Below are 72,089 nucleotides of genomic sequence, written 5' to 3' on the forward strand. Positions count from 1 at the left end.
TTTCTTGTAGTGTATAATCATCCATAATTGTAAAGAAAAATCTATATTCATTTCATGGAAACACTAATGCAAGGTTCTCATATATCTATGTGCATAAGATTGAAACTATGTTCAACATGAGATTTACTACTAGGAAAAGGAAGTTTCCTTTGTTTAGATAAATGACAAGTATCACAAATAAAATAATTATTACTACAAATGAAGGGATATTGACATTTCATTATGTCAAGTCGCTCACCAGATAAATATCCCATTTTAACATGCCAAAAGGTCACTGCGACCCCCTTTGTGAGGAGGCACCCCTTCTCCCGAAGTTACGGGGCTATTTTGCCGAGTTCCTTAGAGAGAGTTGTCTCGCGCCCCTAGGTATTCTCTACCTACCCACCTGTGTCGGTTTCGGGTAAGTTTTTTGTTTAACAATTGTAGTATTCATGCAACAAGATTGATCATTTTGTAAGCATATAGTATATAATCTAACTTTAACCTCAAATACACCACTCCTCTCTTTGGTCTTTATATTCTGAATGATACAAGACTTTGAAAAAAAAAATGAGTTCAGAATTAAGAGAAGAAACAAGTTTCGAGATGGAAATCAAATTATAGTCAAATTCAGGTATGAACAACACATAATTCAGGATGAAATTATTACTAAGTGATGACTTTTTCTACGGACCGCGTTGTCAAAAGTAATAATGTGTCCCTAAGGATGACTATCAAACCCACAAGGAACAGTGGAATAATCAAGTAAAATATTCACTAAATATAAAACTGAATAATAAAAGTTTGTTGAAAGTTGTTATGATGACAATGATTAATAAGAAAACAAGTCAAAGGGTTTGTTGTTTCAATTGGAAAAATAGGGGTTGGGTTTCATCTTTCAAACTCTTTTGTATTTTAATTAGCATGACAATATTGTGTCATTTGATTGATATTAATGCCCGTATAAAATAATTTATATTGATTCATCGCATATAAAATTATTAAGATGCTTCCTAAATATCGATTTCTCGCATATTTATAAAAAAAAATTATCCTTAAGATCAGACGTTGATAGCAATTAACATTTCAAATTTATTTCTAGAATTCAAATATGTTAAGTATTACCATTTAGGTCAGAACCTTAAAAGTACTTTCCAGTCAAATTTAAGATTCTAGATCATGGTAAACCAAGCATTACAAACAAAACAATAATACCAATCATCAATCAAGAACATAATATTATGTTTAGATATAAACTCAATAGATAAGAGTTTAAACAAATTACTCACAATCCCAAAGGGTAGAACTAGTCACACATGATCATTGTTATAAGAAGGGAGAGCATGAAAAGAAGATCCAGGATGTTTCTCCTTGACGACTGCCTCCTCTAATAATGCTCACACCTCTTATTCTCCCAATTGGGTTACAATTCACTCAATGGCGTTTTCCTCACAATCTTGCACACTAGGGTTGTGCCTCTAGCCCCCTATTTAACTTAAATGACTTGGGTTAAGTGGATTCTCGCTCAAACAAGATAGAGCTCGCTTAAGCGAGATGCTCTAATGATGTGAGTTGATTTTAAATTGCACATTTTAAAGGTTTCGCTTTTGTTTAAATTTTGGATTTTAGCAATTTAATTGTGAGAACCCTAAGAAGATTCCCACTGGACACGAACTTAACCAAGTGGTTAAGTAAGTGTGAATGTTCACTTCACAAGGGCAAAGAGAAAAACACAATAATATGGTGACAATGATGCAAAGGTGCAGAATTGAAGAGAACATAAAAAAGGAAACGAAACAAGACTAAAATTGATAAAGAATGACTGAATGGAAGGAACATTAAAGAACATGAAATAGAAATGGATAATGGCGCAAGTAAAGAAGAAAAGAGATGAAGGGATGAAAAGAACTTGTGGATTAGAAAGGAAATTCACGCTACTTGGAGCAGAGAGACTCCAAGACGAGTGATGCAAGAGCCGCCAATTGAGATGTCACTCACTCAAGATAAGACCCAAAGTTGCCACTTAGGATACTACCCACCCAAGATAAGACCCAGATAAAAAGGAGTACTCAGACTCTAAATCCATTCAAGTAGAGTTTCTTTACTTAAAATTTCAATGTGTCATACATGGAGGGAGGCATCTTTATATAGGAAGAAGTGAGTTGGAGAGAAAGATGAGAGAGGGGTAGAAATGTCCATGAAGAGGGGCGGCCCTAGGGTTTGACCAAGGTCAATGTCGCCCCTAGACCTAGTTTTTAGAACTTAGGTTTCCCTTCCCAACCTAGATGCCTTGTCTTGAAATAGTGGGTTTGATGCAAGCCCATTTCGCTAAGGACACTCTCTTTTATGCTTTATGAACCCTACTCTAGCTTATTCTACTATTTGGACCCCCAAAGTGAGTCCAAATTATTTACAAACATGTTTTTGGTGGAAAACAGGAAGGAAGAACTTTTGATATTCTGGTTTGTATTTGGTTCTTCTTCTATTGATGTTTTCTCGAGGTTTGGTGGGGTCTGCCTTTGTATACTGAGATGATTGACCTATTTGTGAAGTGTTTGTGGGTCCTTAGTTATCTGTTGGTTTGTATCCTCTGATGATGGTTTGGGCTTGTGTGAGCTTGGTACGTGCCGGGGCCTTCCAATTTTCCTTTATAACTTATATTATTTTCCTTTTGCCCAATCATCTTCATTCTCCCCTAGAATCCTGAAGCTAACATAAAATTTGGGAATAAATTGTTCTTATTCAAATAAAAATCACAAAATATGTAAAAAGGTATAAATTCATAAATTAGGGAATATTTTATACTTATTTTAACAATTAATACTCATAAGTGTCTATATTTTAATATGAAATATTACTTAAATTTGTCACTTATCACTAAGTTTGACTATCACTGTATGTGTTGTAGTAACATATTTTCCACTAGATAGTCTAAAAATAATTGAAGCAACAATATTATACAATAAGAAATTTTCTAAAGAACATGACACATATTCAGTGACTACATTATCAATAATCCAAGAAGTCTTATTCTTAAATTCAACAAGATTAATAGTGGGAAATAAATTACCTTTATACCTACCATTTCATTGTAGAGTTTTGTCCAAGGCAAGAAGTAACATATCCAATTTGATTGATTTGCGCTAATTCAACATTATTTATTATTCCAAAGTGTTGAATCAAATTCACGAGAGCTTGGTACTGTTGGTGAGACAATCTAAAATCATATGTTTCATTTGAATTTTGTTGTACAAAATCTCCAATATTATCATGAACAATTCCCACAATATTCACTTTATTATTTCTTCTAGAATGAAACTTGTGCCTTTAAGGAAACCCATGTTTCCTATAGCAAAGCTAAATTGTATGACCATTTCTTTCAGAGTGTGTACAAAATCTGCCTCTTATGTTTTGTGTTCTTCATTGGAAGGAAAACCATGTTTTTTGTAACATGCAACTTTTGTATGTCTATACGACCACAAAATTTGTAGTTGTTGATATCGAAAAAACTTGTGTTATTTATTCTTGACTTATTCTGTATAACGTTCCCAAAAAGTTGTCTTTCCAATTGAAAAATATATGTAAAAATCTTCAATATAGGAGGGATGAAACCCATTAACAGAACCTGCAATTTAACATTTGAATCTTGTTCATTAAGGCCACCCAAGTACTGTATGGCTTGATCTTCCCGTTTTACTTTTAGAAATAACTACAAGAACATCTAGTATAACGCATTCATGGTCTAGGTCAAAATTGTCAACTTCATCTAATATAATTCTAAGCTTATTTAAATATTTAGTGACAGAAATGTCTCCCTGTTGGAGAGCAACAAAGTTCATTTTCAATTATGATATGCGGAAAAGATTCCCTGGAAATACCTAAATGTCAAATATGTTCAAATATCTTCAGACCTATCCATCCATAGAATGCTTTGTGGTATAGGTGTGGAAACAAAATGCACAATCCAAGACACGACCATGTTTTTACACCTTCTCCATGTTGAATACAAAACATCCAACTTTTCTAGTTTAGTCTTACTTCCATCCATGAATTTGAGATTATTCTTAGAGCTAATAACATTCTCCATTGATATCTTCCAAGAATGGTAATTGTTACTATCAAGAACTAGAGAGACAAGGCATGTAGCATGATTTTCACTAGATGTATATATAAGCAACTTTGCACTTAAGGCATTTGATGAAATTCTTCAGCCATGAAAAAGAAAAGAAGATAACAAACAAGAAATAAAGAAATAAGAAAGAAATATGAAACAAAGGCAAAGAGATTGCTAGTAGAGCTCTTCTTGATACTATATCAGATTAGGCCCTTTGTATGCCATGGTTCGCTAGTCTTATATGCAAAAGTGATGTGCAAAAACAAAAATAATGTGTAATACAGTAGGAATAAACAATGTGTTGAGAGTAATCAAGGTGAAAAAAGAATAAAATTTTATTCAAAGTGAATGATTATAATGTACAAGCGAAGGAAGAGAAACAAAACATATATATACAGGGAAGAGAAAAACATAAACTAAAATGGTAGAACCGATAACAAGAGATCGTCAAAAGATTAAATCTTTTGATGTTGAGATACTAATACTTAAACCTTAATATTCTCTACTCTAATGTAATAGTATTTCACATTTGACCTTTTTTTAACTTCAATCCTAATAAAAGATAATGTTAATGTTTTGAAAAAAGTTAGATATGTGAATGTAATTTGGAAACCTATTAATAGTCACATTTAGTGAAAGTACGAGTGTGTGGGACATGAGAGCATATAGCAATTTGGTTGTAGATTCTCCAATAGAAACATCCACACTTCCAAAGTTAATCACGACACCCTCTCCATCATCCATTATGATCTTGTCAAAAGTACCTAAGTATGATTTATAACTTCTAGTTAGAGCATTCATAATTAAATAAGTTTTTCCACAATGAAAGATGGATTATAAAAGCTGTAGTTAGTTATTTTGTTATTCCCTAAATCTTAACCAATATTATCTATCCCTTAAGCTTTTTATTTTCTTCAATCGATTTCAAGGACCACGAGTATATATTTCTATAATTTTTGTCTAAAATTTCTTATAGTTTTATTAATCATTCTACTAATGATTAATGATTAATAGGTCTATAATTAATCTATTAAATCAATCATATTCTTTTAATAGAAGATCACACTAATTACTCATAATTATTATATATTTATTTGCAACTTCTCACTTATAAACCTTTGGGTCTTAATTTTCTCTCTCTTCAAAATAATAACATAAACCAAAGGAAAGTTCGACCAATAGCTTACAGAAATTCATTCCCTTAATATTTATTTATTTATTAAACATCAACCCCTTTCTTACAATATTTTGCCACCCTAACCTTTTTCTCTTGTTCATAGTCACATTTCCATTTCCCCAAAGCAAAAGAGAGAAAAAAAATATTGATTGCAACTTTCATGACTCTCCGTTTATGGTTTTACCAAAAAAAAAGTGGAACAATTTCATCAGTTTCTCTTTAATGTTAAACTACAATCTGGTTAAAGTGGGTAATCGAGTAATTATGTTAGCAAAATGGTTAGACTTTTCAAATTTCATCCACAATACACGTGTCAACTTTTTCGTGACTTCCACCGCAAACTCCAAATTTTAACTCTTCTTTCCATTGACTTCAATTCAATTGTGATAATTTATTCCTTAATTTTCATCAATAAAAAAATACATACATAAAGTAATTTTCTGATTTTACAGTTTGTTCTAAGAATATGTATTGATTAAGAGTTGAAGTTTTTTTACAAAAGAAAAGTATGTTTCAATCTACTATATCATTCAATTTTATTATATATTTAGATAGTGAAAATTTTCTATTTTGAAGGCACTTTACTTAAATCAGATATGAATCTTTGTTTTTGGACAACATTGACAAGGTAATCTTAAACTTTGATGATGTTAAAGGCAATAACTTCACATCTATTCCAACATGAGTGAGATGGAGAAGTGGTGAGAGAGTTTAATTTAGTGAAGAATGATATTATTGTTTTGAAATATTGGAGTGAGATGGTGATTCTAATCATATCATAAACCATTATTTTGGTATGTAAACCATAACAGTGGTTTCTTATGTAAACCTATTGCTTAATTTTCATGTTAACAATATTGAAAATCATTCTTAAAAACATAGCATAAACTATATATTGAACATTTGACATGTTTCTAGTAAGAATAAAAATGTTCCTATGACAATAACTATTTCTAAAATATATAAGCTATGTTTTGTAAAAGTATTTTTAACTAAACTCATTATGTATTAAAAATCATGAACCTATATTATTGGTATTTGATTAAATTATTTAGTACAATAATAGATAAATTAAAATAACTTAGATATATTAATATGATATTTTTATATAAATTTTATTTTATTAATGAAATATATTTTGGGTATCAATAACTTTAATTTTCCAATTTTAAATATTTTAATTTTAATTTATAAATAATTTTTTAATTCCAATTATTATATATTGTTTATATAATTTATTCGACTATTAACCTTATATTATGCCTTAAAATATTTCAAAAAAAAATTAAAATAAATAAATAAAAATAACTTAGCTGAAGTACATGCGGTAATTTAAATTTTTTAATAGGTAATCCCTTTATTAATAGTATAAATAATGGTTAAATTCCACTCAAATATGTGTGACAAATAATTAAACAATTAACATAAACAGTTTAATGATTAAAATAAACATTTTAATATATAAAATACTAGAGAAAAATTAAATGCACTTATCATTTATCACTATTATCAATATCTGGAAATACAATGTTCAAATAATAAATAAAAATTAATTATTATAATTGTCAAAATAAAAAATAAAATATAAAAAATGTCCGTAATATAAAATCTATTATATATAATTATGAATAACTTATGTAATAAAAAAAATATAAATATAATACTCTACTTTGTGAATGAAATAAGAAAAGTGAAAATAAAATCTTTATTATCTATAAAAATAGGTAAAATATGTATCAGAAAATTATTATTTAAATATCACTCGAGATAAAATTAGAGATATTTATGATTTCTGGTGGTCGTTAAATATTAAACTATAGAAGAACTTATCATGATCTTTCTTAATTATTGTACTTTTTAAGGATTAATTATTAGTTTTCTTCATGAATAGAAAAATTCACATCAGAAATCATGAGAGACCTGATACGGATAGTCCTCAATGCAGTACATATTATAAAAATCAAAACATGACTTTGCTAATGAAACAACAGATTTTATTTTAAAGAAGTCCAACTTTGAATCACAACTTTTTTTTGAATAATTAACTAAAATCCTAGATGATTTAATGTGTAAGTGATCGAACTAAGTCAATATTATTAAAATAAATCATCAATAATTAAAAATAATATTAATATAACATAAATTGTTTATCATAAATGTAAAAGTTAAATTATATGTTCAAAAATGTTTTTCTATTATAATATATTATAAATTTTCCATGCAAAATACCCATAATGTGCACTGTGGATACTAAAATACTAGCAAACCTTGAATGCGTAGTGAAAAAAGAAAATAATAAGTATAGTTATGATGTAAGGAAGTACTCCATTGTGTGCGCATGACATGTGTTCACCCTTTTCATTGAGAGAAATGATGATGTGATTCTAAACGTTAAGCTAAGAAGAGAAACAAATTTTGCATCAATCACACGTGGGATACTAGTTATAAGTGGAGTGTGGTGGATGTGTGTAATGTAGTGTGGAACTAATATAAGAGTTATTATTATAGCAATGTCTTTGGAATATGTGTAGTGGAGAACACATGATGTTTTATGTACTAATGCAGCAAAGACTTGTTATGAGTTGCACCGTGTGCCCATTTCTTCACAATAATATGGCCATGCATTGTCAATTGACTCAAAACCTCTAATAATTCCCTAGCTAGCTACCACCCTCATTCTACACAATTCTAATCTCTTTTTCTTTTCTTTTTTTAATATTTTGGTAAAAGCTTCAAATTCCATTAATATATAGCATTACCCTCTATGTGTAAAGAGCTACAGCTAACTTCTCCATCGTATGATTCGATGACACTGCTTAAAAAAGTCATTAAACAAAAATCAGTTTTAAAAATAAAAAATAATTAATTATTATACCATTAAATTAATTATTATTTAATAGTTAAAATATTAATATTTAATAAAATACCAATTTAAATTATTTATTATTAATAATAATTAATTTAAATATTAATAATTTTTTAATCTCTAAAATAATATATAATTTAAACAGTATAACTGTTGGGGATCCCTCCTTAATTTTATGGGAGATTATGACTAATGAATATTGGTAACACTATTGTGGGAAGTTGAATTATTCATACCCTCAATTTAATGGAAGATTATGACTAATTAATATTGGTAACCAATTCATTGAATATATTCAATGATGACCATTAAAATGTTTTTGGAAATTGTAACTCTCTTTTGAAAATTCTCTCTTGAAAATAGACCATTAATCTCCTTATAAGGAAGTCTTCCTCTCATTCTCTGTAGTAAGGGAACTTCTGAGAAAAATAGAAGGAAGCAAGTAAGAAGAGCAACATATAGAGAAAAAGAGATAGGAGGAGATATCCACCATAGTGTGATATTAGAAATCCTAGTGAAAGACTAGATAGACATTGTATTTCATCCTTGTTGGATGAGATTGAGTGTTATCCTCAAGTAGTGAGAGAAACAAATATTGTAATCTTACTTTCATAGTGGAGGCAATTTCTGAACTAGGTCTCAAATCTTTTTTATTTCTCAAGTTCAGAAGGTTTTCCCACATTAAATTTTTTTTGCCTCATTATTCTATTTTTGCTCTATTTTCTATTATTTGTTTATTGTTTCCGCAAGTGATCATCTGGTATCTACACTAAAAAAGAATTTTCCCAACAATAACAACTAATTATTTTTTATCTCTAAAATTATTTTTTATTTAATAATTTTCTTCTAGTGGTAGTAAACTTGTGATCTCTCCACGGAGAATATAGAGAAAAAACATTCAACATATTTCTACTCTACTATCCATTAAAAAAATAGAATGGATTATTACCTACATAAATAAATTTAGCATTATTTATGAATTACTATCCACATATCTCTATTCGTAGTTAAATTCAACACTATAAAATATATAATTATATTATTCATAGTAATTATAACTTATATAAATTTTATTATTTTAACATTTTAGTTAATCATATACAACTATACATTTTAATTCAACATTAAAGAATATTTAAATTAAAAAAATGTTAAACTTATTCCGGTTAATTTAATAAAACAAATATTTAATTAACTAAAACTTATATAAAAGTAAAATTACTTAAATTTATTATGATTAAGAGTGTAATTACATCTATTTTTGTAAGGACAGGTTTTTAGAATACTAAAAGGTATGAAATAAAGTAAACGAAAAAAGATAATTGTGTTTTTTAAGTTAAAAATAATTTTCATTTATTTTTTTTAAGATTATATTATCTCTCTAAAGTTTAAATTTTCTAATTTCTATTTATTTTCTCTCTAGGCTTTCTTGATAATACTTTGTTAATTTATTTTTCCAATTATGTTTTTTTTTTCTCTTTTTTATCTGCATGCAGTCTTGAAATCCATATATATGATTGACTAAAACAAGATGAATTTATGTTACTTTAAGTAGTTTGTTTTGTTAGGTAACTTCCTTAAAGAGGATTTCAAAATTAGTAAGTATCTTCAATTCAATTTTTGTAAAGGGTAAACTTTTGTAAGAATGGTTATTTTTATTAAGTAGTAGATTTCAAGTTTAACTTAATGATGTGAGTTGATTTTAAGATTGTATATTTTATAGGTTTCACTTTTGATTAAGTTTTTTGAGATTAACAATTTAAGGTGAGAACACAAGTGGTTAAGTAAGTGTGAAAGTTCACTTGTAGAGGGCAAATAGAAAAACTCAATATGGTGACATGATGATAAAAGTAAATTGTGGAAATGGAAGGAATATAAGATGAAGAAAAACAAGTGATAACCAAATATTAAAAGAAAAACATGATATTATAAAGAGGAATGGAATGGATGGCGCAAGAAGAAAGATAAAAAGAGGAAGGGATGAAGAAAGCTTATGGAAGAAGAAGGATTGTCACGCCACTTGGAGAAAGGAGACACTTCAAGATGAGTGGTGAAAGAGTCGCCACTTGAAGTGCTCACACACTCAATATAAGACCCACTATGAGATCACAAAAACACTCATGCAGAGTTTCTTTACTATTCAAATTCAATGTGTGTAATACATGAGGCAAAGATAGAGAAACATGAGTGTCATTTGTGAGAAGCCTTCTAGAAGGTAGGTCAAAGAAACCCTAAACCTAGAAAAACTTATCATGACCCTACTCAAATTACTAAGCACACCCTACTCTAGTTTATTCTTCTATTTGAACCCCCAAAGTGTGCCCAATTTATTTACAAACATTTTTGTCTTGTAAGAAGACCAGAAGGAAGAACATTTGATGTTGTGGTCTACCAGTTCTTCTTCCGCTGAGGCCCTTCCGATATTTGGTGGGGCCTTGTCTTGAATGCTGAGATGATTGATCACAGTGTGAATCGTCTCTTGTGTACTTGGTCATCTGCTTGCCTAATTGGGTTGTATCACTTCACCTTACAAAATCAGCTTATAAGGTTATTTATTATGAAAAGTTCTTATCTCTGGAAGATGTAGGATCTCCAACACATCTCTCAAAAATTTGTCAACTCGTGTGTAAGACTACATATTGATGGATGGTTTGATAAGCCCAATAAATATATATTCATGGATTGTCTGATAAGCCCAATAAACTCTTGCTAGAATAAATTTTAAATGACTCTCTGATAACATATTAGGAAGTAAATTTTAAACCTAACTCAACTTTATAAAACTGGCTAATAAGATAAGGTTTGCACCCACTTATATATTATGAAAAGTATTTATCTCTAGTGAAGGCGGGATCTCCAATAATTCTTGTATTAAAAAAATTGTCCTGAATTGTTGATTTTGTTAATTTTATGCGAAACTTTGTTTAAACAGTTGAAAAGAGAAAAACAACAACTATGACTATGTTATTTGGTCGCAAGGATTTTAACTTCCAAAAGTAAAATATTATGAATTCCAAGGAAAGTTGTTAAGAAGAACTTGATTCAGAGCCTGGAGGTAGGGTGCAAGAAGGTTAAGATCAATATGCTTCAGTGAGCATATGACACTTTGTTCTTTTGTGAAGCCAACATTAAAAGCGTGTTCAACTTAAAGGTTATTCTAAATTGCTTTGAACTTGTTTCTGGTCTTAAGGTGAATTTCTCGAAGAGTAGAATTGGAGGGGTGGGGGTCGATCAGACCGTTATTCTTCGTTTTGCGTCTATTCTCAATTACGAAGTGATGAAAACTCCTTTCAACTACATGGGGTTGCTAGTTGGGGGGTGTCATAAGAGGAACACATTTTAGGATGGCGTAGTTGACAAAATCAATGATAGCCTTAGTGTAGGACTCATCCTTCCTCTTGCACAATACAAGCTTTGAAGAATAAACACTCTAAGGTTGTGATTGGATTGAGGAGAGGATGTGTGAGAATTTGAGTTGGTGTATGAGAATTTAATAGGAAAGTGTGAAGAAAGTAAGTGTGTTTGAATTTGGGTATGTTATAGTGGATTTGTGAGAAAATTTTATTGAAGTTTGTGAGTGATGCGATGATTGTGAGTGAATTTTTAACTTTTTTTAAATGTGTAAAATGTAAGTTTATAAATTTACCTTTATAATTAAAAAATTATGAATAATGAAATATGAGGTATTATTGTGTATTTATTTTATTTTGATCAACAATCAAGAATATATATACACAAGAATCACTTCACGGGTGATTCAACCCTTATACAAAAAGGTATGAGCAACCTAACCGCATAACACTTTTAAAACATCTAAGAAACAAAACAGCTCCTGACATAACTTGACAAAACCTGACAGGAACTTCCTCCGACCTCCCACTAAAGCGAATACAGACAAACAAAGGGGCGAGACACCAATTAGAAAAAAAAACAAAACTAGCTGAGGAAAACTTAAACGTGTATCTTTGAGTTAATTAAAATTTTTTAAATTATTTCCAACTATTTGAATTAATATTTTAGAAAACAATATGATTACTTAACATTTTCGAAACATAAAAAATTATCATAAAAATAATATTTAAAATAATATTTATATAAATATAATTAAAATATATATAATTTATTTATTTGTGTACTTTAATTGTTTATAATTAAAAGACCATTTTTGAAATTTTGTTTTGTTTTTTTTATTGGCAATAATAAATAAATAAATATGAATCACTTTAGGGGTGGTTCAACCCTTATACAAAATGACAACCTTAATCACATCCAGTAGACATACACTCAAGTATGACTATACAAGACACTCCTAACTTAATCCAGAGAAAGACACCTGACATACTAAGTAAACATCTCATAAGATCATCCTAATACAATCCATCGGATCTTAACACCAATCCGAAAAGGAAAAAAACGCAGACTGTGACTTGGATGAAACCCAAGACCAAGTCTTTAGTTGGACCAACGCGAAAGCCTCCAGTACATCTACTACTTCCCCTTTAAAGATAACCCTATTCCTATGCCTTCAGACCTCATTAACTATTGCAATCCAAATCCCTCCCCAAACCTCATCCACCGAAACCGGCACACTGCTCATCCTAAACTGAGAAAAATTTAACAAAGGGACATTATGAAACACACCCTGCACACCCAGCCATACACAACAATGGTTCCACAATAACCAAGCAAATCTGCACTAGAAGAATAGGTGGGAACTAGTCTTCTCCTCCACCTCGCACAGGCTGCAAATAGAACTTGTAACCGTAATCGCGCGCCTAACCAGGTTAGCCTTAGTGGCCAACTTGTTTTCCAACACCCTCCATGTCGTAACTAGTGCAGTAGGTACAACTTTACTCCCCCAAAACTTTTTATATACCGTCCCATTCTCTCCAACTTTGTCTCCCCTTAGACGGAGGTTAGCCGATTTAACCGTATACCCGAGCTTCTCCCCTTCCTTCCACTCCCACCTATCCTCCTTATCCAAGTCAAAACTCGCACCTTGGACTGCCTGAGAAAAATGAACCACTATTTGCTTCTCCCATACAAACAGATTTCTTCTCTAGACAAAATTCCAATCCCACTTTCCATTATTCCATCCCCCGCCACCGCAGAATCTTTTGACAAACTCAGGGAAAACAACCTCGGGAAGACATTCTTCAAAGCTTCATTCCCCACCCAATTATCTTCCCAAAACAAAATTTTCTTTCCATACCCCACCTTCCAATTAATGGAATCTTCAAAATTCGACCCCAACCCTCTGAATTTCAGACCTTCCTCAAATCTTTCCACCATATAGATTCCATATTGTCTTTCCCTCCTCTCTCAGACTTCTCCAACCCATGACGTTGGAACTAAATCTAGATTATGTCAATTTCTCAGAAAATAAAAATTTTAAAAAAAATAATTATGTTTGCATTAAAAGTAAAATTTTAACTTTTCATAATCGTAAAAAAAATTAGGTAAAAAATTATCAATAGGTTAAATATTTAAAATTATGAAATAGAAATAAATAAATTGAATATTCATAATTTTACAAACATTGATCTTTTACATTCACCGGTTCTCGTACACAAACCCTTCCATTCATCAATTCACTCACTCAAGCCCACGCTCCAAGAACTCCAACTTCCTCCATCACACGAATTACCATAATTACAGCTCCATCTCGCACTCATCCAATTGAAGCTTTGCTCCTCAGCTTCATGCGACGGAAGAAGACGATCGATGATCGTGCGGGTTCCTTCAAAATATTCATCACTACATTCCACTATAACTTTCTTTACAAATCGCTTCACACGTGAGAGAATAACACATAGATCCCCGTTTTTCTTTTGCTAAAAGTAAAACGGTGAAAACCAACACAACATATATTAGAAGAATGTAAAAATTTTAGATAGTGACGAATATGTACAAAGATGGTGAAAACGGAGAAGAACATGTGGCTCGTGACATGATTGGTCTAATTTTTAAAATATTAGTATTAACACGTGTATATGCCATGTTATATATATTATATTGTTATCTCTATGTACCATTATTTATTAGACGTGTTAGCCTTTTTAATAAAACTAAAAAAAATTGAAAAATATAAAATAAGATTACTTTTAAAGCTTTATTAGTGAGAGAAAATAAAAAATAATTGTTTGTGAACTTAAAAAATGGCTAAAAATGACATACGATAATGTTGCTGTTTTTTAAGTATATATATGTTTTAACAAAACTTATAAACAGAAGTTTTTTTATATTATTAATATTATTTTTAATTTATCATTATATGATATGGAATAAATGGTTTAAACAGATAATAATTTTACAGAAGTGAAGTGAGATTTTTTTGTGTTGGTATCGCAAAAATTTCAATTCCTTTCTATTTTCATTCGTAACAAACTATGTTTAAAATACTCAAAGATACGTTAAATCTTGTTTTTAGTATTTCAAACTAAACCAAAATGTGTCAAACACTTTAAAACTACTTTTTAAAATAGAAATAATAGTTTTAAAAGTAATGAATCAAACTTATATAACTTCTTGCAAACTCTAGTTCTCAACATTAGAGATGAGTGTTTGAAGTACTAATTATCACATGTAATGATTATCCCTTCACCTAATTTTATTTTATTTCATTTCATTGCAACTTGTAAACATTCAATTTTGTTTGACTCTATACAAATTCAAACATATAGAATGAAGAAAAGGAGATTTTTCTAAAAAATAGATAATGAATCAATTTTTTTTATTGGACAATAAAAAAACTATGAGATTATATATTGAATTATTAATACAAAAATAATAATTAGATAACAACAAAATTTAGAGAATAAAATAATTAGTCATTATATTATCTAAATTAGATATTATTTTAGAAACTAAAACATTATTGATATCTAAAGTGATTTATGTTATTAATAAAAATTTATAAAATAATTTTTAAATTGGTATTTAAACCCTTTATTAAGCATTCTTCATCATAGATTTAACACATGACCCATTTTAACACTTCAAGTATGCAAATATCGATTACATGGATCAAGGTGAGTTTAATGTAGATACTTACCTAAACTTTAATATCTATTCTTATTCACTCTTTCAAACTCTAACATGTGATCTCTTAACACACTAGATAGTGTATCTCATGTCATAAGGGAAACTACTTTAAAGACTTAATGTGAATTGGAGGCTAAGATTTTGACATATAAGGAGAGACTCCAATTTCACACACTCTAACAAATATCATTTTAGGAAACAACATAAAATCGTGACCTAAATTTTAGGCAACAGTTTGACCACGGTTTTCTAGCCATGGCCATGGGCTCAAAGACGACAATTTTTGTCCTATGACCACACCTACTTTCAAAATCATTATCTTATCAAAAATAGTTTGTTAGAGGAAATTGAACCCAGATTCCTTGAGTAAACATAAAATCTATAACCATTAAGGGATAAATTTTATTGTCATGTTTAAATTATCATTCTTATTTTTCTTCTTCTTATTATTATTATTACGATTATTATTATTATTATTATTATTATTATTATTATTATTATTATTATTATTATTATTGTGGTTGTTATTTTTGTTATTATTATTGATAATAAAAATATTATTATTAATAATATTGTTAACATTAATAATAATAATAGTTATTTATCTTACTAATATTATTAACGATAATAATAATAATACTAATATTAATATTATTATTAATGTTATTTTTGTTAATAATAATAATATATTAATATTAACACATTATTATTATAATAATAATAATTTTGATTTTGATTTGTAAATCAGTGGAAACTATTTAGATTTGGAAATGTTTTGGAGAATGAAAAAGAAAATAATAATGGATTGTATATTTGAAATCCAAAAGCATAATTTTTATTCTTTTAATTTTTTTTAATTTACTAATTAGATTAATTAAATGTTGTTTAAAATATCCATAATTTTAAAAAAAGTTGGCTAAAGTAACCATGTTTTAATAATCGTTCTCTATATTAAAGATAATTTTAATTAAATATGATTTAAAATTTCATAATTAAAGGCCACATTTTTATTATTTTAGGCCATACTTTGTTATTGTGGTTTATTCTTTTTTAAAAGGTCACACCACAAAACTATGTCTTAAACATTCATGACTTTAAAAATGTGGTCTATAATGATTTATAAGCCACATTTATAAAAGTGTTGCCTTTTCCACTTTTAGGCTAGATTTATGTTTATGGCCACTTTTATGCCACAATTTTATTGTTTAGCACACACATTCTAAATGCAACACTTAAAAGAATGCGATATAATTAAGAAACGATTTTACAAATATGGTCTTTGGTAGTCCTTAAACTACATTTGTAAAACTGTTGTCTTTTCCATGTTTATGCAATGATCATATAAGTATGGCCTTGTTCAATCTAAAGTAAAAAAATGGTGTAGTGACAAGCAAAAACAAGGATTCCAAACTCAACATGATCATGAGGGGGATTCTACATTTAACTAAAAAACATCACATACACATGTAAGAGATGTTCTTCAATTTTTGCAAGCAATTAGAGAACATTAGACACAAACACAACAATATTCTTCATATTACACATGCTACTTGAGAACATTAGATGCCCATGCAACAAATGTCATTCAGTTTTTGCAACGAGTGTTCTTCAGTTTCCTGCTCGAGAGTTTTAGTTTTACATGCAACCCAAGAACTTCAAACTTAGCAAGCAAAGAAAGATCATACTAAAACAATCTTCACAAAGGAAGGACTTTATTTTAAACTCGTTAACTAATATTATCTAAAGTAGCATCCCTTACGTGAACTTTTCCTTCTTCAATGAGCTTCCAATTGATGCAAGAAATCATTCCACACTTCAAAGCTATGATAGAAAAAAAAATGTCCTACTAAGAACAATTCTTGGTTCTCAAACAATAAAGAAGTGCAATTAAATTCTGAAAGAGAGACAATATGAAATGGATGAAGGTACAAAGACGGAAACGAGAAAACTTTAAAGATAAAAAGTAAAGTGAAAGGTATGCATGCAAGTGAAAGAATGAAAATAAGGGTAATGGAATCTTACATGCAATACATTCTCCTTAGTATTAAATAAAAGTCATACATTACTAGTAATTATTACAAGTTATATTAGTTGTCTGGTGATGTAAACTACATGAATTAAATCTTAATTAAATTGTGACATTTTGAATTATTATACTCTTTAAGTATAAAAAAAAAATATCCTAAGTATAAGTGGTAGTTTTTTAAACTTATTCAACAATTTCAAAAATATGTATACTTTTCTTTAAATTTATTGAATTTCAAAAATTGAAGTTATAAGAAGTATTGCATTAGATATTTTACTTATTGTGTTGAGATAATTTTGTTAATCTCTACTTTTCAATTTTTATATATTTTTATTAGTTAATATTTTCTTAATTTTCTTATTGATATAAATAATTTATAATAAAATATAATGACTAATATTGTCATAACCTTGAACGTACACAACATAGATATTTCTCATTTAACATAATTTTTTTCGTACCGAAAATGTCATCATGATCCAAATTTAAATATTTTAGAGATAATTTTATTTGTTTTTTATTTAAATCTATTTTAAAGAATCACTAGTATAAAAGAACCCATTGACGAAACAATGATGATTCTCCAACAAATAGTTGTCGATATTTTATTGGTGACATTTTTGTGAATTTGAGCAAGTATATGTTGACAGTTGGAAAAAAAATGTCATCATATTCAAAGTACAAGTCCTAAGCCTTTTATCTTAGGTGTCTAAATCTTCTTCTCCCCCACTACGCATTAGTGTAATTTGTCCTCTAACTTTCTCTCACTCGATTTTTCTCTATGATGAACTTGTATTTTCTCTCCATTGCTCCAGTAATGTTGCATTTTTTTACGTTCATTGCCATTGCATTTATCGAGATCCATTGCACCACTACCATTGCCATTGATTCGTTGTTGCCACACTGTTGTGTTGTTAAGTTCACCACTGTCGTCAGACTCTCTTCACAATTGCAGCTCGCTCCTAATTGCTTCCTTTGCACACTGTTGACGCTTTTCACCACGCTTTGTTTTATCTTCTCCTGTTGCTCCTAATTTATGCATGGGGTCTTTGTTGGGTTTTGAATCACATTTTTTCTATTTTGTGCTTTTTGTATTAGTGCATGTTTTGAATGCATTGGTATTAAGTATAAGGGTGTATGACTCTTGATAAATTAATTTTATTTTTGTTTTTAAGAAGCACATATTTGAGTAATTATGGTGACAAAATTTTGGCAAAAACATGTAAAAGATGGTATGTAATATAGTTACTTATAAATTGATTGGTTGAGTGGATAAATTTAATTTGTTTTATTTAACATTTAAATTATAATATTGTTGCATTGAGTGAATCTCAATTTCTTATTTGAGAATCAATTTAAAACTTTTGTACCACTTCCAATTTGAAAAATTACTATGATTTATTTTATATGATAACTAGTGGAAATCATATTAATCAATGTGTTAAATCTCTAATTGTCTGGTTAAACAATTTGGGAAGATAATCACTTTATAATAGTTGATTTACATATATTTTAATCTACATTTTACATATTTTATGGAATTCAGTTTATTGCATTTTTAGTTGCTCTTCATATGCGTGTTTGATTTTGTTTGATTACCACTCTCATTTTGTATATTCTAAATATTAATGCGAAACACTACTAAAATTTTGTAAAATATAAGAAATTTTTATTATTAAAATTTATTTAATAATTAACTATAAAAAGTGAATCTTCTTGAATTGAAGCATCTCAAGCACATAACGAAAGACTTGAAAAATTATTAAACTTCAAGTTTATTCAAGAGAAACTCGTGTTCATCTCTTTAAGGAAGGATCCTGTTAACATATTTAGTTTTTCTATTTTAAGTTATTGAGCTTTATTTGTTTGGCCCAACTTTCCTTTTTTTTGTTTTAGCTAGGTCTTAGTCTTTTTCTTATACATACACCATGTATTTTACTCTCTAATACACAAATAAATAAGAATTTATTTTGTATTTTTCTTTTCTCTGCTTTTCTCTTTTCTTTTCTTTTCTTTTTTGACATTAAGAGAGGTTCTCATAAACATATCAAACAAAACTTCCAAAACATGCATTCACCATGACACTTCAAGGGTTACTAGACCAAAACCAAGGACATAATCCTAACGTCCTTAAAATACTCTATTACATAGCGAAATAATAATGAAGAATAAGCTAACAAACTGCAAAAATATCACTGGCCATCGTGTTTTGCCTTGTTATATTGTTGCCGACCACTATCGGAGTTGAAAGACTTGCTGCAACTTTTGCAACTGAGTCCACCGGACTTGGGACTCTCGCCTTCACTGTTGGGAGTCTTTCCACCTTTCTTCGCGGAGTGTGGAGTTCCTGCATTTCCTGTTTTCTTACCATCAGTCTTTTCTGAAGTAACATTTTTTGCTTTCTTGGAGGAAACATGAGTTTTTTTTATGCAGACTCATTTGATCTCTTCTTTCCTAAATCCGCCTTTTTAGGAGGAGGGGTTTCTTCATTATCATCTTCATCACTGTCAGACTCCTCGTCACTGTCATCACTGTCAACATCATCCATCTCTTCATCAGAAATTCCAAAAGCTTCATCTTCATTAGAATCATCATCAGAGTCTTCATTGTCTTTCTCTGGCTCAACAACCTTGACTTTTTTTGCTGGAGCAGTAGCTTTGGCATCTGGCTTTTTAGATCCAACTGCTTTCACTTCTTCTGCTTTTTTTTCAAGTTTTCCATTCTCTGTGTTAACCAATGGAATATCCTCATCGCTATCAGTAAATTCATCCTCCTGAAGTGTTGGTTGCAGTGTGGAAATCGACAAGATAGGCAGGTTGTCGGTGAGGACGAGATGATCTTCTTGGAAATTGGGGTGAGGTGCTTTCTGGAGGTGCAGGCGGTGATAATGTTGGTGGAGGTGCAGTGTTGGATGCAGAAGCAGAGGAACTATTTGTTGGAAGATCATAGCATAATGAGGCTGGTGGAGGGACAATATTGGGTGCAAGAGTAGAGGCACATGGCTCGGCAGGAGGTGAAGTATCAGAAAAAAAATCAAAAACAGAATTATATGCGTTAGAAATAAGGAGAGATAAAGTGTTGGGGTCCCTAGGCAAGCCACTGTCCAATTTATATGGAAAGTGGTTTTCATGAAAGATTACATGTCTTGATATCTCTATGCTATGAAACTTTAAATTTAAGACAATATAACCTTTTGTATTTTGTGGGAAACCAATCTATCATCTAACTTTTTCCTATGTGCAGTAATGGTACTAGCATAACAGAGGCAACCAAACACTTTTAAAAAGGAAATGTCATACGATTTTCCAAACAACTTTTCATGAGGAGTGATGTTATTAAGTAATGGAGTAGGAATAACATTTATTTAGAAAACATCATGATTTACAACAAATTCCCAAAAAATATGAGGAAGATTTGCTTGAAAAAGTAAAGCTCGGGTTACATTTAGTATGTGTTGATGTTTACGTTCTACAATGCCATTTTGATGTGGTGTGTCAACACAAGATTTTTTATGTATAATTCCCTTTGAAGCATAAAAATTTGACATAGTAAACTCACACACCAACTTAAATGCACTTTAACTTCCACTTCAACCCACTACATTATACAGGACAATCTCATCCAAGAGGGATTGGTACAGTTAAAGCCACTGTTGGCTTGTACATTGTCACTACCTTGCCTGCTTCTAGCCGTTCTAAACCACATTGTTTTGCTCCTTTTATTAATTGTAATATCATGGATAAAACACTGTGGCACTATAGACTGGGACACCCTTCACTTGAAAGATTACATGTCTTAAATAAACAATACTAAAAACTAAATATGTTAACAGATTCTTGAAGAAGAAAATGAGAAGATTACTTTCATTTTAACCTTATAACAAGAAGACAATCATATAAGTAAATCAATTCTCATTTATTTAAAGGTGAGTTTTGCAAGAGGCAAGAGGTTTTATTTATAGATGTTTTAACCATCTTGTCCACCTTACTACAAGGGATGTGGAACCTAAAAAAAAATCTAAAATAGAGCTACAAATGAAGAAATTTTGAAGCTCCTACATGCCAAATAAAGACCGTCTCATTTTGCACTAAAATTGTCCTATTCCACTTGGTGCGAGACTTCTACTCTACACTCTTTTTATCCTTTAGTGTTTGACCAAAAAAAAAATGAGTTTGGCCGAAAAAATTGAGTCCAAATGAGGCCCAATTAAGATTCACATAAAGTCACACATTTCTCAATAAAAATCTACAACAAATACAAGAGAAACTACATCTATACAATATCTACAAGACTAGAAGAAGAAAGAAAATTCTAGTATTCTACACTTCAAGTGTAGAGTCTTCCTACATGAGACTTTATCTTCTTCCATCCTCTTAGCCAAAGGTGTTTTGGTTTCATGTTTTCCATCACTTCTTAAATGGGAGCAACCCATATTAGATCATCGGGTGTATATACTTTTGAGGACTCACGTTGAGTCCTTAATAAAATTGTAAGATAATGTGTCCTCATCACATTTTTAGCTATAAATTATACATAATATCAACTACTTATATATTTTTCTTATGTTGCAGGATTCTCTTATTGAGAAAAACCCCTAAAGTCTTTTTACTCCTCCTCATGATTGTAATGACATATTTGCTGCTTCAATTAGACGACATGAGTACCCTAGTAGTGTGTATGTTTGATGACTATTCTATGAAAAGTGTATCGAGTCAGAAATAATAAATTCTCCCTAAAGACGAATATCAAACCAATAAGAAATAATTCTAAAATCTCAAGTATAGCATTCACTAAATATAAGACAATATGTAAAAGTTTGTTTAAAAATGTTGTTTGTATTGTGAATTTGCAATAAATTAAATAAAAACAAAGTAAATTATTTGGATGAGTCATTGGGATTGGGGTTCATCCTTCTCACTCAGTTGTATTTTCAATTAATAAAAACATATAACATTTCATCTTGATTGACATTGGTGCACATACAAAATCATTCATATCGATTCCTCTTATAAGAATGTTTTCTAAATATCGATTTCTCACATATTTATAAAAATCTCTTATCATTACGAACAAATATTATAATAATAATAATAATAATAATAATAATAATAATAGTAATAATAGTAACAATTAATTATATATAAGAAGGGTTTGTTAGTGTCTTTATATATATATATATATATATATATATATATATATATATATATTTGTATTTTTTAATAGTTTATTTTTTCTTATTCATTAATTTAGTATGTTTAAAATGTACAACATAATTGTAAGACTTGTTCCAAAATTATTTTTCCACTTTTTATCAACATATGCTTGATTATATTGAATTCATAATTGATTAGTTTCAACTCATTGAAAACTAGTTTTTCATTAAACTCTCAAATAATTGATAATTTGGAGTAATAATTGATTATGTTTATTAAAATATATTTTTTCTTTGTTTTGCATTTACTATATTATATCAAATTTTAATAGATTATTTTAATAAAAAAAATATTTTTTAAATAATCAATTATTTAATAATCTATTATGTTAAATTATTTAAAAAAAATTACACTTTTATAAATAATTATTTAAAAAATTAAAAAAATATAATCAATTATATTAATTCAAAATGATTTTTCATTTTTCATTTACTCCAAAACACTTTAAGAGAACTCTTCCAATTTATCAATCTCACACACTTTCAATAGTATTTGAAAAAAAAAACTTAGAGGTTTTTGAAGAGTGTTTTTATTAAGAGTGTTATTCATTACAACTTGTTGAAAAATATTTGTCAAGATCAATTTTATTTCACTGAATTGTTATACGTGTTGTGTTGGTACATAATTGAGTTTTTTTTTTTTTACTTGAAGGATATTTTAAGAAGTATTATATAATTCTTATTTTATTTATATAGGTGTTTTGTAATTGACAAAAAATCTTAAGAATTTAGTGAAAAATGTGACTAACAGTATCCAGAGTAAACTGAAAATAAATTCTTATATAATCGAACTAGTAAAAAATATGTGTATTTTTATGTTTTCATCTTTATTTTATTATCATGGTTTTCTTTAAACTCGTTGTAACTATCATTGCCTATTCTTACTCTCCATGTCAAAGTTTTCATGATGAAAATTTTGATTTCAAAAGATCAAACTTTTAAACAATTCTTATCTTTGTGTAGTGATTGTAGTCATACTTTATTTTACACACAAAAAAATCAAAATTTATTTCTTTAAAAATATTTAAAGAGGAAGAAATGATGAACAAAATAGCAAATTTGAAATTATAAGATTAATCTCTTGGATTGTGAACCTTTGTTGGAAGGAAGTAAGGTTGAAATTTATTAAGGATGAAAGATGATAATAATTAGTTAAGTTTTGTATAAAGCTTAATCAAGAGCTGAGTGTGTTCTATTATACGTATAAATGTACAACCTAATAAGATTAGTTTTAGAAAACTACTTTTTAGAATATGTTATTATATTGTTATACTTTATAATATACCTGTAGATGTATACGTATAACTAGCCACTTAACTTATTTGAAAGAAAAGCTTCCACCTAAACCAATGACAAGCCATGGGAAGCAGCACGCTTAGCAAGAAGAAACTCTAAACTGAAATGGGTGTGAGAAGTTGAGAAAGAAAGGAGAAAAGGGTAATTTGCATAGAAAACAAAGTTATAAGGGTAATAAAATAATAATTATTTGAAAACATAATTAAGTTTGTAGTACTAAGTAGGTACCGTAGTGATTCACATATAATAATTGGGTTGTTCATTATTAAAGAAAAGGAAGATTAAAAGAGAGGGAATTGAAAAATGGGAAGAAAATCTTAGAAGTCCGACCAGGAAATCTCCGGAACAGTGAAACAGCAGACTTTGGGAAGAAAAGTCGCACACGCGGATTCAGAAAAACAAAAATGAAAAAAAGGGTTTAATTAAGACTGCGTCTTGTGTAATGTTGCATTAAAGAAATGGTAGTATTATGTGAGGATGGTTTAGTTTATTTAGCATTCACATGGGGTGTAACTTTAGTTTTTGTTGAGTATTTTAAAGGAGGATGAAAGTTGATTATGGGTATGAAGGCATGAAGAGGATTTGATTTTGTTGGCGCATGCATTGGTGCAGGGTCTGGCTCGAGGATCCACAAAATTAGGCTAATAATGTGATAGAGTGAAAGCATAGTTAAATGGGGTAGAGTGCAGTGGTAGCTACTAGGCCAAGCCAAGCTAAGTTAGCATGCAAACTCAACACAACTGTTACATAATGTTATTATGTGTGAGAGAGATTCAAACTGCAGGCACGCCACGCCAACTGTCTCTGTCGTTTTGGATATACTTTTTATATAATGCCATTTAGGACCCAATCACGGACTGACGCGTGCCAAGGCGTGGCTCCAATCACCACCACCCATCGCGGAAGTGTAGCCGCCACTCGCGTGCTCTTTCTTTGGACTCTTCTCCTCTCATTTTTCTCCTTTTTATTTTCACTATCCTAGTTACAATATTTCAAAAATTATAAATAAAACACTCCTTAAATAACCACAAATGGTTCTGATACTCACTAGGATAGGCTCGAAATGGCTCTGATACCATATTACAAAGTGGACTTTAAGCCTAACTCAACCCCATAAAACCAGCTCATAGGGTTGAGGTTTGCACCCACTTATATACAATGAAAGGCTCTAATCTCTAGTCAATGTGGGATCTCCAACAGCTGATGATAGTTGTGGTGATAAAAGTTGAAGGTGGGGTACTAAATGGAGAAGACAATGAAGAGTTTAAAATTATAATTTCAAAGTGTAAGAAGAAATTGTTGGGTATGAAGACAAGACCAATTGAGTTGAATTGATTAGACATCAAGTTTAGTGAATGAGTTTAATCATCGTGTCTCCTTTATAATTTTTATTTAAAGAGATTATTGTACTTGTAATTGGTGTGCAACATGATAAAAATGAAAATTTAATAATTGTTTGTGTCGATGTAAGTTACCGTTGGTGATCGAACTGTGTTACATTTTATATTATTTATTTTCTGCAATTAATTTGTGATTATGTGAGTTGCTTCCGGTGTTTTTTTATCATAAATTGCCTTCAAGTTGTTGTGTAAAACCAGAAAGAAGAAAAGGAAGATTCCCAAGGTGAAGTATGGTTATGTGATGGTAGCACTACTGATATCAGATTCCCAAGGTACAAGGAAAACATGCAAATTTATGTTAGGTTCCTTCACTTCTTCCCATTTCCCACTCATGTATTATTTTTATTACTATTGGTCAACTCATACTATAACATGTAAAACTAAACATATTGTAAGTCTCCTCTTTGTTTTTTTTTCACAGGTCACCTTCCTATGGTCTTAGCATCGTCTAGTCAAATTCTAAAAAATATTTGTGGTTGCAAGGCTTTACTGCATATTTTTCATCTCATAATTCAACCCAGCCAGTGTGGTAATTTTTCAACCTCATAGTTGTCAGGCAAATTCTTTGTACACCTAACATTTTTCAACCTGCACTCAACACAATTTTAAAATTATAAAAATAACCTTTATTTTGGAAATAAAAATCTAAAATAGAAAATAATACATTCCAAAAAAATTAATGTTTTCATATTTCGGATATAAAAATCCGAAAAAGAAATCAAAAGCCTGATAAAAATATCCACAATACAAAAAGGACATTTTCGTCTTTTTTTTAGAATTAGTTGCAGTTATATGATAGGGGAAGCAATTGGCTAGTTGTCATTTTTTTTTTCAGCTACCACAAAACCAAAATAATATTTAAGATTTCATAGAATTTGATTTTCGGATAGTTGAATTTTGGTGTCAGCTGATCTATTTTCATGTTTTAGAAAAAAAAAAAACCGAGATTGAAGGAAAATTATAACATTTTTAAATCACGTAGATGATAAATTTTATATAAACCATTGAAATAAATTAACTAATATTGATTAAATAATTAATAGATAATTTTTATGATAATAAATTTATGAATTTTAAAAAAATTAACCATTATTAATATTAATATAGTATTATTGATTAAATTTATTTGAATATACATTATTAAATTTAACAATTTGATACAAATTAATATTAAGTGATGTAATACTTTAAAATGAATATTCAAATATAAATTAATACTAAAAGTGTTTGTTAAATTACATGGTGAATAAAAATTGTTGTTGTTGTTGATGATTTATATAAAAGTTGAAAAAAGATAAGTTTGATTAATCATAATTAATATTAAATATTCCTTTAAAATATTAAAGTTACTTTTACTTTGTTATAAAAATATATGCATAAATTATTATTAATAATAGATTTTAGTATTATGAATAGAAGTAAATTGTGTAATTGATAAGATAAATTCATTAATAATTAAAGTATGGATCTAACACAAATAAAAATAAATGAAATGGATAAAATAGGAAACAAATAGACATTAAAATTTATGTGACAATTTTTTTTTACTTTAATAACAAAGATTCAAGTAAAGAAAGATAATTGTGGTTCTCAACAATATTTGATATGTATAAACAATTCAATATTGTCTCATGGAGTGGATTTTCAAAAATTCAATCCAAATATTTGGATCAGATTTAAAATCTAAATTCATATTTTTTGTAAAAACAATTTGGATTTCTATAAATCCAAATCCAAATATTTGGATTGGATCTAAAATCCAAATCCATATTTTTTATAAATTTATATAATATCAAAAAGTTATTAATGTAATGTAATTTAATTTTTTTACGATAAAGATTAATTATTAATTTTTTTTAACGAGCTTATGTTTTCAATTAGTTATTAATTTTAATATTTTATAGTAGCTTAACATTTTTACATTTACGCATTTATTATTTATTTAATATATATTTAAATATGTAAGTTTGATTTTAGGAGTAATTTTTTATTCTGATTTTATTTTCAGTTATATCTATTCAGATAAAATATAAATTAAATAATTTTAATATGTTTAATTTAAATTTTTCGTATTATGCATATTTTAATTTTGATAAAAAAACTTAATATAAAATTACTCCGTTATTTTTATTAAGATAAAACATTCTCTATTTTTTATTTTTTTCTATAAAAATTATTTAATTTTTAAAATATTAAAATAAATTGTATAAAAGGGATTATTTTTCAAAATTCTAAAATGAATACCCTCTTGATGAAAAAAATTATTTTTCAAACTAAATTTATATTTTCTAAAAAAACTAACAATATTAATATAAAAATATGTAAAAAAATTAATATCATATAAATATTAAAAATATATAATAAAATAATAATTTAATAATACTAAAAATTAAAATTACAAATAATCAATATTCAGTGATACAGAAAAAGTAATTATTTACAATTACAAACTATACATAAAATTGGTATTTTTTTTATGTTATTGTTAAAGTAATGAGTGTAAAAAATCAACCATTGAATTTATATTTTACTTAGAATATTCTTTAAATGTAAATATATTTTGAGATAAAATTTTTTGGTATATTACTGTTTGCATATGGTCCCTCTCAAGTGTATATACATGAAGACAACTGAAAATCTATACAGTATTTAAGTGAAGAAAAAAAAATTGTTTGTGAAAAGAAAAGTAAAAAATCAGATTTATAATTCAAATCCATATTTTTTATAAAAATAATTTGAAAATTCAAATCCAAATTAGATTTTATATCAAATCCATATTTTTATAAAAAAATAAGGTAAATTGTATTTTAAATCAAAATCCATGTACTTTTTAAAAATTAACATAATATTAATATATTAATATAATAACATGTAAAAGAGTTGAATATTATAAATATTAAGAAAATATAATAAAATTATAATTTAATAATACTACAAAATTTTAACATAACATAATATATATATTCTTAACATTAAAATACACCTACCTATAATACTTGAAATTTGAAAATATTATATTAATTTATTATGTATAAAATATTGGAGCAAATAAAATTATAAAAAAAATGTATAAGACTTGGTTGTTTCATTATGTGCGAAAGAGAGCAAATAAAATTACAAAAAATTAATAAGAGGTTGGAGAGAGAGGTGCAGAGAGAGAGGGAACCAAAAATGAGAAAAAGTATAAAAAAGTGGTTTGGGTAGAGGTAGTGGAGTGAGAGTCTCCTTTAAAAAATTTGGATTAGAAATTTTGATTTCCAATTTCTAAAATCCATATAAACAAAATGGATATCTGATTTGAAAATATAATAAAAATGTGAATCAAATTAAAAACTAGATTTAGATAAACGGATTTTTAATGGATTATAGCAATATAAAAGTGGAACAGTTTGACAAAACCAGATTTTTTGCCCAACCCTTGTCACATTACTTTTGAAAGCGCAAAATTTGTTGAAAATTTTGTGTCTTAACTTAAGATTGAAATATTAGAGTTATATCATCATCAATTTTCTTGTTAACTAACTTGTTGTAAACTCGCACAAAAAAAATTAACATTCTCCATTTTCACGTCTTTTTTTTTTTTTTTTATCTTCGTAATGTAGCACTTGTATAATAACCAAGGTCATATATTTTAAACACTACATTAACTCGATTAAAAATTGAAGTATTTCACAACGTAACTATTAGAACTCTCATTATTAATTCAACATGATAATAATATTACTTTATAGCAACAATTATTTTTTAATAAAGTAAAAAAAAATATTTATTAAATAGTGGTTCTTCAAATACATAACAAATATTTCATAATCAAGTATCATATTATAAGCAATCAATATAGAGGAAATGTATATTACGAGGAATCCTAATATTCATCACAACTAAATGCAAGAATCACTTTGTATATTTTTCTTTAAGATTAAGATTCCAGAGGCTATATATTCCACAATGTAGACTTTTTTAAGAAGAGAACAAATCAATAATCTATTGCTAATAATTTACTATTTTGAAATTATTTTAGTAAAAACCAACTCTAAATATCACTTTTCAAATACCTCTCTTTAGAATTTTATATCAATAATTATGGTTTCATCAGGCAGATGAAGCATTATGAGCATATTAAGTTACCAACATAAGTAAAAAGTAATAACTCATAATTAAATATAATTAAGAAAAAAATACATTCAATTGTATAATAGTGATACATGGTAACATATATATACAAATAAAAATCACTAAAACAATCACTTAAACGACCTTTTTTCAGTGCTAAATTTAACCACTTCACTTAAATGTTTGTTTGTTGCTTGAGCTACATCTTTCTTCTTTCTTAAGATTATGCATATTTCATGAGCATCGGATGGTTGCTCATGTAACATTCTTTCTTAGGACTCTTTCTTCCTACACCTCCATACCTTCTTGTGCCACCCCCATACTAAATATGAAAATACCATTTTATCCTTTTTTTTTCACCCCCTTGGATTTGAAATAATAAGCCTATGGATTATGTAATCCGGATAAATTCCGGATTACATAATTCGGAAGTCAATTTCATATTTAGAAAAGACTTCCGGATTATGCAATCCGAAAGCTAATAACACATCGGAAAAAAAGACTTCCGGATTACATAATCCGGAAGCTAATCTTATGTATAAAAAAGACTTCTGGATTATGTAATCCGGAAGCTAATCACAAAAGACTTCCGGATTACATAATCCGGAAGCTAATTTTGAATCTAAAAAATGACTTTCGGATTATATAATCCGGAATATTGAAAAGGGTATTTTTGGAATAAGAAAAATGTATGGGGGTGGCACAAGAAGGTATGGAGGTGCAGGAAGAAGCAGCCCTTTCTTAGATAAGAATCTTCTCTAAAGAAGAGCTTACGAGAAAGTCCTGTTCCAGAATTTACTGGGCCTCACGGCCTTAGAAACCAATGATTCAATGAAGGCCGTTTCTTCCTGCAACCCTACAGTTTTCTTCCTGCACCACTACGTTTTTCTTCCTGCACCCCTACAATTTTTTAAATCCCAAAAAAACTTTCAATTCACCTTTTACTTGAAATCGGGATCTGTGAGTGTGCTACGGATTCATCAATCCGAAAGTGAATTATGTTACTTTCCGGATGGAGGATGTTCTGGAAGCAAAGTTTGCATAAATTGTTGATTTCTGGATTGCTGAATCCGAAAGCCTAATTTCTATTATGAATTGTTGGATCCGGAATGAATTTTTTCAATTTTGGATTTCTGAATCCAGAATGCTTATTTTGAATTACGGATTAGCAGATCCATAATGGTTTTTTCAATGGATGTTTTGTATTTTTTTTATTTTGGATTAACATTGCATTTCATGTACTACCAGAAGCACCAATCCGGGAGGTTACCGAACGCGCCAATCCAAAAATTTACCAAATTTCATAATCCAAAATGCAAAAAAATAAATGTACAGTTTTTATATAGGGATGGTTTTGTCTTTACACAACATTGTGGGAGTGCAGGAAGAAAATTTAGGTGTGCAGGAAGAAACTGCCTTCAATGAATACAAAATCATATTGGGCCGTCAGACCATTAACCTTTAAAGGCTACTTCTCCCTACACCTCATATGGAATCCGGTATACAATATTGGATCCGATTTGTGCTTTGACCAATCTAGTATGTACTTCAATAAAGAAGGTGTTTTGACTTCTACAATCCAATATACAAGAAAAAAACGAAAATAAAAACATGCGAACAGGAATTATGAAAAAAATTCACAACTCATCTTATCAACTAACCTTCACTACCTCCAAGAATCATCGCTGACTGTCACTTCCAACTACAACCACCAAGAACCACTCACAGACATGTACTACAATAAATTCAAAATAAAAAACAATACGTTCACTCAACTAAAATCCTAACATATACTGCGAAGGATAAGTTTAGTATTTAAAAATTGTATGGAGGTGCAAGAAGAACTCATTGAGGTGCAGGCAGAATTTGCCACCTTTAAATGGCCAACTTTTTTATGACCTTTTCTTCTTGCACAGCAAAGTTACTAGAGACTATTTCTTCCTGCACCTCCATATGTTCTTCTCCCACTTTCATAAATTTTTGTATTTCCAAAAATATCTTTATGTAATATTGTAAATTATGTAATTCGGAAGTCATTTTTCAAATTTGTAATTAGCTTTTGGATTACATAATCCGAAAGTCTTTTCTAGCTTTTGGATTATGTAATCTGGAAACCTTTTTTCAAATGTGTGTCCGGTTACATAATCCAGAAGCTACTATCAAATTCAGACTATGTAATCCGAAATACCATTTTGGATTATGTAATCTGAAATATGGAAGTGGCACAAGAAGAATAAAAATGTATTTTCATGTTTTGTATGAGAGTGCCAGAAGAACATATGGAAGTGCAGGAAGAAACAGTGAGATTATAAAATAGGCTCAACCTGTAGGGCTAGCCCAAACAGCCTGTTTAGCAATTTCTTCCTGCACCTATATATTTTTACTTCTGAAAAATACTAAAATTATCTTTCGACTTTAGTTTGCAGTTCCATTGACAGTTTTTTTAATTCCAGAACTTGTAATTCGGATACTTCACAAATTATAAATTTAAAAGTTAAAATTTATGATTTTTATTTTATTTTATTTTAAAATAGAAAATTTGTATTTTAAAATATATAATCTAGAATACAAAATTTATATTCTGAATTATAAAATCTAAAATAATTAGATTAAAAAATCTAAAATAAAAATTAATAATTCTGGTATTTTTGAAAGATTCTAGAACAGTAAACAAAAACATGGGGTGGATAAAGAAACTGTCAACGGATTGAACTATTTTTGTTTGACCTGTTTAGAGTCTGGTTAGATAGATTATGTTGGATGGGTTATAGCATTTTGAGCATGTCTATTCTAAAAATAATAATTATATTTTTTAAAAAGTTGAAATGCGTATCTATCAAATCATTATATAGAATCATTTAAATTAATTTTATTCATGTAATTTCAATTCTAAAAATACATTTTACTTTTTAACCTCTGGGATTTTTTTTTTAAATAGAGCCAAAATAATTTATGGGTTCAATATAGTGTATGACTGAACCTAAAATGTATATTCCATTTGAATAGACTTGAGTCGCTTGTTTTGATACCTCTAAAAATTATTTTACACATTTTCTTTTAATGATTTCAAAAAGGACAAATGTCTTTTTTTAGTCTATACTTTCAAATCAACCATTAATCCTCAAACATAACATAAAATTCTAACTTTGTAATGTAAAAAAAATGGTAACCAAATAGCATTTTAAGCATAAAGAATAACTAATCTTATTCTTTTTATATTTTTTGAAAGTTGGATGATTAATTTATTAATTTAAAAGTATGAACATTAAAATCAAGTTTATCAAAAAGTTTAAAGACTACATGCATCTCTTGCTATATTTTATAAACAATTCATCAATTCGTCACAAATACATATTTGATGACTTTTGGAAGACACATTAATGTGTTAAATTTAGACTTTAGAGATTTTATACCTACAACAGGTTCTTTTTGGCACTCGATAGGGGTAATGAACATTATCTATTCATGTGAGAATGTTACTTCTTAGGACTTACAAGATCTAGTTTTATTTTAAACGATAAACTAAGTCATACAAATATTTTAATTGTGACTCTTACAACTTGATACATTTCTCTATGGAAGTCAAGTAAATAATAAAGTCAGGATAATCTTTTTACAGGTCTCACAAATTCAATACATTTCACTTATACACAACACATAATATTACCTCCTTGGTAAATACCATGTATACGTCACATCATCAATTATCAATTCACATCAATTTAACTTTGAAAATTTATCATTCACAATTACATTTTCTATAAAGCATAATTCATTTAGACAAAGATAAATAAACCAACTAAATATAAAATCCAATATTTGTATACATATATATATTAACCATATTTATTTAATGAAAGAAACACATTTTTAAAATCAAATATTTCTTTTTAGAATTTTAGCTTGAGCAAAAATTGAGTTGGGTACAAGTCCATTTTAATGTTTAATTTTTGTTTGAGCGAGACATGACTTGTTTGAGCAAAAATTAGGCTAAAAACACCTCCAATTTATTTATTTTTTATTTTTTTCTTGAGTTAGATATGTCTTGCTTGAGTGAAAATTAGGTCAACAACAAACCCAATCTAATTAACTTTGCTTGCACAAGATATATCTTGGACAACTTCTTCCTACACCTCCATGATTTCTTCCGACACCTCCATAAAGTTTTAAAATACCAAAATTGTCCTTCAATAAAAAGATAAAAATGAAAATGTTGTTTGTCTGCGAGTGAAAAAGAAGAAGTTACTTCATGTGGTGGTAGGGTGCAGCGCTCGAGTGGTGGTAGTCCTTGAAGTGGTGCTGGAGGTGGTGCTTGAGAAGGTGGTTGAGGTGGTGCATGGTGGTAGTTGGTTGCAGCGGTGGTAACGATCGTGGTGGTGCTGGCATTGTCACCGTTGGTGAACTCGTCATTCTCATTCTCCGATAAGCTCTTCTCCCTTAAATAATTATTTCCAGATTAGTTAATCCGGTAGATAAACGGATCACACAATCCGGTGCCTAACTAAAGCGTTTCGGATCAGATAACTCGTATGTATACCAGATCCAGAACCTACCAAAGTCACACTTCCGGATTGTGTAATTCGATACCAAATGAACTATGAATTACGCAATCCAGAAGTGATTTTAGAATGCCTTACGAATTACGTAATCCAATACTCATTTTGCTATATGAATTTCACTTATGCATTATGCAATCTGAAAGTCATTTTGGAAGATGAAACATGACTTACGGATTACATAATCCGAAAGTCATTTTGCTGTGAAAATTTTGACTTACGGATTACACAATCTGAAAGTCATTTTAATGTTTGAAAATGACTTATGGATTACATAATCCTGAATTCATTGTGCTGTTAAAATTTGATTTACAGATTATACAATCCAAAAGTCATTTTTAAGTTGTCAATTACAAAATCCTCGAAAGTGAATGCTATTTTTGTTTTGCATACTTGTGTGAATTTATGAAAATTATAATAAAATAAAAATTTATGTTTTATGAATGAAGGTGTAAGTATGGGATAATTAATGAATTTTGTGCATCAACATGGATTGTTTGAAGGGGACTATGGTATCCATTTTACAATAGATGAGGTGAATAAAATTTCATTTAATTCATGTTTATTGCATTATAATTTGAAGAAGTGATTTGTAATATTGTTAGAATAAATTTGTGTAGGTGTTTCCTTTGCGAGAAGACTTACTTGAATGGGTCCGTAGGGTTGTTAGGTGGTCATCAACGAGTAGGAGATATCAAGAGGTCCTTACTAGTGGATGAGTTGTCAGTGGTAAGTGAATATTCTTAAGAGTCATGTGCATTGATTAGTTGAACTTGTATGCAATCTAATTTCATTATTGCATTTTGCAGGCTAGTGTTGAAAAATGGATGAAAATACCGAATATGGGATACTTAATAGCAAGCAGATACAATATTATCTTAGTATGTTTGTCATTGAAACAAAATATTTCTATTTTTCCATTGCGTACTACACCCCCTACCGATGCTAGTCTACACCGATTACTATGTATTGGTCATGTGTATGATTCACACTTTGTGCAGGTAAGGTTATTACTCAACACATTATTTATATCCTTTGTTTGCTAATTTCCATTTGTGGTGCAGGTAAAATTGCTTGATGATTGTCCCATACCTACCACTGACATTTTATGGTGTACACATTGTTACACAGAGGCAAGGTTATGGTCATCATATTACATTGCTCGGATGCAATCTTTTACCCAATTAATCAGTATTAGCCCGACATATGCGAACCTTGGAGACGATTGATGTAAACATAATTTATTATGTGGGTTTCTGATGCTTAATTTATTACTTAAGTTCTGATTCATAATTTATTACTTCAATTCCGATTCATAATTTATTCGCATTTATCTCAGATCAAAATAAAATAACAAACACTATAACATAAATTAATTAAACCATATTATACACATACAAAGTTACTATTATTACAATCATGTAATAAAAAAAATATCAACGACATCCACGAACATTACGTGATCGTCTAGTGTAGACTACCCCGTCATCTGTCACGCTCCGGGCTAACTGCAGCCTTGCCTCCGTACTCTCATATGTGTCAGTGGCTTCAGTGACCTAACGACAATCTATCATGCGCTGGAGGATACTGACAATGTGCCTAAATATACCCTGCACCAATTTCAAAATAAATTAAACTTGTCAAATATATTGTTTAATCACATAACAATAAAAAAACTTACCGCCTGTGCACGCTCATCTTGAGACGAAGGACCTGCCTGCTCAGCATTTGGACTACGAAGGTGATGACGTGGTACAACACTGGGTCGATCTCGAAGTTCACCTCTGCGAATGTATGGGTGTGATACCGTCCTAAACCAAGACATGTACTCAGGAACACATGCAGATGGACTATAAGCAACTCTCAAACCTGTCACCACGTGGTGATCAAACTACAACCACCTTTGATCAATGACATGTGCACCAGGAGCCTCAACCGCCATCAGTGGTGGTGGAATGCTCTGCTTGTAGCCAAATTGGTGCAAGACATGTTCGGGCATATGTCCCTATGATAAGCTGCCCAATTGAAAGTGACCCGAGAATAAATAAATGGTCTCAAATGGCCTGCTCAATCTATGGTCCTCATACGAAGTCCAGATGATGTCATCGTGTGTGACCCCATCCAACTGCACTCGCACATCACCAATCGCGCAAATCTGATGGGCAACAATATATCGTGCTGCCCTCGGGTGTATCTCGTCATATGAGGGATTAATATCCCTTCTTCCAATGCCCAAGAAGTGCTCTTAAATCTATGCCTACGTAATTCAATCATATTAATTATAAAATATTTAATACAAAACATTATGGAATGTAACATGTGATTGCTAATTATTTGTATGGTTTCATACCTGAACCAGTGTTGCATAACTGCCCAACTGCTTCGTGTTAAAATAAGATGCATCCCCCAACTGCTCATATAGATATGTAAGTGTTGCTGCTCCCCATGCATATCCATGACACATATGTAGATTGATGAATAACAATAAGTACGATACAGATACAGAGGTGGCACTTTTATCTGCAAAAATAGTGCATCCAAGCAGATGCAACAAGTAAGCCCTGGAAGCACACTCCCAAGCTTCTTGAGCGCAACATTCCTCATATATATCTCGGAGCCAACTCAATTGTACGTGGACGCCTCAGCACTGCCTCATCTCAGCCTTCCCCCGAGCCTCATCCACCCCTAGTAACTCAGCTAAAATTGTTGCAACTCCGTTGTACTCTAAGGGCACATATGTAGGGAATTGACCCAAAATGGGGAGGTGTAAAAGAGATGACACATCATCAAGTGTGATGGTCATCTCACCTACGAGAAGGTGGAGGGAGTTTGTCTCCTGATGCCACCTTTCGACAAAGGCTGAAATCAATCCCTTGTCCCCCAATTCATAACTTATATTGCACAAACTAAACAATCCAGAATTTTGTACAAGTAGCTCAATATTAGCATGAGACATCCCAAATTTACGTAATTTCCTACCGTGGGATACCAATTTAAGTTCTCCCTGATCCTAATATAAAATTTGTATATATTAAATATAATTAAATAAATTTAAACAATAATTAACAAAGACAATTTAATTGAAGGTTTTTTCGTTCTTACCTCACCCTCCCAGAGCTTAACAACAACATGGTCAACAAAATTTACTAATAAAGACATATCAGAAGGTCCTCTAGGAAACTCTTCTCCCTGGTCTACTTGGTCATCATCTCGTAATCCTTGTTCATTGTCATTATCAATATGAACATCATCACCAATCCTTTCCTCGACACCACCTCGGTCTCTTCTACGGACGAATGTCGTCGGTCTTCTGCGATCCTGATCCTGAGATCCACCTCCTCTAGTTTTAGCCATATCTATCCACAACACAATTTGAATTTCAATTATTTACAAATAATGAATAATATAATCATGAAGTTGTGTACATAATATAAAGTTTAAATTTTTTTTTACCCAAGTGGGTTGGAAACTCCATACATAACAAAAATGCAAAAAGACAAAAATTGCAACTTCATGATTACAACTTAATTGGAGAACACTACCAAATTGCATAATCTGGAACACTAAGTAGACAATGTCCATACCGGATTATGTAATTCGAAACATGTTGTAAACCTATATCGGATTTGGTAATCCGGAATTACTTAAATACCTAAACCAGATTACGTAATCCGAAATTACTTTAAATTCTCCTATTACGAAAGAACAACACAAATGCGAAGAATGAGTACCAGATTACATAAGACCAACACAAATGTGAAGAGTGAGTACCGGATTACATCAGACCAACAACACAAACGCAGGTTTGAAATACTTAAGCAATAATGCAAAATCAGTAAAATTAAACTTACTAACTTGTCAATGAAGAAGGCACTTGTGAATGTGTGAGTGATGGAGAAGGTGAGGTTTAGAAAGGATGAGAAATTTGAGAGATGAAGAGAAGGAAAAACCTTGGAAGTGTTGGGTCTATTAGTGTCTAAGTTCAAGAGGGGAGGGGTGAATTGAGCTTATAAAATTTTCGCAAGAACACACAATTTTTAGTATACCCAAGTATCTAGTCACTTACTTTGAGAGCGTATCTGCCCTCCTTTTGTACTTTGCACCCGGTTGCCCTGGGCGTGACTTTCCTCTTGAGTCGTATCTGCCCTACGGGCGTCTCTGGGGCGGCAGGAGCACGTCACGAGTCAGGCTGCCCTTCACTGGTACTGTTACTATGGCCTTGAAGCCACCTTTTCTTTCTCTTTACTGCTGCCCCGTGCTATTGGGACCTGAGGCCTTCTCACGGCGTCGCTCCCTCCATGGTCTTTCCTACCCATGGGTATCGGGGAACCACACCGTGATTGCCTTACTTTAGCACTGTTTAATCTGGCGACGCCCTAGCAAGGCGATGCCTCCATCTGGGCTACGCTTTGCCTTGGCGACGCTTCCTCTTGGCATCTCCACACATAGGCGACGCCTTGTGTTGACTTTTGACCTTCCAGTCGTTGACTTTGACCTTGACTTAGTCAGCGCCCGGATACGGGACGATACACAAGCCCCCCAGTCTTAAGCCGAAGACTTGTCTTCAGCGCAAAGACTAAAGCCTCGCCCACGCCGTCCACGTGCCTTCCTGATGACGTGTCATTCTCTGCTGACTCAGCAATTTTTTCGAATTACTGACGTGACAATTTCTGAACCAGAGGTATTCTTAATGGCTGATTGGACATCTCTGAAATGGGAAAAATGATGTCTTTTGAAGTTGCGCTTAATCGCGTGCCACGTGGTTCATCGTGCGGTCGTCTTCAGGAACCCCTCGCGCTTCCCTTGAGCGCTTAATCTTGCAACACGTGGCGTCATCACACGGTTACCCCTTCGCGCTTCTCATAACGTTTAAGTTACCAAACCCCGCGATTGCCACTACTGTTACATTCACTTTCTTTGCCCTCAGTCACTGTTCATCTTCTCTAAATCCCTTCTCTTGCGACCCCTGTTCGTTCGTGTTTCCGCTCTCCACACCCTTCAGCCCCCAAAGGTACGGTTTTTCCCTCCTTGATGATTCTCTTTACTGTATGAACTGCCTGGGACTGTCCATATTACCGCATTTCTCTGGATATCGTTTGTATGTTTCTTTGTTCCTCTCGTTTCCCTTCGTTCTCTTGTGGGTAGGGCGCTCCTAGGGTTCTTCCATTTTTCCCTTTTCTTCTCCCAAACCCCTTTTCTCTGAACCCTTTCTTTCTCTTTTGATCTTCAGCATTGGCATTGATGGCGAAAACTAAAACCACCGCGCCTCCCCCGCTCCCCAAGTCTCATTATAAGGGCGAATACGACTGGGCCCCCGACGAACTTCTGGACGAATGTTCCCTCCTGAACTCTGTTGAGGACGTGGAGGCTCATAGGGGGGACCCTGCTCTCTATAACTTCAATGCGTTCCACAAGAATCACGACTCCCAAGTCCTGGTAAGCCGGGTGCGACCTGGGATGCCCGTTTGTGCGGACTCATGGGATACTGGGGGATGCCCTTTCTTCTTCCTCTATCAAATGGTGATCAAGAGGGTGGGCCTGCGTCTACCCCTCACTCCTTTCGAAAAAGAGCTATTGACAGAGATAAACACTGCTCCCGCCCAACTCCATCCCAACAGTTGGGCTTTCGTGAGGGGGTTTCAAATTCTCTGCGGCTATCTAGGCGTTCCCTCCTCTGTGGACGTTTTTCTTCACTTCTTCGAGGTAAAGAAGCAAGGGAAGAGCCTTTGGATGAGCTTTTCTGGCATCGCCGGGCGCATCATCCTTACGCTCTTCCAGAATTCGTTCAAAGGATGGAAGGGGAAATTCTTCAAGGTACGCGCGACCAAGCGCGATCCTACTATCCTAGAGGGCTTTCCCCTGTACTGGACAGACAAACCCATAACCATGAAGCCCTTGGCTCTGGACGAGCTCGCCCCGCCTGACCGGGATGTATGCAAAGCCTTGGCGGGATTGGAAATAGTCTTCGATACCGCCAAACTCATCGCGAACGAATTCAATGCCCATGGGCTTTCTACCTACTTCGGTATCTGCTCTTGGTGATTTATGATGCATTAGTTGTTGTGGTTATCTGCATGTATTTGGCCATAGAATCTTCCTTCTGATTCATCTAAATCAAACTTATGCTACCAATTTTCGCTGTACAATGTTACTTGCATTTCACGCCTCTTCATGTATTGTGAATTCGCAGAACTGTTCTGGTGCTAATCCTTGTTGATTGGCCTGTCTTGATGTAGGATCGGTGATGGGCGTTTCCAAAAGAATAATGTTGGCGAAAGTACTGAAGGAGGCTCGTGCCACCAAGGCAGGCGTCTCCTCCAGCCCTGTTGCCAATCCGGTTCTCCCACCGGCTCCGTCACCACCACCTCCAGTCATTGCTGAAGCTGCTTCTAGCCCATCTCCGACGTCTCCGCCTGGCTCCGCCGTGCTTCCAACTCCCAATTCTCCTCCGCCTATCGCCGCCGTTCCCCTAGCTGCGGCCTCGTCACCGGCTCCAACCCCCCTTGACAAAGGGAAAAGGGTTTTGGAGATTCTGTCAGATGACGAGGATTCGGAAGGGGTGGCGCCCTTCAGAAGGGGAAAATCTGCGCGGGTTCCTCTTCTGGTAGGGACGTCGCCGCAGGGAGGGAACCCCTTTATGGACAACCCTCCAAGCGCAACCTCACTCCCTCCTATGATACTCCAAGAGGAGAGGGGCGAAGGCGCCGAATCTGCCCCGCCTCCGCCGCCGCCAGAAACCACTGCTTCCCCGGCTCCCGACGCTGCTGCCCCCGACTTCATCGCCATCCCTCCTCCAATCATGCATCTGATGAGGGGTTTCAGTGGCGGGACTATGCTAGAAGGTACCGACAGGAGGGAAGGCATGCCTTTCTACTTGGGGGCCTTCTTGGCGGGGGCTCTTGAATGGCGCTCCCAGGCCAGAAACGCGGTCCTGCAAGCTCATACCCTCCAAGCCTTGGAAACAAAAGCATCTACTCTAGAAGAGTAAATGAGGACCCTGGAACGCCAGAACGAAGCCTATCAAACTTCCCTGAGACAAATACAAGAGTCCAAAGCGGAAACAGAGAGGCGACTGGCGGAGGCATTGGAGCTCCAGGCAGGCTTCTACACTCGGGAAGTTGCTCTTCAAGTGCAGGTAGCGGGTCTTCAGGAAGTGGTCAAAGCGGATGCAGAAACTCAAAAGGACCTGAAGGACCGTTGCTGCGAACAGGCTGCCAAGGTGGAGCGGATGGAGGAGGAAATGGCCACCCAGGCCAAAGCTATGGACCTTCTCCGGGTTGACTACGACAAACTGCAGGTCGAGGTTAGCCGGCTTCGCGTGGAGAAAGAGGCTCTGGAGAAGCAGGTGACCTCTGGAGACGCCGCCATTGAGGAACTGGAGAAGGAGAAAAAGTCCCTTATCCAGGAGATGGCGGGTACCTTCGAGGAGGGGTTCCAAGAGGCCCTGACCCAGGCGTCCTGCGAGAATCCGGGCGTCAACCTTTCGAGCTACGATCCCACACACCACGTCGTTGACGGGAAGGTCGTGCCCATGGATCTGGATGACTGAACCGCTGCCTCTCATCCGCCGCCTTCCTCTTCAAGCTCCACTCTTTTATTCTTTACCTTCGTTTCTTGATTTTACCTGTCAAAACTTGTAATTCTTTGAACTATCCGCACTCTTGTTACTGATTTGGGACGTTCGTATGGTTGCCTTTATTTCTTTATCACATACGATTCTGCCTATGCGATCTCATTCTCTTTTCTCTCCATACGCTTTAATTATTTTATCTGTGTTCTGCCCATTTCTTTCACTTCGTTGGGCGGTTTAGTATGATCGGGAAAGGTTGCGCGCCAACCCTCACGCCCATGGAGAGGCTCACTTAGTGACGCCGTATCGTCCACGGGACGTCTCTGATATCGAAAGGCCCTTTCTCTGATCCTTAACGCCCGGCGCCCACGCCTAAGGAGAGGCCTGCTAACAGCAGCACCGTTTTGTCCCCGGGTGTCTAAAACGCTGAGCACTCTGGAGAGGGTCTGTTCCCTCCATGGTCTTTCCTTCCCATAGGTTTCGGGGAACGCCCTGCCAGCGATTCGCTGGCGTTTGGCGATCTCATCTCCCTCCACAGTCTTTCCTACCTGTGGGTATCGGGGAGGTGACGCCTGTGACTAACTTTGCCTTTCTTTGATTTCTTCTCCCTCCACAGTCTTTCCTACCTGTGGGTATCGGGGAACGCCCTGCCAGCGATTCGCTGGCATTTGGCGATCTCATCTCCCTCCACAGTCTTTCCTACCTGTGGGTATCGGGGAGGTGACGCCAGTCGGTACTTGGGTTGGCGACGCCCGCGACATCTCGCGCTGTCGTCGCCCTTTACGTCCTTCCTGGCAACGCCTCGGGCGTTACCTTTACTTCGACATTGACCTTAATTCTTGCCTTGGTCAACGCCTGATAACAGCGAAGAGCCCAAGGCTTGGTCTGTGCCATCCACGTGGCGCTCCTTGTATAGCTGATGGGACCTTCTGTCATTCGACTTGATCCACGTGGCGCTGCTTGTATGGTTGATGGGGCCTTCTGTCATTCGACTTGATCCACGTGGCGCTGCTTGTATGGTTGATGGGGTATCTAGTCATTCCATTTTCTGACTCCTGCTGTACCCCTGGCTCACTTTCGACGGCGCATCGTACCACTTGATATTCTGCTGATACGACGTTTTCTGATTTAAACCAGTGGTGCCAGCGTCATCCTTCCATCTTCTGCCACGTGTATCAATCGCGCGGTGTATCCATTCATGTCGTTTGGCGCTCTAACCGCTTTATTTAACTCTTCAATCTCTGGAACTGTCTTCATCATTTTCTCACTCTTCATAACCTACTTGCGTTCTTTCTTCTTGCATCCTTCCTTCTTGCACCCTTCCTTCTTGCACCCTTTCGTCTCTATCGAAGGGTTGTTCTAGCCTTCGCTCGCCTCACTCAACTCTTGCGTTTCCGGCAGTCCTGAGCTTGTTAAAGAATGTCCTCTCACGCTGCTTCCTCCAGAGTTCGTCCCAAAGACTTGTACCCTTGGGCTTCGAATGAACTTCTTGACGAGTGTTCATGCTTACTCTCTACCAGGGCCATACGGGAGCACAAAGGAGAGTCATGTTCCTACGACCACCGGGCCTTTGCGAGGAGGCATGACGACGACATCGCTGTGCTCCCTTGCACTCTAGGGGAGCCAGTATGTGGAGACGATCGAGTCAACGAAGGGGTCCCTTTCTTTTACTTTTACCAGGTGGTGTTCAAGACCATCGGGGTGCGCTTACCCTTTTCTTGGTTCGAGAAGGAACTGCTGACAGAGGTCAACGTGGCTCCGGCCCAGTTGTATCCCAACAGTTGGGCCTTTGTCAAGGCTTTCGATGTCCTCTTCGGGTCTCTGGGTTGTGCGCCCTCGGTTGACCTCTTTCTTCACTTTTTTGAGGTGAAGAGACAGAGACACAACCTCTGGGTAACTCTCAGTAATGTGCCCGGGAGGGTTCTCTTCACACCCTTCCAGAGCTCGTTCACCGGGTGGAAAGGCCGGTTCTTCAAGATCTGTCGTACTGACCTTGTCCCCGACGCTCTGGATGGGTTTCCGCTGTACTGGGTGAGAGAGGAAAAGGTCCTCAAAGCCAAACCCCTCAAGAATCTAGCTCCAAGTGATCAAATAGCTTGCCGGATTCTTGCTGAGGCGGGAGGTTTTGACTCTGCCACGGTGATCAGCCTGGAGTCTAATGCCGGGACTCTTGAGAAGTACATATGTAAGAACCGCTGCCTTGGCAACTCCGACCTTTGTCGCCTTTTGTACGTGCATGACTTGCCTTGGTATCTCTAACATGCCTTTTTCCCTGGTGCAGGTTCGAAAATAAACAAGGAAAAGAGGGCACGACTTATCCGAGCTCTGCGGGCCGGAAAAGAGGCTTCGTCTTCCTCTAGCGATGACTCTAATGACCACTGAGGAATGACTTGTTGGCCTTTTTGTATGATTTGTAGCGTTTGCTTCGTTTGTACCACTCCCATTGTATTGAACATTGTTTGTAACAACAACTTTCAATATCATACTTGATTTTTTGGCAACGCCACTTTACTTTGCATGTGCCTCATATACCACGCGCTTTCCTTTCGTCTCGTTCCGCCCACGATGCATGCCTTCACTTCGGGCGACGCCCTCTTACGGGGCGACGCCACGACCCAGGCGACGCCTTCTTCTTTGGCGACACCACGGCCTAGGCGGCGCATCACATTACTTCTAACAAGGGAAGATAAAGGCTGAAAACCAAGGCACTTCTTTTTCTCAACTGGTTTTTCCGTTTATTAGGGTGACCTCATTTAAAAACCCCCGAAAGGGAAAAAGAGCGTCCCCTTCGACTAAATTGTTACATACTGCTTACATGACTCAACTGAAATTAAATTTTAAGTTGGCTGCATTCCAACTGCGCGGGATAGGGCCTCCATCTAAAGTCTCCAGGTTGTACGAACCATTGCCCTTAGCCTCAGTAACTCTGAAGGGCCCGGTCCACTTGGGAGACAGTTTATTCTGCAACTCGTATGGGTGGGCTTTCCTCATCACCAGGTCGCCCACCTGAAACTGTCGCGACTTTACCTTAGAGCTATATTGCCGCTCTACTCTTCTCTTCATCGCTTCATCTTTTATTCTAGCTTCTTCCCTGGCCTCTTCTAGCAGATCCAGGTTCACCCGCCTCTCTTCATTAGATTCCTCCACTACAAAGTTTTGAAAACGCGGTGAGCTTTCGTGTATTTCTACTGGAATCATCGCGTCCGACCCGTATACCAAACTGAAAGGCGTCTCCATAGTAGAGGATTGGGGCGTGGTGTGATATGCCCATATAATCCTTGACACCTCTTCTGCCCACGCCCCTTTGGCCTTCTCTAACCTTCTTTTTAACCCCCTCAGAAGGACTCCGTTTGCTGACTCTACTTGTCCATTGGTCTGGGGGTGTTCAACCGATGCGAACACTTGTTTGATTCCCACTTCAGCGCACAGATTTCTCAGCTGCTGACTGGCAAACTGGGTCCCGTTGTCAGATATCAGGCGCCTGGGTACGCCAAAGCGACACACGATGTTTCTCCACACAAAATGCTGTACCTTATGCGCGGTGATTTGTGCCACAGGCTCTGCCTCTATCCACTTAGTGAAGTATTCTATGGCGACGATCAGATACTTCATCTGCCTGATAGCCAGTGGGAAAGGGCCCAGGATCCATGTGTGGAAAGGCCACCGGCTGTATATAGACCTTAACTCTTCTGGCGGCGCCTTGTGCCAGTCGGCGTGCTTTTGGCATTGCATACACCGCTGGGCGTGCCGTGCGCAGTCCTCTTTCACTGTTGGCCAGAAAAAACCTGCGCGTATTACCTTGGAGGCTAAGGATCTTCCCCCTACATGGCTTCCGCAGATGCCTTCGTGTAGCTCCGCCATTATCCTGGTGCACTCATCGCCACTGACGCATGTTAGGATAGGGTGAGTGAAGCCGTGCCTGAATAGCACCCCATCCACCAAAGTATATCTGGCGGCATTTCTTTTGACTTTTTTGCCCTTTTCAGGGTCCACTGGAAGAGCCCCATCCGCCAGGTACCGTTTATAGGGCGTCATCCAGGTGTCTCCCTTAGACAAAACACAGACCTGCCTCTGCTCTTCCTCAGGCCCACCCGCGTATATGCTGATGCGGGGCGCCTTCTGCGTATCTTGGGTTAAAGAGGAATGGCTCCTCGGCCTTCCCCTTGATGTATAAATCTGGAGGACATCCACCCTGTTGTCTTCCACGAATCGACGCGGAGCTTTGAGAGTCTCCTGGATCACTGTCCTCTGTCTACCCCCCTTGCCTGAGCTGGCCAGCTTTGCAAGCAGGTCAGCTCTGGCATTCTGCTCCCTCGGGACATGTATTAGCCCAAGAGCGTTGAACGCCCCCTTCAATAACTGGATGTATCTAAGATACGCCGCCATCTGTGGGTCCTTTGCCTGGAATTCGCCTGACACCTGCCCCGTAATCAACTGAGAGTCGCTCTTCACCAGGAGGTGTTGTGCGCCCATCTCCTTCGCCAAGAGCATTCCTGCTATCAGGGCTTCATACTCTGCCTGATTGTTACTTGCCTTGAAGGCAAAAAGCAAGGCCTGCTCGATGAGTATGCCGTCGGGTCCCTCCAACACTATTCCTGCACCACTCCCTTGTTGGTTTGAAGAGCCATCAACCGAGAGTAGCCACTGCGAACTAGGTTCCACCTCTTGCTCACCTCTGGGCGAAAGTTCTGCTACGAAATCCGCGTACACCTGCCCTTTGATGGACCCTCTAGGCTCGTACTGGATGTCGAATTCTGACAGCTCCATTGCCCAACGTACCATTCTTCCTGCCACATCGGGTTTCTGCAGCACTTTCTGTATGGGGAGATTGGTCATCACTACCACCGTAAAACTGTGGAAGTAATGACGGAGCCTCCTAGCAGAAAACACTACTGCCAGCGCCGCCTTTTCTAGTGCTTGGTACCTCGTCTCAGCCCCCTGTAAGGCCTTGCTCACGAAGTAGATGGGCTTCTGACTCTGGTCCTGCTCTTGGACCAACACAGAACTGATGGCCCGCTCCGTTACAATAAAATACAAACGGAGGGGCACGCCCGTTACCGGCTTGCAGAGGACCGGTGGCGTCGCTAGGTACTTCTTCAGCTTAATGAAAGTCGCTTCGCACTCATCAGTCCAGGCAAAGCGACTGTTTCTCTTGAGGCACTGGAAGTACGGGTGCCCCTTTTCTCCTCCGGCGGAAACAAACCTCGAGAGCGCCGCCATCCGCCCTGTCAACTGTTGCACCTCCTTTACCGATGTCGGACTCCGTATGGCGATAATAGCCGCACATTTGTCGGGGTTCGCCTCTATCCCCCTCTCGGTGAGCAAAAAACCCAAGAACTTACCGGCCTCCACCCCGAAAACACACTTTTCGGGGTTCAACTTGAGGTGGTATTTGGATATTGTGTTGAACAACTCCTCGAGGTCTGCCATGTGCTGCACCCTACTCGGCGACGCCACCACCATGTCGTCGACATAAGCGTACACATTCCTCCCAAGCATTGGCGCCAGGACCTTATCCATTAGCCTCTGGTACGTGGCGCCCGCATTCTTCAGCCCGAAGGGCATCACCTTATAACAGTAACTGCATGTCTCCGTCATGAATGCAGTTTTGCTCTCGTCTCTTGGGTGCATCTTGATTTGGTTGTACCCTGAGAAGGCGTCCAGGAAACTTAACACCTTGCTGCCGGACGCGCTGTCTACTAAGGCGTCGATGCTGGGCAGTGGATAGGAATCCTTTGGGCACGCCTTGTTCAGGTCCGTGAAGTCAACGCACATTCTCCACTTTCCGTTCGCCTTTTTCACTAAGACGACATTGGCGAGCCACTCAGGGTACTGAATCTCCCTAATGTGGCCAGCACTCAGCAGCTTCTGCGTCTCGTCTCTCACCACCTGTTGTCGTTCCTCATTGAACTTCCTCCTTCTCTGACGCACGGGGCGGACCGTGGCGTCCATGCTGAGGTGGTGACACAGGAAATCAGGGTCGATGCCTGGCATATCCGAATCGGACCATGCGAAGGCATCCAGGTGGCGCGAAATCACTTCTACCACCCCTTCCTGTTCTTCTGGGCTTAGCGAACTTCCTAACTTGAAAGCTTTGCCGCCAATCTCCCTTTTTATGACGTTAGCTGCAGGCTGCTCCCTACTATCATCTTCGACGGACGCCGCCTCCTCGACAGGCGCCGCCTCTTCTACGGGCGCCGCGTCGTCAGGGCCTTCCTCCATTGGCACATCTGCTTCGGGCCTCGCCCTCTCTTCTATGGCCGCTTCAGGCGTCAGCCCAACGGGCGTCGCCTCAACCATCGTCGTGTTCGCTCTTGGCGGACGTTCATACACCATAAATACGCCTCTCTTCGTCTTCAGGCTGTTTTCATAGCATTTCCTCGCCTTCTCTTGGTCTGACCTGATGACTATCACCCGGCCACTGAGGTCCGGTAGCTTCATCTTCATGTGACGGGTGGAGGACACTGCACTCAGACGGTTTAACGCCGGTCTGCCCAGCAAAATATTGTAGGCAGAATTGGCGTTCACGACGAGGTACCAGATGCTCTCTGTACGGGAGGCCTCTCCGTCTGTGAACGTAGTCCTCAACTCCAGGTACCCCCGGACCTCTACCTGGTTATCCCCGAACCCATACAAACATCCCGTATAGGGACTCAGCAGATCGGGGGACAACCGTAACTTATTAAAGGTCGACAGAAACATGACGTCTGCCGAGCTTCCTTGATCAACAAGCACTCCGTGGACCTTCCTTCCAGTTGTGACGACTGAGATGACAACGGGATCGTTGTTGTGGGGCACCACATCTCGGAGGTCTCTTCTTGTGAACACAATATCTGACTCCCAGGGCTCCCCCGAGAGCCTCTCTTTGATTGAATTCACCCCCCTCGCGTATTTCTTCCGCTGGGAGGCGGTGGGTCCTCCGTCGGAAAAACCTCCAGCAATGGTGTGGACCTCGCCAAGCACAGGCATCTCGTGTGCTGGCTCATCTGCCGGTGGCGGCAAGGTGGCGGTCGTTGGGGAATCTGCAACATAATCTTTCAAAAACCCAGTCCTCACCAGCTCATCTAGCTGGTAGCCCAACGACAGGCAATTATCAATTTGGTGCCCGAAAGCCTCGTGAAATTCGCACCAAGAGTCTTTGCGGGGCCCTAACACCTTGTCGGTCTTCGCCGGTCGTCTCAGCCTCTCGGCTATGTTAGGTACGGCGATCAAATCCTTCAACTCAACTACGAAGTTGTACCTCGCCGGTCTTGCTCTTTCTCTGGCGGGGCGTTCGCCTCCTGCTGGGCCCCGGGGCTGGGGCTTTCTGGCCTCGTAGGGGCGTCTCGCCTCTGGCTTCTTTCTCCCCGTCGTGGTCTCATTGACTCTGACGGGTTGAACTCGCGCCGGTCCCCTCGGGCGTGAGGGCACGGCGCTGGTGCGCTTCACACATACCTCCCCTTCCGAAGCAATGTGCTCTACTGCCCTGCGCCGTAATTCAGCGAAAGTCCTAGGGCGATTACGGATAATGGATTCTCCGAAGGGGCCGGGGCATACGCCTTTCACAAATGCTTACACGATCATAGGCTCTTCTGTTGTGCCGACCTTCACGACCTGGGCCCCGAAGCGATTGATATACTTCTTCAGGGTCTCCCCCTGATATTGCTTCACGTCGAACAGGTCGTAGGAGACCAGCGGCGGGGCCTTGTTGGCTAAGTACTGTTCTCGGAATAACCGCGACAATTGGCGGAAAGATGTGATATGACCTTCTGGGAGGCTAATGAACCAGTCCATAGCCATCCCGGTCAGGGTGCTCATGAAGAGCTTGCACTTGGCAGCATCAGAACCACCTATCAGGACCATCTGCGTGTGAAATGCAGCCAGGTGCGTCTCTGGGTCCTCCATCCCGGTGAAGATCACCTTAGGTCCCGCAAACGTGTTCGGGATCGCTGCGTCTAGGATCTCCTGTGAGAAAGGAGTGGAAAACTCCCTTGGTGGGGAATGGTTCTCCGTCTCGTCATGCCCAGGCTGCCTCCTATCGTTTCTCAGGCCCTGGCGCAACTCCTCATTCACACGGTGGAGCTCTTCGTTCCGCTCATGCGAGGCGTCAAGGTCTGCCTGCATGCGTTCCTGCTCCATTTTCGAATCCGCCATGCCCTGCTGCAGCCCCCTCATTATTTCCAGGACCTGCTGCATGGATAGGTCTGCTGGGGCTGCGCGCGCTGCTCTTCGTCTGGTGGGGGCCATTGTCGCTCCAAACTCCTTCAACGTTACTGTAACTTGATAAACCTTCTCGAACTTGTGATGGGACTAATGTTTTATATCGGCCCCACGGTGGGCGCCAAACCAAATGTTCCGTCCGGTTGACCGGGACGTCTTCGTGCGCGACCTCAACCGTCAGCTAGGGACACGTTCCCACTGGTTGCCTGTGGATTCCTGCAAAAAAGAGGACAAAGGGGCGCCCTAGCGGCCGTGTGCACTCCGACGCTCAAGTCAGCCAGCAAGAAACACCAAAAACTGTCCACCTCCGTGTCTGAGCACTGCATGTGGCACTCTGGCGGTGGTGAATTAACTGTGTATATGTGTGTGTTGTCTCCGCCAGGCGAAAATATTCCCCAGTCACTTGTATGCAACCTTGAAGCACGAGCAAGCAACTAGAGAGTTCTCTGGTAAATTTGCCGAAAGTTCCAACCCTTTTTCCAACATTCTCTGCGCTATTTAAACTATCCAAGCATTTAAAGCGCCTTAAAGCGCTTTTACTCACAAACGTAACGCACTCATTAAAGCGCTTAATTAGAAAACGTAGCGCATTTAAGACGTTTGAAACGCTCGGGAGCCATTATAGTACCTGGATGCTCGAAAGGGAAACTGTATTGAATAACTTTTAATTACCTGGCACCTGACTAAAGGGTGTTTCTATTCTGGCATGGCTGTCGTACACGTGGAGGGCCTCACGACGCCATGACCCCATCTGGGGGCGCTTCGGCCCACCTTGGGACGTTTCTACGTGTGAGTCCTCCTGCTGGGAGTGCTACTGCGCTAGGGGTGACTTTTTGGGGGGTGCCAACTCATGCCCCCAAGTATCTAGTCACTTACTTTGAGAGCGTATCTGCCCTCCTTTTGTACTCTGCACCCGGTTGCCCTGGGCGTGACTTTCCTCTTGAGTCGTATCTGCCCTACGGGCGTCTCTGGGGCGGCAGGAGCACGTCACGAGTCAGGCTGCCCTTCACTGGTACTGTTACTATGGCCTTGAAGCCACCTATTCTTTCTCTTTATTGCTGCCCCGTGCTATTGGGACCTGAGGCCTTCTCACGGCGTCGCTCCCTCCATGGTCTTTCCTACCCATGGATATCGGGGAACCACACCGTGATTGCCTTACTTTAGCACTGTTTAATCTGGCGACGCCCTAGCGAGGCGATGCCTCCATTTGGGCTACGCTTTGCCTTGGCGACGCCTTCCCCAGGCGTCGCCTGGCAACGCCTGGCCTTGGCGACGCTTGGCCTTGGCGACGCTTCCTCTTGGCATCTCCACACACAGGCGACGCCTTGCGTTGACTTTTGACCTTCCAGTCGTTGACTTTGACCTTGACTTAGTCAGCGCCCGGATACGGGACGGTACAGGAATCAATATCAATTCTACTTATATTTGGAATAGATGCTTTCAAATTCGCACAAAGTGCTTGAAATTGTATACATTCTTATATACATTAAAATTATTAATAAAATAAATAAAATGAGATATAAAATTAAACTACTTACTCAACATATGGCTAAACTTCCTCACAATTAAGCAGGACATGCAAATACAATATAGCTAATTTCTCTCATTCAAATAATGACTCTTACAAGTTGCTACAAGATGACAAACATGATTGAATATTGATAAAAAAAAATTACTCATGTCATTTTGACCTCCAAAATCATTTTGACAAAACTTTAGTTCTCATGGATTGAAATGCTACTCAAAATAATATGAATATAAATGAGAAGTCTCCAAGCTTAAGTATGTCTCACAAATAAATTCTTCTACATGGCATTTGTTTTTAACCATTCATTTCAACATATTGAAGTACCTATCCAAAATCATATTATTAACTACTAAAATAATAAATAAGATATAAAAGTGTGTACATTAAATGAAGTAAATAATTACCTCTCAAATGGATACATCCATTGTTATTGAACATAACCTCCCACTTTTGCTTCATAAGTTAGAGGAATTGGTAGATGCTCCATGGAATCGAAAATTCCAGGTGTTAATATTCATTCCAACTTACATTTTGTAATGATGATGTTCTTTTCAATTAATAACTTTAATTATTTTGGGGAAAAATAAATTTGTTCCCATAATTCATTCCTGATAAAAAAGTATAGAGGTCGAGACTTTTCAATTCTCTTTTAATAAAATTCATCCTTATTTCTTCTAAATGAAAGGTCCATAGGCAAAATTAACAATGGGAATCAAACCAAGAAATTTTTCCATCCCATTGGTTCATACAATACAGACATGCTAATCTCCCTAATGTCTTCCAACCCAACAACATTCCATATGTAGGAAAATCATTAATACACCACTTAATGTAGTTTTCTTTATAAAAATATGTTTTTTTTGAAATATCATATGTTAACACTCCATTCCATAATTGTTTTAACTCATCAATCAATGGTTGAAAATACACTTCTATTTTACCTTTTGGGCTATGTGGCCCATGGATGATCAATTTAAAAACACAAAAGAAGTAATCATGCATAACTCTGGAGGAAGATTGTAAGGAGTGGAGTCGAATTATTAAAAGGTGAAAAACCATCAGAACATAAAGCTAACCTTAGATTTATTGGTTCAACTACAAATCTGGGATATATTTTTATAAAAATGTATCCAAGCTTCGCCGTCATAATGCCACATCATAATGTAGACTAGAACCCATTGTTTCATATAATCTCTTAAGCCAAGGAATGAGAGCTAAATAATGCATTCTCTTAATATGAACCTCTTTGTATTTACCTCTACCAACAACTTGAATTTGAAAAACGTGGTTTGTGACAAAATATTCATTCTTCTAACTGCATTTCTTCGTCAGTTTAAAATAAAAGAGAACCATGAATACAAAAATCATTTTTTTTTTTGCAATTAAACCATGTTTTGATAGCCCTACAAAATTATTTCATAATAGATCATGTTTGATCATTGGGACATATTTTGGGCCCATCTAACAATTCATAAAACTTTTAGGCTTCTATATTTGGAGTCTCATCCATACTTGGAGAGTCATCCATTTCTTGATCATGATTCATTTTATACTTTAGACTAATAACATCATAAACCATGCTCTTAATAGTATTATGTGTCCCTTTTGTCTACTAAAAATCTCACGACTAATATTTATACATATGTTTGGGTTTCTTTTTTCCATGACATTTCTAATACCAATATTCAGGAATGAATCCTTTATTATAAAGATGAACTGTAACTTATTCAAAATGTAAGAACTTTATATTTTTTGCACTTATAACAAAGACATCTTATTTTTCCATATGACAAATTCATTTCTTGACATGCATAGGACACAAACTCATCTAATCTTTTTAAAAGTTCATCATTATATCCCCTTCTATTATACATAATTCGTTATACATCCAATTTCGATTTTGACGAATATCCATAATCTTTCATATAACATAATACATCATTCAACTATAAAACCAAGTCTTATAAAAAGAAATTTTGAAAAAAGAAAATTTATTGGAAGTAAAAGGGGAATGATATACCAAGAAACTCTTTAACAATAAAATAAAACACAATACTAAATCAATTTTTCTAATTTAGGAAGCTTTCCTTAAAAAAAAGTGTGGTTGTAAGTTGAAAAGTTAAGTTAGGGGATCAATGCTCTAAACAATATTTTTTTGCAAGCACAAATTATTACATCAATTTTATGAATAAATCAATATGATGGAATTTTGTGGATTATTTGAACCAGTTTCACAGGTTTTCTAATGCAACTAGTCAGTTGGGCCCTATTTTCATAACACAGATATAAAAATTAATAGAAAGGGATTGGGAGTAGTCACCAAATTTGTTTCCCTGGAATTGATTCAATCTTTGTCATATGATACAATCATTGTAAGTCATACTATACATATAAGTTAATAGCCCCCCTCAAGTTGAGAATATAGATTAAAGATACCCAAGTTGGAACATATCAATAAGTTGAATATTAGAAGATGTAGGAAGAAGTTTTAGCATACCATTATTGACTTTTTCTGCACAATGTGTCAGTCTATTTCAATATACTCTATTCTTTCGTGTAAGACTTGATTGGAAGCCATCTACATGACAAATTAATTGTCACAATAAAGAAGATTTGGAACTTTGTAGTTGACTTTAAGATCATCAAGAAGATATGTTAACCATTATAATTCGCAAGTGGTAGTAGCAAAGGTTCTATATTTGACTTCAAAAGAACTTCTAGAAATTGTAGGTTGCTCCTTATACTGCCAAGATATAGGTGAGTTATCGAAATAGGTTAAGTATCCTATGATAGATTTCCTTGCGTTAGTGCTTCGTGCCCAATCTGAGTCACTATATCCTTTTAGTTAAGCTTCAGTACTAGCAACAAGAAATAATCATTTTCCAGGAATGTGTTTGGAATATCAAAGAATCCTCATAATGACTTGGTGATGTATATTTGTTGCAGCTGACATAAATTGGCTCAGATGGTGTACGAAGAATGATTCGAAAGAGTTCACCATTTCCAGTGAAAGTTTATGATTCATAGGAGTAATGACAAGAGCACAATTTATCATACCGACATCTTCAAGCAAATCTAAAATATATTTTCTTTGACATAAATGTATTCAAGTTTTGTTTTTAGCCACTTCTAATCCAAGAAAATAAGTCAAATCTCTAAGTTTTTTTTTAATTCTAAACGTCTAATTAAGTAGTTCGGTAATATAATTAATTTCATTCATATTATTTCTAGCAAGGATAATATCATCAACATACACTAAGATGACAATATTAGTGTAGTCAATATTTTTCAAAAACAAGGAATGATCAACATTGGAACGAATATAACCATGTGAAAGGAGAAAACTGGAAATTTTTCATACCATTGTCGGTTGGCTTGCTTAATCCTATACAACGATTTATTCAATTTTCAAATTTTTCCAGTAGTAACATTATGCATGACTTGGGGAATCTTCATGTAAACTTCTTCATATTGACATCTAATTGTTTGAGATGTCAATATTAGCAGCAACAACAATAAGAAAAATTCTAACAGTATTTAGCTACAAGAGAAAAGGTATTAAGAAAGTCTAAACCTTCTAATTAAATGTACCCATTAGCTACAAGTCTAGCCTTATAGATATATGTGCTAGCATCAATTTTCCTTTTGATTTTATATATCCATCTACATCCTATTGTAGTTTTGTTTTGGGGTAAAATAAATATGATCCAAGTGTTGTTGTTTTCAAGAGCCTTAATCTCCTCATCCATGAGTTTCCTACATTGAGGATATTTATAGGCTTCCTTATAATTTTTAGGTTCTTGATTAGCCTCAATAGTAAGAACAATTTGTTTAGCATGAGACAACTTATAATAAGAAATAAGATACTTAATGCATTAAATTTTTCCAAAATTAGAAGCATTAATAGTAATATGATAATCTTTGATATATGAAAGATAATGTCTTTCCCGATTGATATGTCTACCTCCATTAACATTATCATTGTGGATATCATTCATAGTATTCATATTAGTAACATCTGTATTTTCATTTTCAACATCATTACAGTTATCAACATAAACATCATGATTTTATCATAAAAAATGAGTTTAATTACCTTATTCGTCCCTACATTTGGGGTCAATAGTTAATTTAGTATAGTGGTTATTAAAAAAATCAATTTGGTCCCTATATTTTTTAAAATGTATCCAAATTCTTATGTGGCAGAGAAAGAGCGTTTATGTGGAGAGATGTGAGTTTGAGAATTATTATTATTATTATTATTATTATTATTATAAGTATTCTTCTTCTTCTTCTTCTTCTTCTTCTTCTTCTTCTTCTTCACAGCATCAAAATTATATATTATATATCTTTACCTATAATGGTTTGACTGCCTATCTTTTTTTGGTGGCCCCCTTTTAGGTTCAAATTCTGATGTATGCGATTGTACAGACTCAGAGGTATGTGCCTGTGCAGACTCAAATGTATTGTTAGAATTGATGGCTAAAATAAGAGGGGGGTGAATTGTTTCTAAAACTCTTTCGCAAATATAGGATTACGAATGAAACTTTAACAATTGACATCAAGTGCAAGGTTCTTGAAAGTTACTCAAGTTTTCTGATTTATGGTTTTTAAAAATCTTTTGATGGCTGATAAAAGTTTTTGTTGGGGAAGGTGCATCTTTGAACAAACCACCTCTGTTCTGTGGTCAAAACTATCCTATTTGGTGCATAAGAATGAAGTTCTTTATTCAATCCTTAGATAAGAACATTTAGAATGTTATTTCAAAAAATACCTATATGCATATGCCTGAAATTGATGAATCCTCTAAAGAACATCTTGATTGTATGGCACAACATATTATTGCGTCTGCTCTAGACTCTGATGTACTGCTCAAGATTTCAGAATGCACTTCAGCTAAAGGAATGTGGGACACACTTGAGAAATTGCACAAGAATTCAAGGAGTGACTTGGTGGATGAAGAAGAGTCATCTATTGGTTCAATCACATTTGTAAGAGGATTTTTCATGCATCAACCCAGAATTTTCTAAATCAGTTTTAGATTGATTCAAGTCTTTTTCCAAAACTGTGATTTTCATTTTCAACTTGTTGTTTTCACATTTCAATCGGTTAAAAATTCTAAACAACCGATTGTTTGTTGTTTCTATTGCATGAAAAAGGTACATTCTGTTAGGTTCTGTAGAATCAGAAGGTTTTCTATACCTAAGGGTATTCTGAAATGGATTCCTAAGGAGTCTAATGATTCTTGGAAATACATTAACACCTATGACCCAAATTCACAAGGGGATTAGATCTAGCAACTTGATTTTTTGTCTCTTTTGCAGGGTTGTTTGGAGAGAAAACAACACTTATGGTATCTAGATAGTGGATGCTCAAAACACATGACAGGTGATGCATCCAAGTTCCTAAGCATTTCTCCCAAACCAAATGGCCATGTAACCTACGGTGACAAAAACAAAGGAAAAATACTTGGCAAAGGTACAATAGGTAACGAAAGTAGTTTGCTTATTCATGATGTGCTATATGTTGAAGGTTTGAAGTACAACCTGCTCAGTATTAGTCAGCTGTGTGACAGAGGTTATCAAGTAACCTTAAGGACCAATTCATGTGAGATCAGGTTGCCTAATTCAAAGGATGTTCTTCTCATTGGTAAGAGATCAAACAACATTTATCTGCTTGATATATGTAGTCATACTTCAATAGGTTGTCTTTTGTCAAAGAATGAGGAATCATGACTTTGGCATAGAAGGTTTGCCATATTCATATGAATCATTTAAATAAGCTTGTTTCAAATGAACTTGTTTATGGCTTACCCAAAATCAGATTTGAAAAAGAACATGTGTGTGAAGCATGTCAAAGGGGGAAACAAACTAGAAAACTTTTTAATTTAAAAAACTGTGTTTCAACCTCAAAACCCCTTGAACTTTTGCACATGGATCTTTTTGGACTTTATAGGACTATGAGTGTTGGAGGAAATATGTATGCACTTGTTGTTGTAGATGACTTTTCCAGGTACACTTGGATACTCTTTCTACACACGAAGAAGGAAGCATATTCAGAGTTTAAGAAGCTTGCAAGGAAACTTCAGAATAGATGTTGCAGCAACATAGGGGCCATAAGAAGTGATCATGGAGGAGAGTTTCAAAACGAAAAGTTCATTAGCTTCTGCAACAAGTTAGGGATTTCTCATAACTTCTCAGCACCAAGAACACCCCAACATAATGGTTTTGTGGAGAGAAAGAACAGGTCTCTAGAAGAACTTGCAAGGACTATCCTAAATGACTCTGATCTACCAAAATGCTTTTGGGTTGATGTTGTGAGCACTGCCTACTACGTGATAAACTGCATGCTGATTCGGCCTATTTTGAAGAAAACTCTTTATGAGTTGCTGAACGGAAGAAAGCCAAATGTGAGCCACCTAAAAGTCTTTGGAATTATATTCTCAACAATGGCAAAGAAAGCTTAGGTAAGTTTGATGCTAAATCTGACCCAGGTATCTTTCTTGGCTACTCTCTCAATAGCCATGCCTATAGAGTCTTTAATAAAAAGCTTATGTCAATTGAGGAATCAATACATGTCATTTTTTATGAGACTAACAAGTGTGAACAAGTTGCAGCTAAGATCAATACAAATGAGGATGAGCAAAACATCTTCTTAAAGAATTTTGACAGCAACACAGAATTTCAACCGATTGAATCCTCGATTCAACCGACTGAAAATCTGCAGCAGGAAGATCTGCCAAAAGACTGGAAGGTTCCTAAGGATTTGTCTATTGACAACATCATAGGTCAAATCCACAAAGGAGTTTCCACTAGAAGGCATGTGGTAGAAGTCTTCAATCATTATGCATTTGTTTCTAAGGTTGAACCTCAATCAGTGAGTGAGGTTCTCAAGGATGAATTCTGGACAACAGCAATGCAAGAAGAACTTAACCAGTTTGTAAGGAACGATGTCTGGACTCTTGTTCCAAAAACCAATCAAATGAATGTGGTAGGTACTAAGTGGGTGTTCAGAAATAAATCTGATGACTCAGGCATCATTACAAGGAACAAAGCGAGACTCGTGGCCAAATGATACAATCAAGCTGAGGGGATCGATTATGATGAAACATTTGCACCTGTAGCAAGGTTGGAAGCCGTAAGGTTGTTATTAGCTTTTGCCTGTATGAGTGGTTTCAAATTGTTTAAGATGGATGTGAAAAGTGCATTCCTCAATGGAATCATGAATGAGGAGATATATGTTTCACAACCACCGGGCTTTGAAGATCACAAACATCCAGAGTATGTCTACAAGCTTAAGAAAGCATTGTGCGGCCTCAAACAAGCCCCACATCAATGGTATGAAAGGCTAAGTCTTTTTCTTTTATCTCATGAGTATAAAAGAGGTAAGGTAGATAAGACTTTGTTCATTAAGAAAGCTTGAACTGATATTATCTTAGTACAAATTTACGTAGATGATATTGTATTTGGCTCGTCTAATGTAAAACTTTGTGAGGACTTTGTCAAAGCTATGCAGGGGGAGTTGAAAATGTCTATGATGGGAGAACTCTCATTGTTTCTTGGTTTACAAATTAAACAATCCAAAGAAGGAATGTTCATATGTCAATCAAAGTATTGTAAAGGCATCCTTATGAAGTTCGACATGGAAGCATGCAAAGCAGCAACAACCCCAATGTCAATGAACTGCTATTTAGGAGCTGATGAAGCTGGACTAGAGGTTAATCAAACCATGTACAGGGGTTTAATAGGTTCACTTCTCTATCTAACTGCAAGCAGACTGGACAATATTTTTGTTGTGTCTGTGTGCTAGATTTCAGTCTTGCCCTAAGGAATCACATCTCAAGGCTGCAAAGAGGATCCTGAAATATTTGAAAGGCACAATATCCATGGGCTTATGGTATCCCTCTCTTTCTCCTATACCTCTAGTAGGTTATTCTGATTCGGATTTTGCAGGTTGCAAACTAGACAGGAAGAGTACTAGTGGAACATGCCACTTACTTGGATCGAGCCTTATTTCATGGAATAGTAAGAAGCAAGCGTGTGTAGCTTTATCCACTGTTGAAGTTGAATATATAGCTATTGGTAGCTGTTGTGCACAGATTCTATGGATTAAACAACAACTTGAAGATTTTGGATTAAAGATTATTAAAGTTCCTCTTTTATGTGACAACACAAGTGCTATTAACTTGACAAATAATCATATTTAGCACTGAAGGACAAAGAACATTGAAATAAGACACCACTTCATTCGAGATCATATAGCCAATGGTGATTGTGAAATCAAGTTCGTTCCCACAAAAAGACAACTTGCTGATATCTTCACCAAGCCTCTATCAAAGGACAGGTTTTATTCTCTACGAAATGAATTGGGAATCCTTGATATAAATGCTTTATCTTAGCCATATCTTCTTTTAATTTGTCTATTTGATGAGACAAATAGGGGGATAAGGGTTGTTGGGAGCTGTTTATGTTAAACTGTTTCTGATGTTTATGGTTTCAGTGTTTCTAAAACTGTTGTTTTCTGGTTTAACAGTTTTACAACCGGTTATCTCTGTATTATAACCGATTGTTCTTTTGCAGGTTCTGCTTATTTTTGAAATCTGTTATATAGTGCTATTTGTTTGGATTAGACTATTCTGTGTTTGTTCAGTAATTACAGGATTCAATAGATTCTAAACAAGGAACTTTCTAAAAAGCATCCCAGGGATTTGTCTCCATCAAATAGGGGGAGATTGTTGAAGATGGAAGCTTTGATGTGCCAAATCCTATTGAAGCCTGAAGCTGTGTGCTGTTTTAGGTTTAGGTTTTGGTTTGGGGTTCAGAATTGTTGTAAGATCAGTGTTGATACTCAAGCAAAGCTTTTTACAATCTGTTTTTAAAGATGAAGGTGTTTTTCCATGCAAAGGGAAAAACAACCGATTAAAGTTTTGAAATAATCGGTTGTTTGTCATTTAGCTGGCAGAGTTGTTTTAAAACTGTTTTTTGAATCAGTTGCATAACTGACAAAACCATTCAATCGGTTGAATTGTGGTTTTAACCGATTAAATGTGTGTTTTCACAACAGGTTTTCGAAAGTTTGTTTTAACTACTTTGATCGTTCAAAATTGGAGTGATGATAGCTTTTCAAGGTTTATAAAATAAGTCTTAGTTTTAACAAGATAAGATTGAAGAAACAGAAGTGATTGATACTCTGATTGTGTTTTGATTTGAGAGATTACAAAGCGTTTGAGAAAAGATTTCTACCAAATTTTTTAGCAAGATTGCCTTTGAAACTTTGTTGTGGTTTAGAGAATTGATCATTAGGGTTCTGGTGTATAGAGATTCTAGGTGTTTTCTAATCCTGTTCAAGTTCTTGTAATTGTTCAATATTACTTTCTGTAGAACTGTGGTAAAATCCTGTGAAGTCAGTGTGATTCTGGCTTGAGGTGGTTGTTGTGTGCAAAGAAGGTGAGAAGGCTTTGTGGGATTCAAAGTCACTTCTTTGTGGGTGGTGTATGTGTAATATGCGGTTGATTGCCTAATGAATACTCAGTGGTTTGGCTGAGGACTGGATGTAGCTCTGTGATAGAGTGAACCAGTATAATTTATGTGTGTGATTCTCTCTATCTCTTTTCTCTTTAATTGTTTGTATTTTTCGCTGTCATAAACAACCGATTGAATCGTATTTTCAACCGGTTGAATTTCTGCTATATGTTTCTGTTTGTTTTTTGGTTAGCCTTCTGGATTGCTTTTCTGATCTGATTGTTAAAAGTTTCATTCTAAGCCAAGTTGTGCGAAAATCTTTTGAAAACAATTCACCCCCTCCCTCTTGTTCTAGTCATCAATTCTAACATGTATGTGGTTGTGCAGACGTAGATGTTTGTTGGTGTGCAAAATCAAAGATTGTTGGTTGAGCAGAGTTAGTAGTTTCGGGTGTGTTGTTGATTCAAATGTAGGTTTTAAACATTATGGTTCTGCAGATTGTGAGATTTGTGGTGGTTTATGTCCAAATGCTTGTCGTAATGGAGATCTAAAATGTGGTTGACCAGATTCAGTTATTTGTTGGCGTGTACTTTGAGGCATATCATTAAGTTGAACATAGTTCCCAACATATGTGACTGAACTATTTCCACCAATTGCCGTAAACAAGTTCTTAGTCCTTTTAGGCCTAGGCATATCTACAAATAAAAATGTAACAATAAAGTATAAAAACAATCAAAGAACTATAAATGTATTAGAATGCAAGATATAACAGTGCATTTAAAGTACATAATCAAATACATGTGCAACTGGCAATAACCATACATGTGCAGTTGTATTAATAGTGCAACTTAACCAAACTTATTATTACTCTGACATTGACTCATTTTCATGAAGTTCGTCATCATTGTTGTTCTCTTTTAATAATTCATCATCTTTATCATCCCTAAACAATGGCAAGTGTTCAAACTCACTGAAAAATTGATGTAAGTCTTACTGTGAACATGGTTCCAATTCACGAACTTCATTATCTCATTCTCTGATATCATATAAGCCTCGTGGTTTCAAGTGGCCAACAATTATCCAATTCTTATTGACTTCATCATTAACATAATATACCATTTCAGCCTGTGAAACTTCAATATATGGATCATGTTCCCTATGATCTCCAATGTGAATTAATCTTGAAAAATTAATAGAAGTGAAACCCCATGGATCCTTTCTAAATGCCCTATCCTTTGTGGTGTCAGTCCATTTACATTTGAACAATGTAACTTTAAAACGAGCATAGTAATTAAGCTTAATTATATCTTCTAATTTCCCATAATATGCCAAATTTGTTTCCCTAATATTTTTGTTTGCCCTACTTGCAACACATGATGTTGATGAAGTTAAAGAAAACTCCATTGTTTTGGGTTTTTAACCCATGTTCTTAACTTTCGGTCAAACTTGAATCCATTTGCATTGAAGGAAGAAAATCTTCTAACATGTGGTGTCGAACCTTGAGACAGATACTTAAGATCATTTGACATTGTACTCGATATGTCTAAGTTATTAATCTACAAAAATAAAGATTGAATGTGTCAACATATTTTACAAACTTTCATTTCACAATTATAAAAATGTATTCTACGTACCCTTCGAGGAAAACAATTCATGAAATCTTTATTAACACTCATTTTTATCTCTATATTTGAAATTCTTCTCCCTCTAGACCTCATCCGCAAATAATCTTTACATTCCCTAAGAAAATAATCATAACCATCATGTTACTAATAATTCCATTAAGGACATGGTTTCAATATAATTAAATTTATAGTTTGTGTTAATACTCACTCAATGAAAGGGTAACATTAGGGCAATTAAAACACATGTATCGATGTGTTTGAGTTCTTTGTATGGTTGACATCTCAAAAGTTGAAAAGGCACTTACTACTCTACCAATTGGGGGAAAAGAGTACTCAATTGAAAATATTTGTATTACAAAAATCTTATTGTCTCCATCCCTTCCATATATTCTTCAACAATGAAACCTTCAAGTTTGACTTGTTTTGAACATATGATTTTAAATTTTCCAAATACCTATAAAATAATTTTTCAATTAGGATAATCAAACATCAAACTAAAAAAAAAAAAAATTCAAAATCTAGGTGCGCCAAAAACATTTACCTTTCTATGGGATACATCCAATGATAATGAATTGGACCTCCAAGTTTGTTAGAATGGATGACTTTAAACTAGAGGGGGGGTGAATTGTTTAAAGAGGGTTTTCGCAAAGTTTTAAAACAAGAATGAAATTATCACAAGAAACAATTGATAAGAAATTCAGTTTGCCAAAACAGCAATTAAAAACAGCAGTACCAGAAAAACAATCGGTTGTTTCACATAAACAATCGGTTGTTTATACCAGTAAACAACAAACAAAACTGAATTTAAAGAGTTAGGGATAGAGAGATTTCACACAGATGTTTATACTGGTTCACTCCAAACCCAGAGCTACATCCAGTCTTCTCAGAAACCCTAAGGAAATCCACTAAGCAATCACACTTTGATTACTTACACCACAACCAAGAAAGTGACCTTGAACACCTCAAGACACACACTCTTCTTGGCCAACACACCAACACTACGATTGTTGATCTTGATCCCCTCAAGAACACACAGCCAATCTCAGCAAACACAGAAACGAAACTTGTTTCATAGAGTATAAGGATTGCACTTGTTACAGAAGATAATCTGAAATCAATACAAGTAGAATCCTATTCCACAAACTTTGATCAATCACAAACTTTCAGCAATCTCAGCTCTTTGTAAAAACTCAAAAACTCTTAGCAAAAAACTTGTCAAAGATTGATTATCAAATCTATTTTTCTGACTTTATTCAAAGATGTAGTTTGTTATCAAATCTTATCAAACTCTTAAATTGCATTAAAAGATTGGTCAAAGCATTTAATGACTGGAGCGTAAGCAGTTAAATCATTTAAAGCTCAGTCAAAGATAAAACAGTTATTTTGTTATGGTCCTAAAACAAACAATCGGTTGTTTCCTCGAATCAATCGGTTGTTTTGGTTTTAACAGCTTAACCATTTGAAAAACAGTTTTCAAATCTTTTCTCAAAACATCTAAGTGTAAACAATCGGTTGTTTCGAAAAAACAATCGGTTGTTTCCAAAAAACAATCGGTTGTTTTAACTTAGTTTGAAAACATTTTACTTTCACAAAGATTGAGAATGCCTATGCTTTAGATTCGATCAAAGGGTGGATTACAACACTCAAACTACCCCAGAACTAGACTAAACCAACACAGCAACAACAAGCACAACCAAGGCTTCAACATCCTTCAAAGGGTTTGGATTCTTCAAAGCTTGAACACCACTTGGTTCAACAATCTCCCCCTATTTGATGAAGACAAATCCCTGATGTTTGTGTTGTACCTGATTGAATCTGAAGCAGTTCCTGTAAGATACAATTTTTGAACAAAGCATAAAACTTCTAATATTTGGTTAGCACAGATATAAGATTTAAAGATCAGAGCTAAATATTAGAAACAAACATTACTCATCCAAACTGTTTTAACAACTAAAAAAAACAGAAATTTAAACACAACATATATATCTCCCCCTATTTGTCTTCACAAATAGACAAAGAGAAGAGATAAAACAAGATATTGTTTTGATTACATCAGAATTAAAGCAGTAACAACAAAAGGAAAGAAAATTTAAAACACCAGAAATATCCACAAAAAACAATCGGTTGTTCCGATAAATCAACTGGTTGTTTTTCTTCATTCATCATCATCAGCAAACTGAAGATCAAAGATTTGATTCTGGACAACTTCAATTTGTTCATCTAGAGTCATGAAGCGTGCATCCATGTTGTCAAACCTGTTGTCAATCCTCTGGAAATTACTAACACAGAGATCATGGAGGTTTCTTTGATTTTCAGTAAAGCTATCAAGTCTATTCACCATGAGTCTTTCAAAAGGAGACATGGTTTGCATCCTTTCTTCTTGATTTCCAGCACCAGCACTTGGTCCAGCATCTTGATAAACTTCAGGTGGATCTTCATGTTGAACATCCATATCAGCAGGTTCATCTTGTTCAAGATCAGCAACACCACTAGATGAGGCGCCAAGGTCACCATCCTTACTAATCCATTTACCACCTACTTTGGTAAAACCCATTTTGCTGAGTGATCCATTGTTCAACTCTTGAGTTGACTTGACCAACTCAGAAGTTTCATCTTCAAGGTTCACTTCAAAATATAGTAGAAATTTAGATACCAAAACAGCATATGGATAGTGATAGTCACTTAACCTCATAGCCTTTTGCATGTGCTCTTTGATAATGTGGATCCAATTGATTTTGATCTTCTTCATGATGCAGAAAATATATACCAGATCTTCCTCAGTAAGAACAGAATGATTACTCCCCCTTGGAGTTAGAATCCAAGTCACAATGAGAGCAAGCAATATTTCATCAAGCTTTAGACCTCCAACCGAGCATGTTCTCACTTGAGCATTTTGATTCTTCAAGCAACTTTTGTAGTATTGGATTTTGTTAAAATCCTCCACTACTTCAAGATTTTCCTTTGTTGATTCTAAGGCCAGAGAACTTGAGACCAGCAACAACAGTCCATACTTCATGAGTTATCTCCATTTCTACACCTTTCACATGAGAAACTAGATTGTTTCCCTCAAACTTTAAATTTATGTAGAACACCCTTACCAAATCTGGATAAATGTTTCCCTTCATCTCCAGGAACTTTATGAGAGATTGATCCTTGAGCAGCCTTCTTACATTATCAAGCTTTTGACTTTTCAGCCAATCAAAGCATACAACCTTGGGGTTGTTTATCCTTTTGATACTTGTTTCATACCTATACCTCTCAATAAGATCATTGTCTCCAGAAAACCAGCCTTCTAGTCTTCCTCCAGATCTTACAGCCCTGGTTTTGACTCTCTTTGAGGTGGGAGGAGTTGATTCCATGATGGCAGAGAAGAAAACAGAGAAGAGCTCACTTCACAGATTTTTGCAAGAGATATTGTAAGAGATGTTGCAAGAGATGTTGCAATTGGTTGTTCTTGTGAAAGAGATCAGCTGCACCAGATTTTATAGAAAAAAAAACAATTAGCATTCAATTTTATTTAGTGGGTACCTGATTTTCAGAGAGAGAGGACTTGACTCTGCCCTGCACAGAAAACGTTAGAAAAAGCTTAAAATCACATGGTCTTCACATGTGATCTTTGACTAGTCATTAAGGCTCTTGAATTTCCAAGATTTTGGAATATATTCCTTTATGACTGTTGTAACTTCTCTCTGAACGTGATCAGCTTTCAACACAGATTCTTTGACCAAGATTCTCTCTTTGAATTGATCTACAACGGATAGAAATTCAAAATAGCAATTAAAAAGATTTCTTCACAGTGCTGTCAGACCCAAAACAATTGGTTGTTTTTCTGCAGCAATTAAAACTGATTTTGAATTTTAACTATGAGCAGAAAGAGTTCAAAGCAGATGACATTAAGCATATTGAAAAGATTTTTATCCATGAGAAAGACTTATAAAACTCAAATTAAGAACAAGTAAAGGAAAGTCTTATCCTTATGTTAATTCTTCAATGAGCCATGTGCTTTATGATCAAAAAGTCTCTTTTCAGTGTTGAGGTCCTTTGAACAGATGCATATCATTGATTCAGCTTCAATGACTGTCTTTTTCTTCCAAGAACTTGATCACATGACTTAGTCCTTCACACTTCTTTAGAATTCCTGCACAAACATGAGTTCAAGCAACAAGATTTGGTCCCTTCACAAATGTGGGTCAAATAGATTTCTTTTTCTCACTTGGAACCTCACATCCTTTCGGAATCCATTTCATGTAGCCTCTAGGAACAGAGAATTTTCTTATTTTGCAGAATCTAACCGAATGGTCCTTTTTCATGCAATAAAAGCATGTAACAACCGGTTGTTTCGATTTAACAATCGGTTGTTTCAATGGCTTTCTTAAAAAAAAATTTGAAAACTTATCTTGTTGATTCTGTGGATTGAAACCCAAACCAGCCTTTCCAAAAACACAACTTTGAGATGCCAAGACATTCTCAAAGTTAGATTTTCCCTTTGAAAGCTTGTCTACAGTTTCAACAAGATAGTGAACCTTTTTTTCAAGATTTTCACAATTTTCGCAAATGAGAGTGTCACACTTGCAAGAAGCATTTTTGAAATGGTTTTCCAGATTTTTGAAATCATTTTTAGATTTTTCAATCTCATCTTCAAGTGATTTCACTCTCTTTTCTAGCCAGCTGTTAAGATTTTTCGGTCGGTTATTTGAAAGAACCAGTCGATTAGCTTCATCATGAGTTTCTTGAAAAGCTTCAAGTAATTCACTGTAATTTTGTTCATTCAAGGAAGCACATGAACTTACCTCACTTGAGCTGCAAGATTCATCATCATCTTTAGCAACCAAGCAGATGTTTGCTTTCTCATCCTCACTTGATGAAGAACTTGATGATGACACCTCATTTTCATCCCAAGCTATGTAGGCTCTTTTTGTCTTGCCTTTCTTTTCCTTGTAGCTAGACTTTTTCTCCTTGCTTTTGTTTGGACAGTCTACCTTTATATGACCTTGCTCACCACAACCAAAACAAGTATAGTTATTGGAATTAAAATCATTGGATTTCTTGTTTCCATACCTTTCTTTGTTGTTGTCTTTGTTGCGGTTTCTCTTTAGGAATTTGCTGAACTTTCTTGACAGCAAGCTAAGGTTTTCCTCATCACTTTCATCACTGGATTCTTGTTTTCCTTTGTGCTTGGAAGCTCTTAAGGCGATGCTCCTTGTGTGCTTGTCTTCACTCTCTTGAACATTGAGTCTATTCATCTCTAACTCATGTTCCCTAAGCTTTCCAAACAAAGAAGCAACACTTAAAGATGTTAGATCTTTAGATTCGGAAATAGCAGTTACCTTGGGTTGCCATGCTCTATCAAGACATTTCAAGATCTTGATGTTCAGCTCTTCTTTATCAAAGGTCTTGTCAAGACTCATGAGATGATTGATGATGTGCGTGAATCTTTTTTGCACCTCAACAATTGTTTCTCCTTTAAGCATTCTGAACATCTCATACTCTTGGATTAGAGCATGCTTCCTAGCTCTCTTCACCTCATTTGTTCCTTCATGAGTGACTTCCAAGGTGTCCCACATTTCTTTTGATGATTTGCATTGAGAGACCCTGAAAAACTCATCAGAATTTAAAGCAGAGGTTATAATATTTTTGGCAATGCAATCGAATTTGGCCTTTTTGCTTTTTGCATAAGTCCATTGAGACCATGGCTTTTCAATGACAAATCCATCTTTTTCAAACTTTGGGACAAAAGGACCATTTTCAATTGCATCCCAAATTCCTTTCTCAAGTGATTCCATAAATATTTTCATTCTCACTTTCCAAAATTGGTAGTTCAAACCACAAAACAGAGGTGGTCTGTTAATTGAAGCACCTTCCCCAGAGGGTAGTCTATCAGCCATTTTAAAAACAGTTTTAGGATCAACTTGAATAACTTTCAAGAACCAAACTCTTGATGCCACTGTTAGAATGGATGGCTTTAAACTAGAGGGGGGGTGAATTGTTTAAAGAGGGTTTTCGCAAAGTTTTAAAACAAGAATGAAATTATCAGAAGAAACAATTGATAAGAAATTCAGTTTTCCAAAACAACAATTAAAAACAGCAGTACCAGAAAAACAATCGGTTGTTTCACAGAAACAATCGGTTGTTTATACCAGTAAACAACAAACAAAACTGAATTTAAAGAGTTAGGGATAGAGAGATTTCACACAGATGTTTATACTGGTTCACTCCAAACCCAGAGCTACATCCAGTCTTCTCAGAAACCCTGAGGAAATCCACTAGGCAATCACACTTTGATTACTTACACCACAACTAAGAAAGTGACCTTGAACACCTCAAGACACACACTTTTCTTGGCCAACACACCAACACTGAGATTGCTGATCTTGATCCCCTCAAGAACTCACAGCCAATCTCAGCAAACACAGAAACAAAACTTGTTTCACAGAGTATAAGGATTACACTTGTTACAGAAGATAATCTGAAATCAATACAAGCAGAATCTTATTCCACAAACTTTGATCAATTACAAACTTTCAGCAATCTCAGCTCTTTGAAAAAACTCATATTAGCAAAAATCTTGTCAAAGATTGATTCTCAAATCTATTTTTCTGAATTTATTCAAAGATGTAGTTTGTTATCAAATCTTATCAAACTCTTAAATTGCATTAAAAGATTGGTCAAAGCATTTAATGACTTGTCGTAAGCAGTTAAATCATTTAAAGCTCAGTCAAAGATAAAACAGTTTTTCTGTTATGGTCCCAAAACAAACAATCGGTTGTTTTCTCGAATCAATCGGTTGTTTTGGTTTTAACAGCTTAACCATTTGAAAAACAGTTTTCAAATCTTTTCTCCAAACATCTAAGTGTAAACAATCAGTTGTTTCGACAAAACAATCAGTTGTTTTAACTTAGTTTGAAAATATTTTACTTTCACAAAGATTGAGAATGCCTATGCTTTAGATTCGATCAAAGGGTGGATTACAACACTCAAACTATCCCAGAACTAAACTAAACCAGCACAGCAACAGCAAGCACAACCAAGGCTTCAACATCCTTCAAAGGGTTTGGATTTTTCAAAGCTTGAACACCACTTGGTTCTACACAACTATATGACAAGTTAAGTGAACCATGATTGTAAAAAAAGTTAGGAAGAAAAATCATTTCCATGTGGCATAGAGTTTCAATGATGAGAAACTGAATTTTATCAAGATCGGTTTAACTTAAACTTTTGCCACATAATTGTTAAAAAAATGTCTTAGAATGTATAACTGAAACAAGAGGGGGAGTGAATTGTTTTCGCGAGATTTACGCAAATACTGGAAGAAGATTGAGAAGATCAGTTAAGTCAATTGAAAAGAAGATAATAGTTCTGAGAAATTATAAACCAGTTGTTTTATCAAAACAACTAATTGTTTAATGCAGCATAATACATAGAACAAATTATATAGTAGTTTATCAGAGTAAGGGAAGAGAGATTCACATAGAGAGATTTAAGTTCACTCTTAACCAAGAGCTACATCTAGTCCTCAACTCGCCACTTAGAATTCACCAAGTAATCAAAACTAGATTACACCACACCAAGAATATTGATCTTGAACCCCTCAAGAACACACAACACTCTAGAGCAACACCACAATTTTCAGAAACTCTATCTAAAACTATTTTACACTCAATTATAAATTAAAAGAAATAATTAAAATACACCTGGGCTTTACAAAGTTGAAGAACAATTGAATAGAAAACTCAGATTTCTACTTCACACACAAACAATGATCCAAGACTCCAAGAATGATTAACAAAGCTATTTGAGCTTCTTTGGAAAAAACTTTTTATGAAAACTCTCTTCTTCTTTTTTAAATGATCATAAATCAGTCTTTATATATTCTTTTTAAAAGTGGTTAAAATTGTTTGATCATTAAATGAAATCTGTTAAAAGCATTTAAAAACAGTTTGAAAATCATAATAGAATTTTGTTAAAAACACTTTATTGATTTTTCAAACAAACTGATTGATTTTGTTTGTCTGTTATAAAACTGAACATAAATAGTTAGTTTATTTATCAAATAACCTAATTGTTTTTGCTTTACAAAAAAGACAAAAGAAAACAAATCATTTTTAAATCCTTTTAAAAACTTGAAGTGTAATTCAATCATTTATCATGATAAATCAACCTATGAAATTTTTTTTGTAGTCATCAGACTTTGAACATAAGCTTTTCAACTTATTTAAAACACGAAACAACTAACTAAAATTAACACAATTTAAAAAAAAAATTCAAAAGAGATTTCAAATCATTTGAACTTGGATCATAACTAAGTGCAAATTAACAATTCAAAATCTACCTAATTACACACTCGCAAAAGCAGATTATTTAAGTCTTCAAAGTTGGATTTGGAAACATCAAAGCAACCTTGTTCAAGAAAATGAACATAGTTCTACTGCCACTGCAATGACATTGTTTGGTAAAACATTACTGTTGCATAATCAGAAGAATTATTCTGTAATTAAGGGCAAATTTCATTCTCTATTTATTAGGCCAAATTTGTTAGTGATTTGATTTGATTTGTACAACTTTAATCACCCATTATTTCTTGCTTTCATTACCTATTATTTATTTCCTTAATTAGGTTGTAAATAGTCAATAAATTGAGACTATAATCACATTTGTAAATTATCTCAGAAATATATGTCATCTATTTCTGGGCAGCCTTCATTGCTGCAATTATTTTTTTTGGGCAGCCTTAATTGCTGCAACTTTTTCTTCCTTATATTTTCTCCATTGACCAGCACATTGCACCATTGATTGTTACTGGCACTGCCACTGACTGCTGCCGACCACCACAGCCGACCGTCGCCGCCATCGGTCGTTGAAAACCATCGTTATCCGCCGAAAATCGCCATCGAAAAATTTTGCGGAGAACTTTTTTTTGTGAACATGATCAAATTTTGCCAATCTGCAAAACTCAGTCGGTTTTGAGCTCTCGTGGACTCCCTTAGTAAGACATCTATCTATTGTTCCTTCATTATAAGTGGTAAGAGTTCTATTTTCTTATCCTTTAATGCATCTAGTACTGAAAATAAATGGATTATAGACTCTGGTGCTACTGATCATATGACACCTCATTCCTCTTTTTTTTCATCCTACATTGCTTTATCTGGAAACCAATATATTACTGTTGCTAATGGTTCCAATACATCTGTTACTGGTCATGGTAACATTCACCTTCAACCTTCATTTCCTTTAAAAAATGTGCTTCATGTTCCCAAACTATCCAATAACTTCTTGTCTATTCAAAAGGTTATCCAAGATTTAAATTGTGCAGTGGTATTTTTTCCTTCCTATTGTATTTTTCAGGATCTTTCCATGAGGAAGACTATTGGAATTGCTAAGAGCAAGGCGGGTTATATTATTTACAGCATGAAGAAAATAAAAAGTGTGCTAGACTACAGACACACACATCTAATCTTCAGCAAGGCTGTGAATCTTGGTCATCCTCTCAAATATGGCTTCATCACAGACGTCTTGGTCATCCTCCATTTAGTACCCTAAAGTCTTTATTTCCTATTTTATTTACAAAACTGTCTCCTGAGTCTTTTCATTGTGATGTTTGTTAGTTTGCTAAACACCATCAGACAACTTTTCTTCCCAATTGTAATAAAAGTTCTAAACCTTTTGATCTTATTCATTAAGATGTTTGGGGATCTTCCCTTATTCCTAATATCTCGGGTGCAAAATGGTTTGTTTCATTTATTGATGATTGTACTCGGGTTACCTGGATATTCCTCATGAAAAATAAGTCTAAAGTTTTTCACCTGTTTGTAAAGTTGTACAAAATGATTCAAACACAATTTGAAAGTCCAATTAAGAGATTGTGTTTTGACAATGGAAGAGAATATGTGAACCAAAACCTTTCCAAGTTCCTCCAGAAAAATGGA

General features: G+C 35.0%; 1 protein-coding gene and 1 pseudogene across 1 annotated transcript; both read right to left on the reverse strand.

Annotated features, from left to right (window-relative positions):
• Nucleotides 1–19,382: 19,382 nt before the first annotated feature.
• LOC137825306 (histone deacetylase HDT1 pseudogene) lies at nt 19,383–20,153 on the reverse strand (annotated as a pseudogene).
• Nucleotides 20,154–36,424: 16,271 nt separating this feature from the next.
• On the reverse strand, nt 36,425–37,137 carry LOC137825308 (protein MAIN-LIKE 2-like). The gene is made up of 2 exons (XM_068630981.1): nt 36,886–37,137; nt 36,425–36,793 (listed from the first exon to the last, which is right to left on the reverse strand). The coding sequence occupies exons 1-2, from the start codon at nt 37,135–37,137 to the stop codon at nt 36,425–36,427; spliced, it is 621 nt and encodes a 206-aa protein (XP_068487082.1).
• Between the last annotated feature and the right edge of the window lie 34,952 nt (nt 37,138–72,089).

The sequence above is a fragment of the Phaseolus vulgaris genome, chromosome 8 (genome assembly GCF_000499845.2).
Source record: "Phaseolus vulgaris cultivar G19833 chromosome 8, P. vulgaris v2.0, whole genome shotgun sequence".
Classification (NCBI taxonomy): domain Eukaryota; kingdom Viridiplantae; phylum Streptophyta; class Magnoliopsida; order Fabales; family Fabaceae; genus Phaseolus; species Phaseolus vulgaris.

What these genes read in the sequence shown, in the direction of transcription:
- LOC137825308 (XM_068630981.1), bottom strand. Translation starts at nt 37,137, where the DNA reads ATGGCTAAAACTAGAGGAGGTGGATCTCAGGATCAGGATCGCAGAAGA. An exon ending in TTAAGCTCTGGGAGGGTGAG is followed by an intron (nt 36,794 to 36,885) that starts GTAAGAACGAAA and finishes ATTTTATATTAG; the next exon opens with GATCAGGGAGAACTTAAATT.